The sequence below is a fragment of the Balearica regulorum genome, chromosome W (assembly GCF_011004875.1).
Source record: "Balearica regulorum gibbericeps isolate bBalReg1 chromosome W, bBalReg1.pri, whole genome shotgun sequence".
NCBI lineage: Eukaryota > Metazoa > Chordata > Aves > Gruiformes > Gruidae > Balearica > Balearica regulorum.
The window spans coordinates 5,159,033-5,231,121 of NC_046219.1; positions in this window are offsets into that span (position 1 = coordinate 5,159,033).

The window sequence follows — 72,089 nt, forward strand, 5'->3', positions numbered from 1 at the left end:
CCCTTTAACAGTCCCATATGGCCAGTGCGAAAGTCTAATGGAGAATGGAGACTGACAGTAGACTATCGTGGCCTGAATGAAGTCACGCCGCCGCTGAGCGCTGCCGTGCCGGACATGCTAGAACTTCAATACAACAGTCAGTCGCCGACGTGAGCTGTTCCAGCGGCCGCCTGATCTGCTGCTCCGCGGCAGATCTCCATGCACAGGGGGGTTTCCTGAGGCAGGGAAACACCAGGGCAGCAGAGAGATATGCCAGGAGCCGACAGCTCTTGCGGAGGCACTGACGAGGCCTAGGCATTGCCAGAGCAACCGCGTCCACCCCCATGCCTATAAAAAGCAGCCTACGGAGCACTAGCAACCAGGAACGCTGTGACCAGAGCAGGCAAACAGAGCGTGGTGGTGTGGCAGTTTGCGCAGGAAGGGTGTAGTCACCCTACCAGCTCAAGAGGTCTCTGCCATAATGGTGGGCACTTGCCTCAGAGCTAAAACTTGTGTTTCTACTGAGAAAGCCCCTGAGATATCTGATGCTTCCACCCAGACAGAACTGGTAAGGAAGGAGACTCCAGTACAGATGGTAGATTGCAACAAGTGCCCAGACCCTTCTCCTGGAGAAAAGGTAAGTACCTGCAAAAGGTGTGCACAGGTTGATGATCTGTTGTGTCAGGTGGCCGATTTGCAGTAAACAGTTAAAAGGCTGAGCAGTATTAGAGGGGTCGAGACAGAGATAGATAGATAGATAGGTGGTTCCAGAACCATGCTCCTGTGGTGGACACCACTGAGAATGAGGCACCTTGGACCCTGGTGACCCACAAAAGCAGGACTCTGCTTCAGTCTCCACCCTCCACCTTCACAACCAAAACCAGATATGAAGCTTTAACAGCTATAGACACCCATGAGCAAGGTCTGCAAGGAGAAACTGTACCAACAGCACACAGTGGATACCACAAAAGGAAGCGATGAGTGCTCATAGTGGGTGGCTCTCTGCTGAGGGGCACCAAGGTGCCCATCTGCCAGCCTGACAGGGAGTCATGAAAGGTATGCTGCCTTCTGGGAGCTAAAGTCCAAGATGTTGTTGAGAGGGTGCCACAACTTGTCAAGAGCACAGACTACTATCCACAATTACTCTTTCATGTGAGCATGAATGACATTGCAAGCTGGAACCTGGGCAGAATCAAGGAAGACTACAAAGCCCCGGGGGTACAAGCGAAAAGTATTGGTGCCCAAGTTATCTTTTCCTCCATTCTACCAGTTGGAGGAAAGGGGGCAGCCAGAAATAGACGTATAATGCAAATCAACTCCTGGCTTCGTGACTGATGCGGTCACGAGGGTTTTGACTTTTATGACAACAGGACATTCTTTGATGACTAGAACCTGTTAGGGAGGGATGGGATCCACCTGTCTAGAAGAGGCAAGGGAATCTTTGGCAGCAGGCTGGTCAACTTGGTGAAGCGGGCTTTAAACTGAAGGACTTGAGGGATGGGGTCCAAAGTGGCACAATGCTCACGCCACTGCAGCCAACTGGGGAATAAACCAGGCCAACCAGACCAGCAACAAATGTTCCTTAGCTGCCTCCCAAGATGTGAACCAGAAGACCAACCACCTCAAGTGTATGTATACCAATGCACACAGCCTGGGGAAGAAACAGGAGGAACTGGAGCTCCATGTCCAGTCAGAAAATTATGATATCATAGGAATAACTGAAACATGGTGGGACAACTCACATGACTGGAGGATTGTGATGGATGGCTATAGGCTGTTTTGTAAAGACAGGCAGGGAAGAAGAGGTGGAGGAGTCGCGCTCTATGTAAAAGAGAACCTTGAATGTATAGAAGTCAACTACGGCAATTGTGGAAGTCCTATCGAATGCCTCTGGGTCGAGATCAGAGAGGTCATCTCCAAGGGGGATCTTACAGTAGGCATCTGCTACCAACCTCCAAAACAAGATGATAAGGCCGACAAAGCAATATTTGGGTCACTTAAGCAAGCTTCGGGTCAACAGAACCTGGTTCTTATGGGTGACTTCAACTACCCAGACATTTGCTGGAAGAACAATACAGCAGCTCACACGTCATCCATCAAGTTCCTGGAATGCGTAGAGGACTGTTTCCCCATACAAATTTTAGATGTGCCAACCAGGAATGAGTCCACTGCTGGACTTGCTACTCACAAACCAAGAAAACCTGTGGTGTATGATAGGCACGGACTCCGTAGGGTGCAAATACAGAATCCACTTTATTACAGAATTTCCTGATTATATAGTATTTCTTGTTAAAAGGGGAGGCTCTTTTATTCCCCAATCATCACCCGATTCGTGTTCCCTGCAAGATCTGCTATTCTGTTTTTCTCTTGCACCTGGCAGGCGCCTGGCTGGCTCTTCTCAGCTCCTTATCTCCTGGATTCGGCCAGTCACATGTTATTTACGAGCTACCGAAGAATGCAAGGCCTGTTTTGTGCATATCTTTTCTTTGAACCGCTGGTTTTCGCTGCTTTAGCGCACAGGTCGAAATCGCACGTTTCCCACGCCGTCTTTATTCGCTAAAGCGTTGTTCTCCACATCTTTTTTGTTTATGACAACCCCGTTGAGCAACAGTGTGTCCATAACACGTGCCTCTATCTTCTGCACTCGTCAGATAGCCGACCATAGAATCTGTAAAAAACACCAAGAACAAGAAAAACAACGCAGTGCCTATGCCAATAAAAACCCACATTCAAAGATTTAAACCACTAAACCAAGTTTTCAGATTTAGCCGTGATAGGTCATTTTTTAATGTGTCGAATACACTTTGACTCATTAGTTCCTGTAATTTTTTAATTTGGTCCCTCAATTGATCATGTAAAGACTGAATATTATGTTGAAGAGATAAATCAAATGTCCTTGTAAATGTTGTTTCACAATTCCAATCATGCTGAGTGTCATTCCATAGAAGAGGCGTGACACACAAGGCCTTATATTTATGTTAGTCGAGATAAGACTTATTTTATAAATCGCTAAAAGTTATACAACTCCTAAAGTCTGGTGAAGACAGGGTAATACGAAAAGATGCATTACATGATAGAATAGTAGCATTGGAGGTTAGAGCAAAAGATAAGGATGGGTTGTGCAGACCACGATTTCTGCTTCAGACAAAAGCGTTACATTAGCCTTAGTTGCGTTCTCCGTCATTAGTACTTGACATAATTGTCGCTTAAAAAGGGAAAGGCCCATGCGCCAAATATTTGAATGAGCCAGGGAAAAAGATAAATCTGATGTGTTAAAACTATCATTATAATACATCTGCAATTCTATAAGCCACCATATCTTAATTGTGAGGTTGATCAATCCCAGATGCAACATCATCTTGGTGTTTCTTATCGTCCTGTTCATCTTCAGTGTGCGTTTTCACTTGGGCTGGCTTTACATACCTTGCAGGGATCCAATAGGGACCTGAGGGAAGAGAAACACAAGCATATCCCCGTCCCCAGGTAAGCAAGGGGACCGGTCCTTCCCATTGACCAGATTCCAAATTTTTATAAAACACCTGAGGCTTCACGGTAGAGGATTCCTCAGTTCTGAAATGTCTATCTACTGCGGAACTATATTGCTTAGATCCAGATAGATTAAGAAAATTTAGAACATAAGTAGCTTTGTCTAGTATTTCCTGTGGTGTTGTCCCTACTGGATTCCCCCTTTTTTGTTTATCAATAATAGATTTCAAAGAACGGTGGGCACGTTCTATTACTGCTTGACCAGTAGGGGAACGCAGAATTCCAGTAATATGTTCAACTCCCCAATCCTGTAAGAATAACAGAAAACGTCGAGAAACATAAGCTGGGCCATTGTCTGTTTTAACTTTCCGTGGGACCCCCATGGTCGCAAAACATCTTAAAAAATGCTTCACAACGTCTCTGGCACGTTCTCCGGAATGGGCAGTGGCTACCAGAAAACCAGAGAAGGTGTCAATAGAAACATGAACGTACTTAAGGCGTCCAAAAGAAGAAATATGTGTGACGTCTGATTGCCACAAATCATTAGCATTTAAACCTCTGGGATTAGTCCCTGGCAAAACTGGCAAAGGGGACAGGCGCTGACAATCCGAGCATGCTCAAATTATATCTTGAGCTTGTGCGGTAGTTAAAGAGAAGTGCTTTCGTAATGAGTGTGCATTTTGGTGGAAAAATTCATGAGCTAATTTTGCCTGGTCAAAACGTCGAGGAAAAACCGCAGCCATTGTAAATTGGTCTGCTATTGTATTACCTTCAGCAAGGGGTCCTGGTAAGTTAGTGTGAGAGCGAATATGGACAATGAAATAAGAATGCTGTCTGATTTTTAAAAGTTGGGCTAGCTTTAACAATAAATCAAACAACTGTCTGTTGTCTACCTCTCGTATAAAAGCGGATTCTAAGCGCTGAACAATACCTGTAACATATGCAGAACCTGCAATGATATTAAGAGGTTCCTTAGAAAATAACTCAAAGGCACGGACCGCTGCAGCTAACTCTACAATCTGCGTCAATCCAGATAAGTGAGAAACATCTGAGGCCCACTCCTCGCAGTTTGCGTGACGCCATACAACTGCAGCCTTACCTGTTTTGCCAGAACCATCGATAAACACAGTACGAGCATTTTGTAGAGGAACAGAACTCAACAAAGACCGTGGTTGGAGAGGTAAACAGTGCAGAGAACCTAATAAACGATGGCGTGGCAAAGAATACAAAACAACATTAGTATAATCAGCCAGTGCAGCCTGAAAAGCCAAACTGTTACACAATACAACACGAAATTCTTCTTTGGTTAATGGTAGATGAAGGAAGGTAGGATCTTGTCCTGTCAATTGTTGACATTTCAAACGACCCTGCGAAAGAAGTCTAGCAATCATTTCTAGGGCAGTGGTCAATGTTTTTGCAAAAGAATGTGGCAAAAATAACCACTCCAAAATGTGTAAAGCATGCTCTTCCTTCTGCACCTTCTCGTCCCACTGACCTAGGAGAGCATATGGTTGAAAGGAATGATAAATGATGGACAATCGAACTGGCAATTGCAGAGAAATTCGATGAGCAAACATAAAATTAATTTTATCTATCACTGTCTGCAGCGCCGACTGGGCTGCTTCTGTCAATTATCTAGGAGAAGTTAGTTCAGGATTCCCCTTCAGCAACGAAAACAAGGGGGGACAGTTCGTGTGTCGTTATTCCCAACAGTGGTCGAAGCCAGTTAATTGTCCCCAACAACTTCTGTAAGTCATTTAGAGTACTCACTGTAGTAGCAAGTCGTACAGACTGTGGATATACATGCGAATCAAGAAGTTTCCAGCCGAGATACCTCCATGGAGGGAGTGACTGTACCTTTTCCATCGCAATTTGGAGACCGTATCGCTGAAGCTCAGCTACTAAACTGTCGAAAACTCGGGAAAGAGATGATTCAGTTTCCACAGCCAACAAAATATCGTCCATGTAATGATATAACATGATTGCATCATATGTTTTGCGAATATTTGACAAGGCCTCACTAACAACAATTTGACATATAGTCGGGCTATTTTTCATTCCTTGCGGTAAAACCACCCAATGAAACCGTTGCATGGGTCTATCATTATTAATCACAGGAACCGAAAAGGCAAAACGAGCACAATCTTCAGGATGTAAATGAATGGTAAAAAAGCAATTTTTTAAGTCAATAACCTTCAAATGCCAATTGTCCGGAATCATAGTGGGATTAGGAGTTCCTGGTTGCAAGGCCCCCATAGGTGCCATCACTGCATTAATAGCTCGGAGGTCCTGCAACAATCTCCATTTGCCAGATTTTTTAGGAATAACAAATATAGGAGTATTCCAAGGGCTCGTGGAGGGAACAATATGGCCTAATCGTAGCTGCTCTTGCACCAATTCATGAGCCCTTTCTAGCCGCTCACCTTTCAAAGGCCACTGATCTACCCATACTGGCTTATCTGTTAACCAACTCAGTTTGAGTTGCGGCTGAACGTCAGTGGCCCGTGTTAAAAATGTGTCGTTATTGTCATGTTCCATTGTCGCAAGAGATCGCGACCCCATAAAGTACATGGCACAGTTAAAACATATGGTTTTAAAACTGCTTGTTTGTTGTCAGGACCTTCCACAATCAAGGAATGCATACTCTGCCAAGGTATTTGTGTCCCTCCAATTCCAGTAACAGCAGCAAACGCCATTCCTGTGGCCAGTCCGATCGTTGGATAATAGAAACGTCCGCTCCAGTGTCCACTAAGCCAGTGAACACCCGACCGTTTATTCTACAAGTCAACATCGGTTGTCCCGTGGTAATCTTCTGTGTCCAAAAAATGTGAGGCAGACCTGTACTACCAAACCCAGAGGACCCCCTTTCGCCAACATGGGCGGAACTTTCAGTTTGAATTTGAGTGTTGGGCAGCAAAAGCAATTGTGCAATTCGCTCTCCAATAGGTATAGTACAAGGTGGCGTAGGGGTCCAAACCAGAATTCTTATTTCCCCAGTATAATCGGAATCTATGACCCCAGGCAAAACAAATAAACCTGCTCTGGAAGTGGAGGAACGACCGAGCAATGAGGCACATAAACCCCTAGGCGAAGGTCCGTACACTCCTGTAGGCACTAGATGTACTGACTGATCTCGAATTACTGTGGATTGACTGGTGGCCAGGTCCAACCCGGCGCTGCCTGCTGTGGCTGGTCTGAGAAACTCGACTGTAGTGGGTTGCCAGCGTTCATCTCGCTTATTTGTGCCGGCCAGGTCAAGGACTGTGCCGGCGGGGGCTGGGGCTGGGTCCTGTTGTGTAGTCTCGGGGCGCCGGACCTCGCGCCCCTCCTCCCGTTTCCCGAGGTATTCTCAGGGAGTGGATTGCCCTGTTTGTATCCCTTTTGACAATGAGGGCATAATTGAGCAAGTTGTCTTCCCTGCCCTCCTTGTCCTCGTCCTCGTCCTCCTCTTCTCACTTTCAGACAATCTTTCTTCACATGCCCTTCCTGACCACAGGAGAAACATTTAGTAGCAGCTCGTGCAAGTGCCAACTGTTGAGCTAAGGCAGCAGCTAGCATACCTGCCTTATGTTGCTCAGAGCCCATGTTTTGGCATGCTCTAATAAGATCGTTCAAAGTTTTTGCGTGATTACGAATAGGATCAGTGGCTCGCCTGCAGTCTGTGTTTGCATTCTCAATAGCAAGCTGAAACAATAACAATTCTGCTGCTTCAGAAGAGTCTATCTGTCTTTGTATAGCAGTTTGTAAACGATCCAAAAATCGTACATACGGCTCCTGAGGTCCCTGACGAATGGAAGCAAATGACGACTCTCACTTGCTGAAATCCGGCACCCGTCGGAGTGCCCTCAAGGCTAACCCTGTGGCTTGGGCAAGAACATTCCGCGATAGTCCAGCCTGTGCTATCCCGGTAGCATAATGCCCTTCTCCCATTAATTTGTCAAGACCAATAGCAGTTCCTGCCGTTAAATTGTCCATCACCTGAACTTGCACCAGCTCACGGTATTCCGAAAACCACACAGAGTACTGTGCTGCAGACAACACAAGACGTAGGATGGATTTCCAGTCTAAGGGTGTCAGTACGTAAGATTCTCCTACAACCTGTAACAAGTTCATTGTGAATGATGCCTGCAAACCATACTCCTTTATCGATTTGCGGACCTCCTTTATTACATCATATGGTATTCGGGGGGGGTCTGTTCGGTTGATACAACACAGGCATGGCTTGAAGAAGCGATATGTCCCCTCTTTTTAGTGCCTCTGTCCGGCACTCGTCAAGTAGTCCACCCAAGATTTTAGACTGAACAGTTCCTTGTAATGGGTAACTCGGAGGGGGGGGGCAGGGGCGCAGAAGGGGGCGGGTGGGCTCTGAGTGTGTGGGGGGGTGGGTGTCAGGGATAGCCGTGAGAGAGTCTTTTGTCTCCGTTGTTGCAAAATCTCTTCTGCCGTGGGGGCAGAAGCAGCCATCGCTTTTACAGGAGTAAGCAGGGGATATAAATCCAGCTCCCGTTCGGGATCAACGGGACCTGGATCAAAAGGATCCCCAGGGTCTGCTCCGCCCTCCGGCAGCAGAGGTTCAGTCACCACCTCAGCATAGTCTGACTCCAACTCAGGATCTATTAATTCAAACAAACGAGATTCTTTTCTCGTATTTGTCTCAGCGGGTGGTAATACGGAGTCATTCACTTTCTGCAATACCTGTTCAGCAGGTAGCAGAGTCCTGAGAGCAGTATAAACCACACGCCAGGTAGTCAATATATCATCAGGGAGCTCCAACTGCAAAAGCTGCTTAGCTTGCAGCTCCTCACCAACCTTCTGCCACTGAATGAGATCATATGAGCCTTTAACAGGGAACCACGGACAATAGTCCCGAATCCATACAAGCAACCTCACCAACTGCAGCGGAGCGACCTTAAAACCTTGTTCTCGTAAAATACGTTGTAAAATCTCTGTATGCAACTTCTGTTCTCGAGTCGCTGACTGTCCCATAATGAAAAAACAACAGTCTAAAAAACTTCCCCGCGGCTGCTCACCTGTGTCGTCCAGTGACCGGTGATGAATATGAGCGCTCGATGCAGTGCAGTTTCCTCCGTCCAGCTACGCAGGGGTACACCACCGGTAATTATCGGCACTGCTTTTCCTTCTTCTATTTTTCAGGTCCTCCTTCTATTTTTCAAGTCCCTGTTCTATTTTTCATGTCCCTGTTCGGGCACCATCTGTGGTGTATGATAGGCACGGACTCCGTAGGGTGCAAATACAGAATCCACTTTATTACAGAATTTCCTGATTATATAGTATTTCTTGTTAAAAGGGGAGGCTCTTTTATTCCCCAATCATCACCCGATTCGTGTTCCCTGCAAGATCTGCTATTCTGTTTTTCTCTTGCACCTGGCAGGCGCCTGGCTGGCTCTTCTCAGCTCCTTATCTCCTGGATTCGGCCAGTCACATGTTATTTACGAGCTACCGAAGAATGCAAGGCCTGTTTTGTGCATATCTTTTCTTTGAACCGCTGGTTTTCGCTGCTTTAGCGCACAGGTCGAAATCGCACGTTTCCCACGCCGTCTTTATTCGCTAAAGCGTTGTTCTCCACAAAAACCTGCTTTGTAACATCTCAGTTAGCGATAGCCTTGGCTGCAGTGATCACAATATTGTGGAATTTGGGATCCTGCTGAGCATGCTGAAGGTTAGTACTAAGACAAAGGTTTTAGATTTTAGAAGAACAAACTTCAGCTCACTCAGAGCTCACTTGGGAGGGATTCCATGGCAAGTTTCCATGGAGGAGAAAGGAGCTAGCGAGTGCTGGAAATTTTCCAAGAACGCTCTCCTGGAAGCAGAAAACCAGTTCATCTCCTTTAAAGGTAAGGGAAGTAGGCGGAGCATGAGACCCCCTTGGCTTAACTGTGAGCTGCTGAGTCTGCTCAAAACCAAAAGGGAAGCGTACCAGAGATGGAAAATCATACGAATACCCGTTGAGAACTACAAGGGCATTGCCAAGGGTGTGCAGAGATGCAGTTAGAAAAGCAAAAGCTCAGCTCGAATTGAAATTGGCCAGAGATGTCAAAAACTACAAGAAAGGGTTCTTCAGGTACGTAAACAACAAGCAGAAGCAGAAGGAAAATATTGGCCCACTGTTAAACAGGAGAGATGAATTAGTCACCAACAATGCTGAAAAGGCAGAGGTTCTCAACACTTTCTTCACCTCTGTCTTTACCAGCACTGTTGGGCCCCAGGCCTTGGGAACAAAAATCCAGGTCGATGCAAACATGGACCCGCCGTCAGTGAAGGAAGAGTTGGTATATGAACTATTACAGGAGCTTGACCCTTACAAATCGATGGGCCCTGACAATATCCACTCAAGGGTGTTAAGAGATCTGGCTGATGTCATTGTGAGGCCACTCTCCATAATCTTTGAGAAGTCTTGGACGTCCCAGAAGACTGCAGGAAGGCTAATGTCACCCCCATCTACAAGAAGGGCTTAAAGGAGGATCCAGGAAATTATAGGCCCATCCATCTTACTTCAGTCCCCGGGAAAGTTATGGAATGAATTCTTCTGGGGGCTGTCACAAGTCAAATGAAGCACGTGATTGGGAAAAGCCAGCACAGATTCACCAAGGGCAAATCGTGCTTGACAAACCTGATTGCCTTCTACAACAAAGTAACCTGCTCGGTGTATGTGGGGCGAGCAATGGATACTGTCTACCTGGATTTCTCCAAGGCTTTTGATGCAGTTCCCCACAGCCTCCTGCTAGAGAAACTGATGCGTTATGGTCTAGACAAGTGGTCCATGCGATGGGTGGGGAACTGGCTGACAGGCCGCACCCAGAGGGTAGTGGTAAATAGCTCTTTTTTCAACTGGCAACCTGTACCAAGTGGGGTCCCCCAGGAAATGATACTGGGCCCAATGCTGTTTAATATCTTCATAAGTGATCTGGATGATGGGATCAAGTGCACCCTGATGAAGTTTGCGGATGATGCCAAACTGAGTGGGGAAGTAGACACTTTGGAAGGGAGATCCACCCTGCAGGAAGAACTGGATAGGCTGGAAGAGTGGGCTAACAAGAACCTTATGAAGTTCAGCAAGGACAAGTGTAAGATCTTGCACCTGGGAAAACATATTCCAGGAGTGCAGTGCTTGTCAGGCCACACCTGAAATACTGTGTTCAGTTTTGGTCCCCACTATACAAAAAAGATATGGACAGGCTGGAGAGGGTCCAGAGAAGGGCCATGAAGATGATCCAAGGACTGGGAAGCCTGCCATATGAGGAAAGGCTGGGAGAACTGGGTTTGTTCAGCCTTGAGAAAAGAAGGCTTAGGGGAAACCTCATCACCATATTCCAGTACTTAAAGGGTGGCTACAAAGAAGGTGGAGACTCCCTTTTTACATGGAGTCACATGGAAAAGATGAGAGGTAATGGGTGCAAGTTACTCCTGGGGAGATTCTGACTGGACACAAGAGGAAAATTTTTCACAATGAGAACAATCAGATATTGGAATAATCTCCCCAGGGAAGCGGTCTGTTCCCCAACATTGGATGCTTTTAAGATTCAGCTGGACGGAGTGCTGGGCCACCTTGTCTAGACAGTGCTTTTGTCTAAACGAAGCCTTTGCCAAGATAGGTTGGACCAGATGATCCTTGAGGTCCCTTCCAACCTGGTATTCTATGATTCTATGATTCAATACGAATTGGAGTCAAAGGCAGCCAAGTGGTATGCCAAAATTGATATCTCAAATGCATTTTTCACAATCCCTTTGGTGGCAGAGTGCAGCCCACAGTTTGCTTTCACTTGGAGGGGCGTCCAGTACAGCTGGAATCGACTGCCCCAGGGGTGGAAACACAGTCCCACCATTTGCCATGGACTGATCCAGACTGCACTGGAACAGGGTGAAGCTCTGGAACACCTGCAATACATTCATGACATCATTGTATGGGGCAAACCACGAGTGATTGCCAGTGAAAACAGAGGGAAAAAAAATCATTGAGTACCTCAGCCTTCTCCATGTTGGTTGTCATTAGATCTCCTGGTTTACTTATCAGGGCGGGTATGTTTCCTTTAATCTTCCTTTTCTAACCAACATACCTGTAGAAGCTCTTCCTATGATTCTGCACATCCCTTCCCAAATTCGGCTCCAGCCGTGCCTTAGCTTTCCTGATCCCATCCCTACACACCCGGGCAGCATCTCTACATTCTTCCCAGGAGGCATGTCCCTGCTTCCACTGCCTATGCATTTCCTTCCTGTGCTTCAGCTCGACCAGAAGGTCCTTCCTTACTCAGCCATGCTGGTCTCCTGCCTTCCTTGCCTGGATTTCTTATGCATGGGAATCGAGAGCTCTTGTGCTCTAAAGAAAAATGTCCTTAAAGAGCTGCCAGCTCCCTTCTGCTCCTTTATCCCCGAGGGCAATTTCCCAGGGGGTCCCATCCACTAGTTCTTTAAACACCTGAAAGTTTACTCTCCTGAAATTCGGGGTCTTGACTTTACTCTTCACCTGGCTATCCTGCTTTCAGCAGGGATAGAGTTAATTTTCTTCCTAGCAGCTGGTATAGTGCTGTGTTTTGGATTTAGTATGAGAATAATGTTGATAACACACTGATGTTTTTAGTTGTTGCCAAGCAGTCAAGGACTTTTCAGCTTCTCATACTGGCCTGCCAACGAGAAGGCGGGGGCCGCCCAAGAAGCTGGGAGGGGACGCAGCCGGGACAGCTGACCCGAACTGGCCAAAGGGATATTCCATACCATCTGACATCATGCTCCGTATATAACTGGGGGTTGGCCGAGAGGCAACATGGTTCGGGAACTAGCTGAACATCAGCTTCGGGTGGTAAGAAATTGTGCTGTGCATCACTTGTTTGTATATTCTTTTATCATCATCATCATTATTATTATTATTCTCTTCCTTTTCTCTCCTATTAAACTGTCTTTATCTCAACCTTTTTTTTTTTTTTTTCCCTTTTTGATTCTGTTCCCACTGGTGGGGAGGGAAGTAAGTGAACACCTGTGTGGTTGTTTGTTTTATCTGCCTGCCAAGTTAAACCACGACACTGGCCCACATCCCTTGAGATCACGAATTCCACCAGGCATGAGCACTACAGCCCAGGTTGACACCAATCTTGACCTCTCCAATTAGCTCATCTGTGTTGTTGAGCAACGGTGCCACACACCAATTCATCAAACAACTGGAAGTTCGCTGTCTATCAATCACCAGCCCTGTGGAGAAGGACTTGAGGTGCTGATGGACAAAAAATTGGACATGAGCCAGCACTAAAAAAGCCGGCTGCATAAAAAGAAGCATTGCCAGCTGGTTGAGGGAGGTGATTCACCCACTATACTCCACTCTTGTGAGACCCCACCTGGAGTACCGCATCCAGCTCTGGAGCCCGCAGCACAAGAAATACATGGAATTATTAAAGCGGCTCCAGAGGAGGGCCGCGAAAATGGTCAGAGGGCTGGAACACCTCTCCTATGATGAAAGGCTGAGAGAGTTATTATTTTTCAGCCTGCAGAAGAGAAGGCTCTGGGGAGATGTTATTGTGGCCTTTCAATATATAAAGAGGGCTCTATATATTATATAAAGGGGCAGGGGAGTTGGACGGGATGATCTTTAAAGGCCCCTTCCTACTCAAACCATTTTATGATTCTATGATTAAGAAATTATCCTTGATGTTCTCCAAGAGTCTCCTGGACTGCTTGCAGCTTGCTGCACTGCTTTTCCAGCAGGTGTCAGCATGGTTGAAGTCCCAAGGCATGCGAGTGTGATGCTTCCTGTAGTTGAAGTAAGAACTCTTTGTCAACATCCTCCCCTTGTTTGGGTGGCCTGTAGTAAACACCAACCGTGAGGTTTCCTTTGTTGGCTTGGCTTCTAATTTTCACCCATAAGCTCAACCTGTTCATTGCTCTTTTTCAAAGACAGCACTATGCAGTCAATCCATTTTTTAATTTTTTTTTACATAGAGGGCAACCCCCCACTTCTCCTTCCTTCTGAACAGTTTATAGCCATCGATTGCAGAGCTCCAGTCGTCTGATTCATCCCACCACATTTCTGCGATAGTGATTAGATCGTAGCTTTCTAGCTGCACAGTGGCTTCCAGCTCCTCCTGTTTGTTACCCGTGCTGCATGCATTGGTATAGAAGCACTTCGGTTGGGCTGTCAACCATGTCACCTTTTTAGAGGAACAAGCCCTAATTCCTTTGCAGCATTTCTTATGTGTTTTCCTGTTGGTTCCTAATGCATCAGCAGCCCCTGGCTCTTCTCTGTTGCTCAATGCTGTATCCCCTTCACCTGCTAAATCATACAGATTAACAGATCTGTGACAAGATCTGATAGCAGTATTATCCAACCTTCTTGGGTATTGCAGTGTCTTGGTACTCTACTGCCTAATGGAATTCTCAATCCTGAGATAAGCACTCTGCTTACAGTGCCTGGGGAAAAGTAAGTGCCTAAGAGAAGCCTTACCTAGATTAGTCAGGAATGAAAGACAGGATGAGACAAGGCTTCTGGCCTTTAGTAGCTGAGATGGGTAGATGCCTGTCTCCACCAAGGAATGCACCTTTCTCTGCTACGGATATAGAATTCTGAATACTAGCTTTTGGCATTAGTTGCAAAGCCTAGCATAAATTGTAGCTAAATGATCACAGCACTTGCCCTCAAGGTGGGAGATCCATTTGAATAACAGCTTAATGTCATTCAGGCTGCGATTTTTCCTGAAGAGAAAACAATGACTAAATGTGGTCGGTTGACCCTTGCCAGCAACTAAGCACACGAGCTGCTCGCTCACTCCTCCACCGAGCAGGATGGGGGAGAAAAAAGGAAGAGCAAAAGCAAGAAAACTCATGGGTCGAGATAAAGACAGTTTAATAAGTGAAGAAAAGGGAGGGGGGAAGCAAGTGACGCAAAAGCAGTCACTCACCACCTCCCACCAGCAGAACAATGCCCAGTCATTCTCCAAGGAATGGCTACCTTGGAAAGACTACTCCCCAGGTATTTTGCTGAGCATGATGTTATATGGCATGGAATATCCCTTTGTGTTCCACTGGTTACTTAATTATTTCTGTGGAATAGAGTAGATGAAAAAAGAGAGAAATCCCACTCCAGAATAGGCAGTTTTGTGGCCGCTGGAGCATTTAGCTAGGACATTCAGGCTTGAATCAGAGCAGAAAGTGAAATGTCCCTCCCAACCAATTGAATCTTCCAAGGATGGTCATACCTTGCTTCTTTTCCTCATGGATCAGAAATGGCACACTGGAGCTGAGAAATTTTCTGTAGGTGAACTCCATGAGATTTGGTCAATAACAAGCAACCATGAGGCACCACCATGAAACGTGGTCCATGCCCCATGCCTGTCAGTGTTTAAGAGACATTTGGACAATGCCCGTAACAACGTATTTTACCTTTTGGTCAGGCCTGAAGTGGTCACTCAGTTAGACTAGATGATCATTGTAGGTCCCTTCCAACTGAAATTTCTCTTCTCCTCTCTTCTCTCTTCTCTCTTCTCCTCTCCTCTCCTCTTCCATTAAGTCAGTGCGAAGCACTTTCAAAGGCAAGTGTTTTCTGCTGAATGTGTTTGAGGAGGGGAGTATGTTTAAACTGTACCATTAAATATCTATTTGAGTTTATCATCAAGCCAGCATTAAGTATGGGCAACCCACCAATCCCATCTGGAACTGGCGAGAGTTGTGGGGCATATGTGGTGTCTTCTGATGGTCACCGAGAAGGTGCTACTTCTCAGCCTGTCATTTCCAGTATGTGATTTGGGCAATCTGGTACAAGCCCACTGTCACTGTCTCTTTCAGATTTTCTGCCAATTTGCTTTAAACAGGCACTGTGCAGAGAGATTTTCCAGCTAAAAAGAGGGGTTCACAAATACCTAGAAGAGTTTTTAGACAGATTCTACATGGGGAAACTGTCTGTATTTGATGATCATTATATCATTTTTTCTAATGAAGATATCTCAATCCAAGTATCTGAGCAGAAAAGGCTGGGGTTATATTGCAACAGTCTCCACTGAGTTGTCTAGGGCAGAGGGAGTCCAACTACCTTGTGGACTTCTTCATCTTCATCTTGCTATCTCAGTGCTGCCCCTTTCTCTGGTGATCTGCTGTTGCATGGCTTGAAAGACAGACAAAATGAGAATGAGAGCACAAGGCAAGGTTCCCCTAAAGCTGGGCCAGTAAAACAATGTGTCCCCCATAGAATGACTGCTGTTATGAGCCATTAGCAGCTGTAGAGGTGTCAGATGCTACTGCTCTTGTTGCCCAGTTGTTGCTTACAGCACTGATCAAACCATGTTTGGCTCTAGTGACCAAGTCACAAAATGATTCTCACACTGCCACTAGTGCCTGCTCCACTAATCTCAGTGAACATAAAAATATACTGGCCAATCTAGAGAGTGGTGGCACCAGGCTATGGAGCACTCAGTTCTTTCTTGTTTGAAAAGTTTGTGGCCTCCAGAATTCCAGTGACCTCTAGTTAAAATTGATAAGAACATTGCTGTCTTCTGACTGGGGTTGTTCAGTTATTTCAACTGAAATAGCTAGTTGCTGAGAAGAAGAGTCAGATACAGACATAGAAGGAACTTGGCTGTAGCCTTTCTTTAGGGATTACTGCTGGTTTTTTTCTGAGGAGGTAACTTTTTGAGCATCAGGTCTCATTCCTCTTCTGCATTTCCTGTACTATCCACCTTGAAGGTGCCTGGCATGCTGCAGAAATCCAACATAATTTGAGATATCATGGTCATCCCTATGGAAAGATCAAAGGTGGAGTGTTGAGAGTGGCTTAAAGGGGCAGACACCACCAAGATCATAGAATCATAGAATGCTTTGGGTTGGAAGGAACCTCAAAGATCATCTAATTCCAACCCCCCTGCCACAGGCAGGGACACCCTCCACTTGACCACGTTGCCCAAAGCCCCATCTAACCTGGCCTTGAACACTTCCAGGGAGGGGGCCTCTCTGGGCAACCTGTTCCAGTACCTCACCACCCTCACAGTAAAGAATTTCTTCCTCACATCTAATCTAAATCGACCCTCCTTCAGCTTAAAGCCATTACCCCTTGTCCTGTCACTACACTCCCTGATAAACAGTCCCTCACCATCTTTCCTGTAGGCCCCCTTCAGGTACTGGAAGGCCACAATTAGATCTCCCCGGAGCCTTCTTTTCTCCAGGCTGAATAACCCCCAACTCTCTCAGACTGTCCTCATAGGAGAGGTGCTCCAGCCCTCCAAACAACTTCGTGGCCCTCCTCTGGACGCTCTCCAACAGCTCCATGTCTCTCCTGTACTGGGGCCCCCAGAGCTGGACGCAGTACTCCAGGTGGGGTCTCACAAGAGCGGAGTAGAGGGGCAGGATCACCTCCCTCGACCTGCTGGTCACACTTCTTTTGATGCAGCCCAGGACACGGTTGGCTTTCTGGGCTGCAAGTGCACACTGCTGGCTCATGTTGAGCTTCTCATCAATCAACACCCCCAAGTCCTTCTCCTCAGGGCTGCTTTCAATCCATTCCTCGCCCAGCCCGTAGTTGTGCTTGGGATTGCCCCGACCCACGTGCAGGACCTTGCACTTGGCCTTGTTGAACTTCATGTGGTTCGCACGGGCCCACCTCTCCAGCCTGTCAAGGTCCCTCTGGATGGCATCCCTTCCCTCCAGCGTGTCGACCACACCACACAGCTTGGTGTCTTTGGCAACCTTGCTGAGGGTGCCCTCGAGCCCGCTGTCCATGTCCCTGACAAAGATGTTGAACAGTGCCGGTCCCAGTACCGACCCCTGAGGAACACCACTCGTCACCGTTCTCCACTTGGACATTGAGCCGTTGACCACAACTCTTTGAGGGTGGCCATCCAGCCAATTCCTTATCGACCGAGTGGTCCATCCATCGAATCCATGTCTCTTCCATTTAGAGACAAGGATGTTGTGTGGGATAGTGTCAAATGCCTTACACAAGCCCTGGTAGATGACGTCAGTTGCCCTTCCCTTATCCACCAATGCTGTCACCCCATCACAGAAGGCCACCAAGTTTGTCAGGCATGATTTGCCCTTAGTGAAGCCATGGTGGCTGTCACCAATCACCTCCTTATTTTCCATGTGCCTGAGCATAGTCTCCAGGAGGGTCTGCTCCATGATTTTGCCAGGCACGGAGGTGAGACTGACCGGCCTGTAGTTCCCTGGGTCTTCCTTTTTTCCCCTTCTTAAAAATGGGGGTTATGTTCCCCCTCTTCCAGTCGGCGGGAACTTCACCGGACTGCCAGGACTTCTCAAATATGATGGTGAGTGGCCTGGCCACTTCATCCGCTGGTTCCCTCAAGACCCGTGGATGCAACTCATCAGGTCCCATGGACTTGTGCACCTTCAGGTTCCTTAGATATTCTCAAACCTGGTCTTCTCCTACAGTGGGCAGTCCTTCATTTTCCCAGTCCCTGCCTTCTGTGAGCTGGACATATGGCTCAAGCATTTGCCAGTGAAGAATGAGGGAAAGAAGTCGTTGAGTACCTCAGCCTTCTCCATATGCTGGGTAACCAGGTCACCCGTTTCATTCCGGAGGGGACCCACATTTTCCCTCGACCTCCTTTTATCACTGACATACCTATAGAAGCTTTTCTTGTTGTCCTTGACATCCCTGGCCAGACTAATTTCTATCAGGGCTTTAGCTTTCCTAACCTGATCCCTGGCTGCGCAGACAGTTTCTCTGTGTTCCTCCCAGGCTACCTGCCCTTGCTTCCAGCCTCTGTAGGCTTCCTTTTTGTGTTTGACTTTGCCCAGGAGCTCCTTGTTCATCCATGGGGGCCTCTGGGTGTTTTTGCCTGACTTCCTCTTGGTTGGGATGCATCGCTCCTGAGCTCGGAGGAGGTGACCCAGCTGTCTTGGGCCCCTCTTCCTTCCAGGGCTTTGTCCCATGGTATTCTACCAAGCAGATCCCTGAAGAGGCCAGAGTCTGCTCTCCTGAAGTCCAGGGTAGTGAGCTTGCTGTGCACCCTCCTCGCTGCCCTGAGGATCCTGAATTCCACCATTTCGTGGTCCCTGCAGCCAAGGCTGCCCTTGAGCTTGACATCCCCTACCAGGCCCTCCTTGTTGGTGAGAACAAGGTCCAGCATGGCACCTCTCCTCAGGGGCTCCTCTGTCACTTGGAGGAGGAAGTTATCATCAATGCATTCCAGGAACTTCCTGGATTGCTTGCGCTCAGCTGCGTTATCCCTCCAACAGATGTCAGGGTGGTTGAAGTCCCCCATAAGGACCAGGGCTTGTGAATGTGAGGTTGCTCCTATAGAGGGCCTCATCCGCTCGGTCTCCCTGGTCAGGTGGCCTGTAGCAGACCCCCACTATGATGTCCCCTGCCCCAGCCCTCCCTTTAATCCTGACCTGTAATCTCTCAGTCAGCTCCTCATCCATCCCCAGGTGGAGTTCCATGCACTCCAGCTGGTCATTGACATAGAGGGTGACACCCACTCCTCGCCTGCCCTGCCTGTCCTTCCTAAAGAGCCTGTAGCCTTCCATCCCAACACTCCAGTCATAGGAGCTGTCCCACCACGTCTCTGTAATGCCAATAAGGTCATAGCCTTGCAGGCACGCACACATATCTCCAGCTCCTCTTGTTTATTCCCCATGCTCTGTGCTTTTGCGTAGAGGCATTTCACTTGTGCCCCCGATGAGGCTGACTTACTGGCTGGAGTGGCTGGAATTCCTTTGATGTATCTTCCCAGTGTTTCCCTGTTGGTTCCCATTGCATCTGGAGCCCCTGGCTCATCTCCTCTAGGCTTCGAGCGTGCTGCAGTGTGTCCAGCACGTCTCTGAGCAGTAGGCTGAGGGTCCTCGCCAGTGCCCCATCCCTCCAACCGGGGCACATCATCCCACAACATGTTGCAGGCAAGCCTGATGTTATCCCCCTCCTCCTTCGAGCCCAGTTTAAAGCTCTGTTGATGAGCCCCACTAGTTCCTGGGCAAAGATCCTCTTCCCCCTTTGAGAGAGGTGAATCCCATCAGGGTTCATCAAGCCTGGTGCCGTGTAGGCCGTCCCATTGTCAAAGAACCCAAAGTTGTGGCGTTGACCCCAGCCACAGAGCCATGCGTTTATGGACTGCGTCCACCTGTTCCTCCCAACGTTGCTGCCCTCAACTGGAAGGAGGGAGGAGAATATTACCTGCGCTCCCGAATCCTTCAGTGACTGTCCCAAGAGCCTGAAGTCCCTTTTGCGCTACGTGTCTCTTCTTCATCCCCACCCACATGGAGGAGCAGCAGTGGGTAATAGTCAGAGGGCTGTACCAGGCTGGGGAGTTTCCTAGTGATGTCCTTAACACAGGCCCCCGGGGAGGCAGCAGACTTCTCTGAAAGGGGGGTCTGCCCTGCATATTGGGCCCTCTGTATCCCTCAGAAGGGAGTCCCCTACAAATATAATCCGCCTTTTCTTCTTCGTGGGGGTGGTCATGACACGAGGTGTGGGGCTTTCTGGCCTTGGTGCTACCTCTGGTGTAGCTTGACTGTCATCCATATCCTCACTCGAGTGGCCTTCCACAGCCAGAGCCTTGTACCTGTTGCACAAGGGTACATGGGAAGGCGAGGTGGGCGAGGAGGAGAAGGTTCGCCTGCCACGCCGAGTGTGGACTTGCTTCCATTCACTCCTCCCTTTGAGGCTGCTGCCTTCTGCCTGGCAAGGGGAGGATACAGGGTCCCCTTCACCTTGGTTTTGGTCTGTTAGCTGTTCCTGCTGCTACTTCAGGGAGGGCAGAGCTTGGCTCCACCAGTCTATCTCTTTCTCAGCCTCTCTGATGCTCCTTAACCTTTCCACTTCTTCACATAGTTCTGCCACCAGGCTGAGCAGATCATCCACCTGGTCACACCTCACGCAGCCAATCTCACTACTGCCTTCCCCTGCCAGTGCCAAGCTCAGACACTCCCTGCAGACTGAGCGCTGGGTGGCTGCATGTTTCTGCAGCAGCTCTGTCTGCGTTGCCACATGCCTTCTCGCAAGCACAGAGGTTAGAGCTTTCTGCTGGGTGGGTGCCATGGCTAAACTCCTTCTGTGAGAGGGTGATGACCACCAATGGACTCACCTCTTGAGCAGGTAGACTGACTAGGCCCTACCCGCATGCCCTGCCTGCGCGAACTGCTGTGCGAACTGCGGTGCAAACTGACACGCCACGCCCTGACTGACGCGCCATGCTCTGTTTGCTCACTCTGTTCGCCGCACTCCGGGTCTCTAGCGCTCCCTAGGCTGCTTTTTATAGGCGTCGGGGGTGGGCCCTGTTGGTTTGCCAACGCCCAGGTCTCATCAGTGGTTCCCACCAGAGCAGCCGGCTCGTGGCGGGTCTCTTCTGCCTCCCTGGCATTTCCCTGCCTCTGGAAAGTCAGGAAACCCCCCTGTGCGCCTAGATTTGCTGCTCTGCTGCAGGTCGGGCCGGCACCAGAGCTGCACTCTTTGGCGACTGACTGAAGATGGTGAAACTGAATTGGGAAAAAAGCTTTCTGTTTGAAATTCCTGGTCTATATTGTGGAAGGATTCTACCAGGACTCCAAATGATTCCCCATGCACACAGAGACAGGCCATTGCTTACAGATAGAGGCAAGTCTTGTGGTACTCTCTGTCCAGCAGGTAGCATTTCCTGGGTGGTGGTTAGCTAACAATACATTTCTTGTTCTCCTAGCAGCAAGAGTCTGTAAATCTAACAGTGTATGTTCTGAACTGGAGGAAGCAGTAGCAAGCACTGTTTTCCTGGGCAGATCCTATCCTGAGAGGCAGCTTTCCATAAGCTTTTGATATCAAAATGCCTTTCCTGGATGGGACTAGACTTTGTTTCAGGAAGGCTAGGCTGAAACAGCAATAGAATACCTGGAAGACAATGAGTATCCACTTGAAGGAGAGATTGCAGCCCCTTGCAGCTTTTGATACTGTCCCTCACAGCATCCTTCTGGACAAGTTGTCCAACTGTGGGATGAGCAGGTACACAGTGCACTGGGTGAAGAACTGACTGAACAGCAGGGCTTAAAGGGTTGTAGTGAATAGGGCTACATCTGGCTGGCAACCAGTCACCAGCGGTGTTCCTCAGGGCTATATTCTAGGGCCAGTTCTGTTCAATATTTTTATCCATGATCTGGATGCAGGAGTTGAATGCACCATTAGCAAGTTTGCTGAGGATACCAAACTGGGAGGTGCTGTTGACTCTCTCGAGGGACAAGAGGCCTTGCAGAGGGATCTAGATAGATTGGAGCATTGGGCAACGATTAATAGCATGAAATTTAATAAGTTCAAATGCCAGATTCTGCACCTGGGATGGAGTAGTGCCGAGCACAAGTATAGATTGGGAAAGGAGTGGCTGGAGAGCAGCCCTGCAGAAAGGGATCTGGGGTTGCTGCTTGACAGCAGGCTCAATATGAGTCAGCAGTGTGCCCTGGCAGCCAAGAGAGCAAACTGCATTCTGGGGTGCATCAAACCACCTGGTCAAAAGAGGTGATTATCCTGCTGTATTCAGCATTGGTGCGGCCTCACCTTGAGTACTGTGTGCAGTTCTGGACCCCACAGTTTAAGAAGGATGTTAAGGTACTTGAATGCGTCCAAAGGAGGGTAACAAAGCTAGTGAAAGGGTTGGAAGGCATGTCCTATGAGGAGCAGCTAAGGACTTTGGGCTTGTCTAGTTTGGAGAAAAGGAGGCTGAGGGGGCGACCTCATTGCTCTCTACAGCTTTCTGAGGAGGGCTAGTGGAGAGGGAGGTGCTGATCTCTTGTCCCTGGTATCCAGTGGCAGGACAAGTGGGAATGGTTCAAAGCTGTGTCAGGGGAGGTTTAGACTGGACATTAGGAAGCATTTCTTTACTGAGAGGGTGGTCAAACACTGGAACAGGCTTCCTAGAGAGGTGGTCAATGCCCCATGTTTTTCAGTGTTTAAGAGGCATTTGGACAATGCCCTTAATAACATGCTTTAACTTTTGGTCAGCCCTGAATTGGTCAGGCAGTTGGACTAGAAGATTGTTGTAGGTCCCTTCCAACTGTTCTGTTCTAACTTTCTTTATAGCAGCCTGTATGGGGCTGTGCTTTGCACTTCTGGCTAAGAGTGTTGATAACACACTGATGTTTTGGCTATTGCTGAGCAGTGCTTACTGTGCATCAAGGTTTTGTCTCCAACCCCCTTCCCTAAAGGCCAGTAGGCTGGAGGTGGTCAAGAGTTTTAGAGGGTATACAGCCAGGACAGCTGACCCAAAGTTGCCAACCGGCTATTCCATACCATATGCTGTTGTGCTCAGCAATAAATCTCAGAGAAAGGAGGAGGAATTGGGGACATTCATGTTTATGGCATTTGTCTTCTCAAGAAACCACAATGAGGCCCTGCTGAGTGTGGGAGGGCCCTGCTTTCCAGGAACTGGCTGGACATTTCCCTGCCAATGGAAAGTAATGAACACATTCCTTATTTTGCTTTGTTTGCAAGCAGCTTTTGCTTTCCTTATTAAATTGTCATTATCTCGATTCACGAGTCTTTTTGCCTTTCTTCTATTTTCTCCCCATCCCATGTGTCCTGGTTTTGGCTAAGAGAGAGTTATTTATCTTTCTAGTAGCCAGTTGTGTTGGGTTTGTATGGCAAGGTTTTGGTAGCGGGGGGGGGGGGGGCGGTCTACAGGGGTGGCTTCTGCGAGAAGCTGCTAGAAGCTTCCCCTGTGTCTGATAGAGCCAATGCCAGCCGGCTCCAAGACAGACCCGCCGCTGGCCAAGGCCAAGCCAATCAGTGCCTCTGTGATAACATATTTAAGAAGGGAAAAAAAAAACCCCAAGTTAGAGGGAGCTTTTGCAGCTGGAGAGAGGAGTGAGAAGATGTAAGAACATCTGCAGACACCAAGGTCAGTGCAGAAGGAGGGGGAGGAGGTGCTCCAGGCGCCGGAGCAGAGATCCCCCTGCAGCCCGTGGTGAAGACCATGGTGAAGCAGGCTGTCCCCCTGCAGCCCATGGAGGGAGGATGAGGGGGTGTAGAGATTGCACCTGCAGCCCATGGAGGACCCCATGCCGGAGCAGGTGGAGGCACCTGAAGGAGGCTGGGACCCCGTGGGAAGCCCGCACTGGAGCAGGCTCCTGGCAGGACCTGTGGCCCCGTGGAGAGAGGAGCCCACGCCAGCGCAGGTTTGCTGGCAGGACTTGTGACCCCGTGGGGGACCCATGCTGGAGCAGTTTGCTCCTGAAGGTCTGCACCCCGTGAGAAGGACTCACATTGGAGAAGTTCATGGAGGACTGTCTCCCGTGAGAGGGACTCCATGCTGGAGCAGGGGAACGATGAGAGGAGTCCTCCCCCTGAGGAGGAAGAAGCGGCAGAAACACCACGTGATGAACTGACCGTAACCCCCATTCCCCGTCCCCCCTGTGCCGCTGAGCGGGGAGGAGGAGGTTGAAGCCGGGAGTGAAGTTGAGCCCGGGAAGATGGGAGGGGTGGGGGGAGGTGTTTTTAAGATTTGATTTTATTTCTCATTCCTCTACTCTGTTTTGCTTAGTAATAAATTAGATGAATTCCCTCTCTAAGTTCAGTCTGTTTTGCTCGTGATGATAATTAGTGAGTGATCTCTCCCTGTCCTTATCTCAACCCATAAGCTTTTCTTTGTACTTTTTCTCCCCTGTCTAGTGAAGGAGGGGAGTGATAGAGCAGCTCTGGTGGACACCTGGCCCCCAGCCAGGGTCAACCCGCCACACCGGTATAGTGCTGCGTTTTGGATTTAGGATGAGAATAATATTGACAACACACTGATGGTTTTAGCTGTTGCTAGATAGTTGTGTCTGCACTAAGTCAAGGACTTTTCAGCTTCTCATGCTCTGCCAGGTGCACAAGAAGCTGGGAGAGCATAGCCAGGACAGCTGACCCAGACTGGCCAAAGGGATATTCCTTACCATTTAACATCATGCTCCGTATATAACTGGGGAGGCTAGCCAGGAGGCAGATTCGCTGCTCGGAAACAGACTGGGCATCAGATCGTTTTATTTTCCTTCTGCATGTGGTGAGCAATTGCATTTGTGCATCACTTGTATTATTGTGATTATTGTTGTTTTTGTCGTTGTTGTTATTCTCTTCCTTTGTTATCCTATTAAGTTGTCTTTATCTCAACCCATGAGTTTTTTTCCATTCTCCTCCCCATCCCCTTGCAGGGGGAAGGGGTGAGCGAGTGACTGTGTGGTGCTTAGTTACTGGCTGGGGTTAAACCACGACACCATGGGAGAGGGGAGTTGAGCAAGAGGTAGGGTGCTGGCCAGGGTCATCCCAGCACATTAGTAATAACTGGGGAGGTGTCTAGTGGGGAGGCAGAAAGACCTGTTCATGTGGTTTGATTCAAAGGGTGATGTTGCAGGATGGCACTGGGAGGCCCGTATGGCTGTTCCCCTGAGTTGCAGGCTGACAGCGCTTTTGATTCCTGACAGCTTTTTTTGTCTTTGTAGTTTCAGGTCTGCTTTAACAGGGAAAACAAAAGTGTGAGTTGCATTCTGAAGGCAGAGGGGCTCAGCCCATTCCCTTAAATCATATGGGAAGTATTTCTAGAGAGGTGTGAAACTCTGCAGTTATGAGTGATATCTGATCCTTACTTAAGTCATCAGAACTGCTTGTGAAGCAGGCTGTGGGCAAGTCTGAAACCCATCATTTCAGACTGACACATGCAGCCAAGTTTGTCCATTGCTTTGCTTACAGCCTGATGTATAGCACTGGAAATATGCTTGCTATAATATTATTAAAATGCTGGTAAAATACCTGGCCTAAAAATGCTGAATGGATGCTAATAATAGGGCGGTTGCAAAGACAATGGAATCAAACTCTTAATTGGTAGTGGTAGGTGATATAACAAAGGACAATGGGCACAAGTTGCACCTTGTTGGGGTTCAAGTTGGACAGTAGGACAACCTTCTTCCTCAGGAGGATGGTGCAGTCCTGGGAAAGGTCACCAGAGTGATGTGTCTGGGCAAATCTTCATCCTTGAAGGTTTTCAAGACTCAAGTAGACAAAACCAGGGCTGCCCTGGTCTAGCATTGGGGATATTCCTGCTGTGAGCAGTAGGTTGGACTAGAGACCTTCCGAGGCCCCTTTCCACCAACACTTCTGTGACTGAGATGTATTTAGAAGGATTACCATAGGGACAGAGAAGAGACCTGCTGCATAAATGCCTGTCTTTAAAAAAAGAAAAGCAATAAACTGTGACCATATATTTTAATTTGCATGTAGTTTATCAGCCTAGTTTATTTACTTTCTGTCTCTTTATGAATCAATGTGAGGTTTAAAAGCTACTGAAGAATAGCTTTAAGCAGCTGCCATACTGCAAGGTAATGATAAATACATTTGAAAAAAAAAATCACTCTAGCTTTAGCCAGTGCCATGCTCTTATAGGGTTTATTGATCAGCCACACCCCTACAATGGAAGAAGACTCAGAAGAGACGGGCAAGAACTACGTCAGTACTGCTGTTTGTGTGCACATGCATGCGCACACCACACACACACCCCCCCAGTTCAAATTGCCTGAAATAATGAGGGCTCTTTGTGTCGTCATCCCCCATAGTGTTTGTTTTTTTGGTTTGGGGTTTTTTTTTGCTAGCAGGAAACTGGTCTGCATAGGTGTGTGTGTGGCTGTCACATGAGGAACGTAAATGTGCTAGAATGCTGTTGGAAGATTGTTCAGGGAACCAAACCAGGAAAAACTTAATCCATGCTGCCTTTCCGGAGCAGTCCCTAGAGTGTTAACTTCCCTGAACAGTGCCAGACTGGGTCTTGGCAGGGTCTAATAATGCAGTAGGGACAACCAGGTTCCAGTGCTCAAGCTCATTTCCTGGCCCTTTTTATTTAGCTCTGTAGTCAGAGACACACCAGCATAGGTCTGGACAGAACACAGCAGGCAGTTGAAATACTGATGGGAAGAACAGGTAACAGACAGAGACAGGGAAGTTCATGTGTGTTGGTCAGCACTGAATTCCAGAAGTTGCCCCTGTCGTTGCCCCTCTCAAGAGGACAGGTAGAACAGTGTAGTATCATCCCCACACATCTCTTCATCCCCTTTGATTTTTCAAAGCTGTGCTCAGAGCCAAGAAAACTTCTTTCTATATGATAAAAGTAATGGATAAGAAATATCCTGTTCCCCTGGGTCTATGTAACAGAGTTTGAGAATATATGTGAAGGATGTATAGCTTAATACTAAGATCAAGCTTGAAAGTTGCAAGTAAGAAAAAAACAGAGCTTTAAGATATAGAAAGAGACAAATTTGTATTTAGTCTTCTTCAAAAATACTGCTAGAGGAAAATATATGATGTGAGATGCCCGAGAGAGGTGAGGCTGCTGCTGCTCCATGTCCCCAGTTCCAACCAGTAATGAGGCTGAAAATGTATTCACAGTAGGCACATGCACACAGATCGCACATATGCATGTTGTGGTTTAACATGGCAGGCAGCTAAAACAACTACACAGCTGTTCTCTGGCTGAGCAGCGCTGAAGTCCACTAGCAGGAGTATATATCCATATGTACAATGTGGATCCCTCCAGCAGCTGGGCTCAGACTGCTCAGTAGCTTCCCCTGGATCCCAGTCTCCCCAATTGTTGGCACCTGGACATATGAGTCCCTGAGGCTACAGCTTCACTCCAGTTGCTGGTACAGACTGTCTCACTCACATACATACACCCCCACAGAGTTGGCTGGGACTCCCCTAGTCCCTCTGGTAGCGAACTCCTCCTGTGCCCTAACTGCTAGAGATAAACAAACACTCTCACATCCAGAGCTGACCCTTAGAGAAACGTCCTTAAAGAGCTGCCAGCTCCCTTCTGCTCCTTCTGCACAGTGGCTTCCAACTCTTCCTGTTTGTTACCTGTGCTGTGTGCATTGCTAGAGAGGCACTTCAGTTGGGCTGTCAACCATGTCACCTTTTTGGAGGATCAAGGCCCAAAGCCTTTGCGGCATTTCTCAGGTGTTCCCCATCTTGTCCACCCTCCTTGCTCAAGCACGGTCAGCTAGGGCCGGTTGCCCAAGACTATGTCCAGATGCATTTTGATTATCTCCATGGATGGAGACTCCACAACCTCTTTGGGCAACTTGTTCCAGTGCTCGGTCACCCTCACTGTAAAAAAGTGTTTCCTGATGTTCAGACTGAACCTTCTGTGTCCTGTCACCAATGGAAAGAGCCTGGCTCCCTCTACACCCTCCCTTCAGATATTTATATACATTGATGAGATCCCTCCTGAGCCTTCTCTCCTCTAGGCTACACAGTCCCAGCTCTCTCAGCCTTTCCTCACAGGAGAGATGCTCCAGTCCCTTCATTATCTACATGACCCTTTGCTGGATGCTCTCTAGTATGTCCATGTCTCTCCTGTACTGGGGAGCCCAGAACTGGACATAAGACTCCAGATGTGGCCTCACCAGTGCTGAGAGAAGGGAAAGAATCACCTCCCTTGACCTGCTGGCTACACTCCTCCTAATGCAGCCCAGGATACCATTAGCCTTCTTTGCAGCAAGGGCACATTGCTGGCTCATGTTCAACTTGGTGTCCACCAGGAGCCCCCCAAGGTTCTTTTCTGCAAAGCTGCTTTCTAGCCGGTTGGCCTCCAGCATATATTGGTGCATGGGGTTATTCCTCCAAAGGTGCAGAGCTTGGCATTTCCCTTTGTTAAACTTCATGAGGTTCCTCTCTGCCCTGTTCTCCAGCCTTTCCAGGGCCCTTTGAATGGCAGTGCAGCCATCTGTTGAACCAGCCACTTCTCCCAGTTTGACATCATCTGCAAACTTACTGAGGGTACACTCTGCCCCATCATACAGATCATTGATGAAAATGTTAAAGGGTATTGACCCCTGGAGTACACCACTAGTGCTTGGCCTGCCACTGATAACAATTCTCTAAGCCTGTCCATTCAGCCAGTTTTCAATCCACCTCACTTTCCACTTATCTTTTCTATACTTCATCAGCTTGTCTATGAGAATGTTATGGGAAACAGTGTCAAAAGCCTTACTATAGTAGAGATAAACAACATTTGCTGCTCTCCTCTCATCCCCCCAAGCTAGTTACCTCATTGTAGGCTATAAGGCTGATTTCCCCTTTCATCTTTGTAAATCCATGTTGACTACTCCTGATGACTTTCTTGTTTTTCATGTGTCTGCAAATGGTTTCCAAGATTAGCTGCTCCACACACCGTCCCAAGGATTGAGGTGAGGCTGACCAGCCTGTAGTTCCCTGGGTTCTCCTTCTTGCCCTTCTTGAAGATAGGAGTGACATTTACTTTCCTCCAGTCCCCAGGCACCTCTCCCAATCGCCATGACCTTTCAAAGATTATCAAGAGTGGCCTCACAGTAACATCTGCCAGCTCCCTAGGCACTCATGGGTGCATCCCGTTGGGCCCTATGGATTTATGTATATCCAGCTTGTTTAAGTGTTACCTGGTCCTCCTCCACTGAGGGTAAGTCTTCCTTGCTCCAGACTTTCTGTATGGCCTCAGGGTCCTGGGATTCACAAAGGTCATTCTTAACAGTGAAGACTGAGTACCTCAGCCTTTTCCTTGTCCTTTATGACCAGGGCTCCTGCCCCATTCAGCAGCAGGCCCACATTTTACCTAGCCTTCCTTTTGTTGTTGGTGTACTTGTAGAATCCTTTCTTGTTGCCCTTCACATCCCTTGCCAGATTCAACTCTAGGTGGGCTTTGGCTTTCCTAATGCCATCCCTGCATGATCACACAATATCTCTGTTCTCCCTTAGTCACCTGCCCCTGCTTCCACCTCTGGTACACTTCTTTTTTATGTCTGAGTATAGTCAGGAGCTCCTTCTTTATTCATGAAGGCCTCCTGTTGCCTTTGCTTGATTTCCAGCTCATTGGGATGGACTATTATTGAACTTGGAGGAAGTGATTCTTGAATATCAACCAGCTTTCCTGCACCCCTCTTATCTCCAAGGCCGTATCCCATGGGATTCTTCCCATACACTGGGTCTGGCTGAGATGGAGTTAATTTTCTTCATAGCAGTCCATATGATGCTGTGCTTTGAATTTGTGACTAAAACAGTGTTGATACACCAATGCTTTGTCTATTGCTGAACAGTGCTTGTGCAGCATCAAGGCCTTTTCTTTGTTTTTCACTTGGTCCCTTGCAGCGAGTAGGCTAGGGGTAGGCAAGAGACTGGGAGGGGACACAGCCAGGACAGCTGACCCAAACTGACCAAAGGGATATTCCATGCCTTATAACATCATGATCAGCAATAAAACTGGGGAGTAGTATTTCCAAGGTGATTGTCGCTCAGAGACTGCCTGGGCATCAGTCTGCTGGTGGGAGGTGGTGAGTGACTGCCTTTGTAACACTGTCTGAATACTCCAGGAACCATCTCGTGGAGACAATTAACAATTACACTTTTCTCCTCTTCTACTCTTTGAGACAATTTGTGGGGGAAATGAAGAATGGTGCCTGTGCCACCTTATCCTCCAGGACAGATGTCTGCTGTCTTGTTACAATGGCCCTTCATTTTCTTGAACATCCTTACATAATCATAGAATCGTTTTGGTTGGAAAAGACCTTTAAGATCATCAAGTCCAACTGTTAACCTAGCACTGCCAAGTCCAACCACTAAACCACGTCCCTAAGCACCACATCTATGAGTCTTTTAAATACCTACAGGGATGATGACTCAACCACTTCCCTGGGAGGCCTGTTCCAGTGATTGACCACCCTTTCAGTGAAGAAATTTTTCCCAATATCCAATCTAAACCTCCCCTGGCACAACTTGAGGCCATTTCCTCTCATCCTATCGTTCATTACTTGGGAGAAGAGACCAACACCCACCTCGCTACAACCTCCTTTCAGGTAGTTGTAGACAGCAATAAGGTCTCCCCTTGGCCTCCTTTTCTCCAGACTAAACAACCCCAGTTCCCTCAGCCACTCCTCATAAGACTTGTGATGGGAGAATTTGGGCAGGCGCCTAGAGTGATTTTCACCTCTGATGGTCTGGGACGTCACACATGAACAGGTACAGAATCCTGTTGAAGTGGCAGAATACTTGAAGAAAGGATGCCTTGTCTTTACCAAAGAGACAAAAATTCTAGCAATGTGCTGCGGCCTGGCCTACATTTAGTGAGCCTCTGTTCAGCACCCTCAAGGGAGCAAGAGGGTTTCCGGCTCTGAGGACATACAGACGCTGTGGCTAAGCCAGAGACCCAACCCTTGACTATAACAGTTGCTCCTGTAGTCAAGAAGAAACAATGGAAGCAGAAGTCGGCTCAGTAAGAAAGGGAGGAAGAAGCTCCTCATAAGAGGGAGCAGGAGGAAGACTCAAAAGAGGAAGCATTTTCTGCAGCAGAGCAGCCACAAGAACAGGAGGGGAATTATAAATTACTAATAAACCACTCAATCCCTAACCTTGGGCAAACTTTGAGATATGTGGAAAGATTACACCATCAGCCAGGTGAGTGAATTATCACCTGGTTGCTCTGATGCTGGGATAGTGGGGCCCACATTCAGGAATTAGAAGGTAAGGAAGCCTGGCAGCTAGGATACCTCTCTAGGGACGGGGGAATCAACAAAGATATTGGAAAAGAGGCAACAATCTGCAGCCTTTGGAGGTGGCTCCTGTTGAGCGTGAAGGCGAGTTATCCCAAGGAAGATCTCGTAAACTACCAAGGCAAGTGAACCACCGCTGAGGGAGGTATCCAGAATCTGAGGGAATTAGTAATGATGGAGGTGATCTACAGCAATCTGGACAACAATCAGGCCTCCAAAAATCTGGATGAAGTCCAGTGCATGCAATCCATGTGGCAGAGGTTAGTATGGAGCACGTTGATATCATACTCCAGCACGTTGGCAATAATGGACCGGACAGATATGGAGGCACCAATTGTGAATATACTGACCTGCCAACTCTGGTGTTTCAAAGAGAAACTTTCTTCAGCCCTGACACCTACAGCCTGACATCTCAGCTATCAAGGAGATGGAGTCAGCCTTTCTCTGCTCAAGGGAAAGGGAACCACAGGCACACTCCACATGCTATTCTGTGGTTCTATCTGTGCAACCTCAGGAAGGACATGAGGAAATGGGACAATGCACCTACCTTGAACCTAGAAGTCCATGTACATGAACTGCAAGGAAAAACAGTGGCCCAAAAGGGTCCATCCAGGAAAATTACTGCTCTGGTTGCTGTTAAGACACAAGAGAATGGCGGATATTACTTGTCATTCTGATGAAAGGACCTCTGGTTTGCAATTACAGGAGTCAGGTAATGAATGCTGTGACGAGGAATAGAGGGGCCCTGGCTTTGGCCAGACAGAGGAAAGGGACAATCGGGTTTACTGGAATATGTGGATCTGATGGCCTGGTACATCAGACTGTTTTGGGTTTGCGTAGCAAGGTTTTGGTAGTGGGGGGGGGCTACAGGGCTGGCTTCTGTGAGAAGTTCCTAGAAGCTTCCCCTGTGTCTGATAGAGCCAATGCCAGCCGGCTCCAAGACAGACCCGCCGCTGGCCAAGGTCAAGTCAATCAGCGACAGTGGTAGCACCTCTGTGATAACATATTCAAGAAGGAGGAAAAAAAAAAACAAAAAAAAACCAACTCCAACCTAGAGGGAGCTTTTGCAGCTGGAGAGAGGAGTGAGAAGATGTGAGAAACAACTTCGCAGACACCAAGGTCAGTGAAGAAGGAGGGGGAGGAGGTGCTCCAGGTGCTGGAGCAGAGATCCCCCTGCAGCCCGTGGTGAAGACCATGGTGAAGCAGGCTGTCCCCCTGCAGTCCATGGAGGAAAGATGAGGGGGAGTAGAGATAACACGTGCAGCCCATGGAGGACCCCATGCTGGAGCAGGTAGAGGCACCTGAAGGAGGCTGTGAACCTGTGGGAAGCCTGTGCTAGAGCAAGCTCCTGGCAGGACCCGTGGAGAGAGGAGCCCACGCCAGAGCAGGTTTGCTGGCAGGACCTGTGACCCCGTGGGGGACTCACACTGGAGCAGTCTGTTCCTGAAGGTCTGCACCCCGTCAGAGAGACCCACGCTGGAGCAGTGGGATAGGGGCCGTGAGACAGAAACTACAGAATGACTAGTTTGGAATAATTAGTTTGTCACCAAGGTCACTCCTGGGGGAGTCTGAGTTGGGCAAGAGCAGGGATTGAGCAACTTGCTTATCTTGTACTGATAGGCACTGGACCTGAACAGGGGCAGGAGATGAGCAATTTGTTCATCTTAACAGATGCGGCGCCTGATGGTCTACTCCTCAATCAACTGAGTGATGCCTGGGGTGAGGGGGAGCCTTCACGGCTCCACATTACTTCTTCGGTAAAACTAAACAGACCACCGCCCCTCTATACTGAACGCCTTTGTTCTCCGCCACTTCCCCCCCCAGCCCCCATCAACTGCACGACAAGCCTTGTTAAGGGCTAATCGGCACACAATACTTGACACCTCGCCAAAAGGATAAATCTGGCATTTAGAATCCTCCATTTTGAGGACGAGAACTCCAACTATCCGGATGGGTCGACTGGCCTGGACCTCTCTCCTCCCCAAGCAGGGATGCCTCTTTGGTAAGACTTGCGCCTCCGATTATGTCGGATGTTACCCCGGGAAAAACTGTCATTAACAAAAGCGCTGAACCATTAACTTGAGCTCAGAATTGTTGCAGTAAGTGCATTTATCAATGGCAATTCCAAACTTTTTATATCTGTCGCCTCAATAAATTACCTATCTTTTCAACTTTGCGAAACCATTTCAGTGAAAGTCCTTGAGAGGGCTCTGATAGGCAAACGTTGACTCCGATAAGTGGCTACACACATAACCCTTTAGACATAAACCGTTGACCAAGTCTGGGACTAAGACCGGACCTAGCCGCACCTAGGCTCCTCTCTGAGAAGGAGTTTAGAAAGCAAGGGGGTCCTTTCTGAATCTCGTGCCTCAACGGGAGGGCCTCCCCCAGCCACACATCAGACTCGCACCCTTTAAGACCTTTAAGATCATCAGGTCCAACCGTTAACCTAATACTACCAAGTCCAACCACTAAACCATGTCCCTAAGCACCACATCTATGTGCCTTAAATACCTCCAGGGATGATGACTCAACCACTTCCCTGGGCAGCCTGTTCCAGTGATCGACAACCCTTTTGGTGAAGAAATTTTTCCTAATATCCAATCTAAACCTCCACTGGCACAAATTGAGGCCATTTCCTCTCATCCTATCGTTCATTACTTGGGAGAAGAGACCAACATCCACCTCACTACAACCTCCTTTGAGGTAGTTGTAGAGAGCAATAAGGTCTCCCCTTGGCCTCCTTTTCTCCAGACTAAACAACCCCAGTTCCCTCAGCCACTCCTCATAAGACTTGTTCTCTAGACCCTTCACCAGCTCTGTTGCCCTACTTTGGACACGCTCCAGCACCTCAATGTCTTTCTTGTAGTGAGGGGCCCAAAACTGAATGCAGTACTCGAGGTACGGCCTCACCAGTGCCGAGTACAAGGGGCCAATCCCTTCCCGAGTCCTGCTGGCCACACTGTTTCTGATACAAGCCAGGATGCTGTTGGCCTTCTTGGCCACCTGGGCACACTGCTGGCTCATATTCAGCCGGCTATTGACCAATACCACCAGGTCCTTTTCCATTGGGCACCTTTCCAGCCACTCTTCCCAGAGCCTGTACCATTGCATGGAGTTGTTGTGACATGGGAGGAACAGGAGCAGAAAAATTCATGGGCTGAAATAAAGACAAGGAAATCACTTATCCAGTACTGTTGCAGGCAAAACAGTCTGAGTTGGGGGAATTTAACTTAATTTATTACCAATTAGCATAAATATTTGAGTAACAATTTGGGTATTGGGAAACAAAGAAAGAACACAAACATTTAAACACTTAGGGAAAACACCTCTCCTCCCACTTTCCCAGGCTCAACTTCACTCCAGACACCTTTCCCCCCCACTGTGTTATGACCGCAGGTTACACTCAGTCCCTTCAATAAGGCCATGGGATACCAGACTTGTCCAGGCTTGTTGGTGCCGAATACAGGGCCACTAAGAGCCAGCAGAAAGGGGCCTAGGGGGGGTCCGACTTGGGCAAGAGCAGGGATTGAGCAACTTGCTTATCTTGTACTGATAGGCACTGGACCTGAACAGGGGCAGGAGATGAGCAATTTGTTCATCTTAACAGATGCGGCGCCTGATGGTCTACTCCTCAATCAACTGAGTGATGCCTGGGGTGAGGGGGAGCCTTCGTTACTTCTTCGGTAAAACTAAACAGACCACTGCCACTCTATACTGAACGCCTTTGTTCTCTGCCACTTCCCCCCCCAGCCCCCATCAACTGCACGACAAGCCTTGTTAAGGGCTAATCGGCACACAATACTTGACACCTCGCCAAAAGGATAAATCTGGCATTTAGAATCCTCCATTTTGAGGACGAGAACTCCAACTATCCGGATGGGTCGACTGGCCTGGACCTCTCTCCTCCCCAAGCAGGGATGCCTCTTTGGTAAGACTTGCGCCTCCGATTATGTCGGATGTTACCACGGGAAAAACTGTCATTAACAAAAGCGCTGAACCATTAACTTGAGCTCAAAATAGTTGCAGTAAGTGCATTTATCAATGGCAATTCCAAACTTTTTATATCTGTCGCCTCGATAAATTACCTATCTTTTCAACTTTGCGAAACCATTTCAGTGAAAGTCCTTGAGAGGGCTCTGATAGGCAAACGTTGACTCCGATAAGTGGCTACACACATAACCCTTTAGACATAAACCGTTGACCAAGTCTGGGACTAAGACCGGACCTAGCCGCACCTAGGCTCCTCTCTGAGAAGGAGTTTAGAAAGCAAGGGGGTCCTTTCTGAATCTCGTGCCTCAACGGGAGGGCCTCCCCCAGCCACACATCAGACTCGCACCCTTTTACACGACAAAGGCAATGAGCAACTCAAGATGGGGGGGTTGCAGTCAGGGTGTAGCGGTTTCTCTCTGGTGCTCTTTCCTTCTCACTCTTTTCCTGTGTTCCAGTGTGGGATTATCCATAGGCCACAGTCCCTTTGGGGAAGTATCTGCTCTGCCACTAGTGATATCTTGCATCAAATTTAAAAGTTAATCATGATTCTGTAGCTAAGAATTTACAGATAGTTTTTCATAGTTAAGGATGTCACAGATAGCTTTGTAGATAGTTGCTAGGTACTACTAAGGATGGCTATTGTACAGTCCTACCCCTATGTTAGTTAATATTTATCCAAACAATGTATCAATTAAGATGTGATCGTCAAGAGGTAGAAGCACGGTGCAACACTTGCTTGAAGAGATGTTGCTCGATGGGTTATTATTTGCATGCATAAGGGGTCATATAGGCTTGGACAGTGATGACTGGAGTATATGAAATCTTGGTTTAAGGTTATTGTATGCATACATAAGGGGTCATATACGCCTGGTTTAAAACGTACTGGTTGTTGTAAGGGAAATAATCATATACATTTGGACAGTGACGACTGGAGTGTATGGCATCGTGGTTTAGAACGTTCTTTTTGGGAAAGAAAAATATGGGCGCCCAACAGTCTGGAATAACTCCTTGTTCCCCTCTAGACTGTATTTTAAAACATTGGAGCAAGTTTGGAGGGGATCCCCTAACAAAAAAGAAACTTACAGAGTACTGTACTCAATGGTGGCCAAAGTATAAATTGGATAATGAGGAAAAGTGGCCAGAAAAAGGATCCTTAAATTATAATGCAACTTTGCAATTGATGTTACTTTGTAGAAGGTTGGATAAATGAGATGAAGTACCCTATGTTGATTTATTTTTCTCGTTAAGAAATGATCATGAAACAAGAAAGCAATGTAATTTGTTAATTTCTGATTCAAATGTGATGATGATGATGATGAAAGATGTGAAGAAACTACCAAGGTGTTGTTCTGCTTGTAGTATTGGAAAAAGGTGCCTGAAGCTGGGAGAGGAGGAGGAAGATATTCAGATGTCGGTAGCTCCGGATAGAGAGAGTGTTGATGATGGAGAGGGAGGCAGTGAAAGAGGTAGTGAAGCTTTTAGCCCAATAGCAGGAAGAACTTGGGCGCAACGACATCCTGTAATTCAGTGCACCCCCCCTTTGCCAAGCAGTGGGTCCGGATGGGTTACCAGTATATGTAAAAGTACCATTTACAACGTCGGATTTGATGAATTGGAAAGAATATGCAGGGTCATATCGAGATAACCCTGATAAGACGTATCGGTCTTTTAAAATGATTGTTGATAGTTAAATAACTTATTTACACTGGAAGAAAAAAGAATGGTTATAGAAAAGACGAGGGAAGAAAATGAAAGGCAAAATGATAGGGATGACCCTGATCGGTTTATGCCAGCTCAGGAACCAGATTGGAACCCGAATTCAGGTACAGGGAGATTAATGATTAAGCAATACCAACAGCTAATTTTGTCAATGAGGACTCAGATTGACGGGGACCGGGGGTTGAGAAAGTGGAATCCCCAGCCGAACCCCTGGTTGATGTTAAGCTGCGGAACGATATAGTTAAATTTTTAGTTGACACAGGGGCAATCTACTCTGTATTAAATAGCTGCAAGGGACCTATGAGTAAATATTCCATGGCTGTAGTTGGTGCAATGGGAAAACGAGAGGTTAGATCTTTCTTTCAACTGATTAAATGCAAAATTGGCAATAAAATGTTAGTACATGAATTCTTGTATATGCCAGAATGCCCTATGCCTCTAATGGGAAGGGATTTGTTAAACAAACTAGGGGCACAAATAACCTTCAATAAAAACAAAATCAGACTTCATATTCCACAAAATAACGCTTGGGAAGCGCAAACATATGTATTACAGGAATTACTGAAGACAATGGAAAATGGAGAAAAAGTACCAGTCAACTCTCTGACGCTGTAACCTGTTTTGTATGGGCAACCGAGCAGCCTGGAAAAGCTAAATCGGCCAAACCGGTAAAAATAGAATTGAAGCCAGGAGCTAAACCGGTAAGACAAAAACAGTATCCTATGAAATTGGAAGCCCATGTTGGACTGGAACCTGTTATTAACAATTTCCTCAAATATGGACTATTACGGGAGTGCCAGTCAAAATATAATACCCCAATTCTACCTGTTAAGAAGCCACATTCACAGGAATACAGATTGGTACAAGATTTGAGAGCTATCAATCAAATAGTAGTGGATGTCCATCCGGTAGTGCCTAACCCCTATACTTTGTTAACTACCATAATTGACTCCAATGTTTATTTGACAGTATTAGACTTGAAGGATGCTTTCTTCTGCATTCCCTTAGAACAACAAAGCCAGAAGTTGTTTGCCTTTGAATGGGAAAGTCCCACGACAGGATGGAAAATGCAGTTATGCTGGACAGTGCTTCCCCAAGGATTCAAGAATAGCCCCACGATTTTTGGTAGTGTACTTGCAAAGGAACTGGAACAGTGGCAAGGTAAGGAAGCTAACATTACCTTGTTACAGTACGTAGATGATATACTGCTGGGGGTGGACACAGCTGAAGAACGTAAAGAGCAACCATAAGTCTATTGAACTTTTGGGGGCTAGCAGGATATAGATTGTCACGGAAAAAGGCGCAAGTCATTCAGGACTTTGGGACAGAACATCACTGTTTATGTGCTGCATGCTGTTGCATCAGTGTTAGGACAGAAAGGACATCATTGGCTATCCCCGAGCAGGATGGTACAATACCAAGCAATACTGCTTGAACAGGAAGACATCATAATGAAGGTGTCTAGTGCCTTAAATCCAGCATCTCTGTCACCCCTACATGAAGGAGAAGAACTGGCACCTGAAAGACATCCCCTTACGAGATCCTGATTGGGAACTGTTCACTGATGGGAGCAGTTTTGTCATCAAGGGGGAGCGGAAAGCTGGATATGCTGCTGTTACTCTGGAAAAAGAGATAGAGGCACAACCACTGCCAGTGAACATTTCTGCTCAGAAGGCAGAGTTAACTGCATTAACCCAAGCCTTAGAGATGTCAGAAGGAAAGCAAGTCAATATTTATACCGAATCGAAATATGCCTTTGGAGTAATACATGCGCATGGCGCAATCTGGAAGGAGAGAGGATTATTAACATCACAAGGAAATTCTATAAAATACAGCAAGGAAATTTTGAGATTGCTCAAAGCAGTCAACAGATCGAGGGAAGTGGCAGTGATACATTGCAGAGTGCATCAATCTGGACAGACGGATATGATCAAAGGAAATCGAAAGGCTGATGAGACTGCAAAAAGAACTGCTCTATTCACAAACATAGCAGCCTTAGTCCCTGAAAGAACTTTTAACATTAATGTTCCTGAATATACAGGGAAAGAAGATAAACTGGCTGAATTTCTAAAGTGTATAAAGACCCCTGAAGGATGGTGGAAAACTCCAGGTGGACAATGTTACCCCCCAGATAATGAGGGAACTCATGAAACAAACTCATGGTACTACTCATATGGGAGCTGAAGCCTTAGTAGAAATGGTGAGAACATATGCAGTAGGCATTAATATGTTGAAGATCATCAAAGGTATTACACAAGGATGTGAGATTTGTTTGAGAAATAATCCTCAAGTTCAGAAAAGGCCCTTACCAGGAGAGGTAAAAAGAGGCTCTACGCCTGGGAATCACTGGCAAATTGATTTTTTGGAGTTACCAAAATGCAAGGGGTATAAGTATTTATTAGTAATTGTTGATACCTTTTCGGGCTGGCCAGAAGCTTTCCCATGTCACACCAACAAAGCCAGGGAAGTAGTAAAAGTGCTTCTAAAAGAAATAATACCTAATCATTCAGGAAGTTTCTAAATTTGTACAAATTAAATGGGATTTTCATACACCATGGAGACTACAGTCTAGTGGAAAGGTAGAGAGAACGAACCAAACAATTAAACAGCAAATTAGGAAATTATGTCAAGAAACACAGACGAAATGGACCGAAGATTTACCACTGGCACTACTTAGAATTAGAATAACTCCTAGAACAAAAAAGAAAGTTAGTCCATTTAAAATATTATATGGAAAGTCTTATGTTGCAAATTTGACAGGAAAAGAAAGATAGTCAGATGCACCTGAAAGGAGAACAAATTTTGAGTGATTATTTAATAACTTTGGGCAAGGTCATTAACTCTCTCCACAGATACATGCAGGTTAAAGCTCCTGTGCCTTTGGATTCACCAGTACATACCTTCAGGCCCGGAGACTCAGTATACCTCCGGACATGGAAAAACAAACCACTCGTTGAAAGGTGGAGAGGACCCTACCAGGTGCTGCTAACCACAAATACTGCAGTGAAGCTCAAGGGTGTCGAATCGTGGATCCACTATACTAAAGAAGACACCTTCTCATCTGTGGACATCCATTCAAAAGGGACCTTTAAAATTAAGACTAAGTTACATTTAATGAATTGTACTTGGAGCAGTGCCAAATCATTTATCCAATTAGATTGCATCCAGGGAGAAGTATTTTTGCATTTGTCTTCTTGTTTGTAATTGTGGTGATCACTACCTGTTGCCTTATCCAGGGCATACCCCTTCGTAGGCCAGGAAAGCATAACGGATTAATGAGAGACTTAAAAGTGCTTTAAGCTATATAAGTCTCAAAGGGGGGAATTGATATCTTGCATCAAATTTAAAAGTTAATCATGATTCTGTAGCTAAGAAGTTACAGATAGTTTTTCATAGTTCCATAGTTAAGAATGTCACAGATAGTTTTTCATAGTTAAGGATGTCACAGATAGCTTTGTAGATAGTTGCTAGGTACTACTAAGGATGGCTATTGTACAGTCCTACCCCTATGTTAGTTAATATTTATCCAAACAATGTATCAATTAAGACGTGATCATCAAGAGGTAGAAGCATAACTCATGAATCGTTAGTCAGACCCTGAAGAACCATTTGGGAATGCCAGAAGTATTGAGAAACTAGGGGAAAGGTAATTTGGGCCAGGGTCTCCGCGACCACCGACCCATGAGCCCCCTACCCAAATTATACCACCTACTCAAAAGATAAAGGCGGAGAAAAGAACTGAGCGTGTGTTCTAGTTTGCATGCTAGATGAAGAAATCTGAACCAATCACTGTAACTGGGAGTGTACTAACTTGTAACTTTTGTGTATAAGTATGACAAGAGAACCGGCGTTAGGGGTGCTTGATTTGTGGAAATCCACCGAGCACCCAGGCCTGAATAAAAAGCAATCTCTCTCCTGTGTGTGTGCGAAAATTGACTTATTGCACACCAGGCAACGAATCTGCTTTTCGGACAACACTTGCACCTCCTACTCCTCTGACCTTTTTGTTTCCCTCCTCCTCTCTCTCTCTCTCTCTGTTCCCTCCTTCTCTCCAGTGTTCTCTCCCCCTCAGTGTTTACTGCCCTTTCTTAAATTGATAGCAACACATAGGCAGGACATGATGGACAGAAAGGTATAAAGGTCATTATGTAGCCATTATCACCTGCAACTTGCTGTCTCCTGCAATCATCATCTTTGCATATTGATTACCTGGCATTTTCTTCAGAATCCATTAACTTATGGAAATGGTATAGACCAAACTTCCAAGCTGGAAGGTACAAATACGCCCACTTACCAGGAAAGCTTTTGAAGTGGATACAACAGCAGCCAGACAGCTGAAGCTTTTGTGCTTCCCGGTGTGATACAGGGGATGCCTGCACCATGACCGAGGAGAAAGAATGAGCACTCTCACTATCAGATAGGTAGCTATTTTCCTCATAGGCACACGAATTATGAGTTGCGAGTTATGAGTTACAAGTTATGAGTTAGAGAACTTGTGAGTTAGAAACTTCATGAATTAATGAAGTGATGAATTAGGCATTCACATGCACTGTACAAAGGGGATTGAGCCCTTGTTTGACATGTTCATTTGTTTTCTTTCCTAGTGAGCTTATAAAATAAAGTTTAATTTACAGAGTACATTGTCCTGTAAATTTGAGAAATCTAAATGGACCGTGACAGTTGGTCTGGGTGGTAGCCATTGCTCAGAGACTGACTGGGCATCAGTCTACTTGTGGGAGGTGGTGACTGATTGCCTTTGCACTACTTCAGGTTTTTGGTTTTCTTCCCCCCCTCTTTCCTTCATTTATTAAACTGCCTTTATCTCTACGCATGAGCTTTCAGCTTTTGCTCTTCTGATTCTCTCTCCTGTTCCACTGCGAGCAAGCGGCTGTGTGGTGCTTAGCTGCTGGCTGGAGTCAACCCACCACATACATTTATGAAAATCATTACAAAAGATGCAGGTCTGGTTCTTGTGAAAGACAGTTTGAGTAGCCCCGGTAATGGGGAAAGCTCCATATTAATATTTTACAAAAATGCATCACCAGCTGGTCATTTTGTACTAAATTGTTAGAATACAGTTTTAAAAGCTGTTCAACAGCCCCTTGTTATGGTGATGTAGGAAAAAGACACAGTGGTATATGCAGGCCATAGAGAGGGGATGCTGCATTTGCTTCTTCTGGAAAGGGATGTCTGTAGCATTGCATTTTAAAAAGGACATGATTCTTACAGGAAAGAGTGCTGTTGGAGGATAGCCCTACAAACCAAAAAACCGTGCAGTTCTGATCTACCAGGAAATTTGCTAGCCAGTGCTTTCTATTAAGGGTTGTTAAGAGCAGCCACCTCCTCCAGCAGCTGCAGACCAGGACCCTCCTGCCCAGCTGCTGGAGCCCAGCCTGGTGTGCCTGGGGACCCAAGACCCAGGCTGAGGGACACTGCAGCCGCTTTCCCATTTGCACGTTCAGCCGGTAGCAAAGCTGAATACGTATATTCCCAGAAAGACACACAGAGACACGTAAAGGACACATACAGGACACTGACACGGATGGTTTCACAGACTGCCACAGACAAGGCACTGCCTTCAACAGCACCTACATATAGGACTCACATTAAATAAAAGTATAGACAGCTCTTCGGCTGGTAGAGATAGAAGTTCACTAGTGAAGGCACACACATACCACTCCAGATTCACAAGCGCATGCACATTTACAGATCCCCCGAGTACCGACACATCCCCCTCTGTCTGTCTGGTACCACTGCTGGGATCCCAGGCCCTCTTAACCTGTCCCACGGGTCTCCTACTTGCTGGCTAATCCAGCTTGAGGCTTGCTGCAAACACGTAGCACTCACACAGTTGTCCCACAGGGACTCCACACTCATGGGTCCCCAGGGTTACCAGCACGGATCCTCTACCCACCTGATACCCCTGCCTGGATCCAGGGTCTCCAACTCGCCGACTGGTCCAGCTTGAAGCTTACTAGCTGTGGTGGGTTGACCCTGGATGGGGGCCAGGTGCCCACCAGAGCCACTCTATCACTCCCCTCGTTCACTAGGCAGGGGAGAAAAAGTATAACGAAAAGCTTATGGGTCGAGATAAGGACAGGGAGAGATCGCTCACTAATTATCGTCACGAGCAAAACAGACTGAACTTAGAGAGGGAATTCATCTAATTTATTACCAAGCAAAACAGAGTAGAGGAATGAGAAATAAAATCAACTCTTAAAACACCCCCCCCCACCCCTCCCATCTTCCCGGGCTCAACTTCACTCCTGGCTTCAACCTCCACCCCCCATCAGCGGCACAGGGGGACGGGGAATGGGGGTTACGGTCAGTTCATCACACGGTGTTTCTGCCGCTTCTTCCTCCTCAGGGGGAGGACTCCTCTCATCATTCCCCTGCTCCAGCGTGGAGTCCCTCTCACAGGAGACAGTCCTTCACGACCTTCTCCAACGTGGGTCTCTCCCACGGGCTACAGTCCTTCATGAACTGCTCCAGCGTGGGTGTCTTCCATGGGGTGCAGACCTTCAGGAGCAAACTGCTCCAGCGTGGGGTCTCCCACGGGGTCACAAGTCCTGCCAGCAAACCTGCTCTGGCGTGGGCTCCTCTCTCCACAGGTCCACAGGTCTTGCCAGGAGCTTGCTCCAGCACGGGCTTCCCACAGGTTCACAGCCTCCTTCAGGTGCCTCCACCTGCTCCGGTGTGGGGTCCTCCATGGGCTGCAGGTGGAATCTCTACACCCCCTCATCCTTCCTCCATGGGCTGCAGGGGGACAGCCTGCTTCACCATTGTTTTCACCACAGGCTGCAGGGGAATCTCTGCTCCGGCGCCTGGAGCACCTCCTCCCCCTCCTTCTTCACTGACCTTGGTGTCTGCAGAGTTTCTTACATCTTCTCACTCCTCTCTCTGGCTGAAAAAGCTCCCTCTAACTTGGTTTTTTTCTCTTTCTTAAATATGTTATCACAGAGGCGCTGATTGGCTTGGCCTTGGCCAGCGGCGGGTCCGTCTTGGAGCCGGCTGGCATTGGCTCTATCAGACACAGGGGAAGCTTCTAGCAGCTTCTCACAGAAGCCACCCCTGTAGCCCCCCCACTACCAAAACCTTGCCACGCAAACCCAACACGCTAGCGAATACACATGCACACCGCCACGCACGCCTGCTTCAGGGAAGATACAGACACTCAGCCCCTGCTACCAGCTGGCACCAGGCACACGGTGCAGCTGCTGGTGCTGAGCCCCCTCACTTGCCTCACTCGTGCCAGTCCCCCCAGTAGCTGTTTATTGGGACACACATTGTTCCCGCCCTAGCGGCTGGCGGCCAAGACACCCACCCTCTCCAGTAGGTGGTACTGGGACCCCACTCCAGTAGGTGACACCAAAGGGCCCGGGGCATCTACACCCCTGGTCTGACTCCAGTAACTGGCACAAAATCCACTCACACCAGTCCCTACAGTAGCTGACACTCCGGGCACAAAGTCCATAGGACCTGCAAGGATCCAGAGAACTATGGCTGTCGCGTAAAAGGGTACAAGTCTGATGTGTGGCTGAGGGAGGCCCTCCCGTTGAGGCACGAGGTTCAGAAAGGACCCCCTTGCTTTCTAAACTCCTTCGCAGAGGCAAATATGCTTTGATTTTCTGTATCCAGAGGTATGCAAAAGAAGGCATCCTTTAAATCCAGTACAGTAAAACATTTATGTTCCTCTTTCAAAGAGGTCAGTAAAGTGTATGGCTTGGCCACTACTGGGCGTATATCTTGAACTATCTGATTTATGGCCCTTAAATCCTGAACTAATCGATATTCCTTGCCTCCTGATTTCCTTACTGGCAATATAGGGGTATTATATTCTGATTCACATTCTACTAACAGCCCATAGTCTAAAAATTTTGTAATTAATCCCTCTAATCTCTTTCGAGCTTCCCACTTAATAGGATACTGTTTTTGTCTTACTGGCTTGGCTCCAGGTTTTAAAGTCACCTTTACCAGTTCTGCCAGTTTGGATCGTCCCGGAACTTCACTTGCCCATACCAAAGGGGTTACTGCATTGTCCACTTCTTCTGGAATCTGTTCCTCCTTGGAGGAATCCTGTAACATAAACACTCTTGCCTCTATGGCTTTTGATTGTGGTATTAGCAATCTGATTTCTCCATCTTTAAAAATTATTTGTGCATTAATTTGCTTAATAAATCTCGTCCCAATAAAGGCAACGGACAGTTGGGCATGTACAAAAATTGGTGAGTTACCCGCTGTTTTCCCAGCTTAAATTTTAATGGTTTCAAGAAAGGCCAGTTCTCTTTTCGCCCTGTCGCACCAACAACCTCTGCTGATTTATGGCTGAGTTTCACTCTACATGTTTATTATTCTCAGTCAAGATTGCCAGAATTTTCCCATCCCTTTGCATTTGTCTGACTTCTTTTTCTTTTTCTCTCTGTTGTTATACACAGCCCAGGCTACTTCAAGCATTTTACCTAAGTCTCTGGACTCAGCTCCTTCCGGTTTCTGGACCTTTTTCTAGGGCTGATTGTCCCATAAATATAGAGGCCAATTGTATAGCTTCTTCCATGGTGGTTTTTGTTTGTTTGTTTGTTTCTGTTTTGGTTTCTTTTCTCGGTCCAAATTAGTATATTTTCTAGCAGTCACCTTCAGTCTTTCCATAAAGGCTGAAGGGGATTCATTTAATTCTTGTCTCACTTCATAAAGTTTAGACCAATTACTTGCTTTTGGCATTGCATGTCTAACACCAAACAAAATCCACTTTTGATATCTAGTCAACATCCCTCTGGGGCCCGGTTGATTAGGGTCCCACTCAGGATTTGTGGATGGAAAATTCTGGTCCACTGTCCCCTGTATAATCCCGTTAGCATGGGCTCCTTCCACTTGTTTTCTGGCCGTGTTCAATACCATTTTCTTTTCAGTATCTTCCAACAAAGTATCCAATATTACTTGCAAATCCTCCCAATCAGGGTTTTGGGTTCTGATTATTGTTTCTACTACTTTGGCAACTCTTTCTGGGTCATCCCGATAGGTGCCCGCAGTTTCTTTCCATGCTCTTAAATCAGTTATTGAGAAGGGAACTTTTACCATTACTGGACCCTCATTACCAACTGCCTGTCGAAGAGGGGCCTGGAGGGGAGTTAATCCGTCTCCTCCCCCTCTTCCCCTTGTCCTCCCAGCAGTTGGGCTGAATCCTTCCGCCTCCCCTTCCACAGGAGGGGTGGAAGCATTGTTAGCCTCCAGATTTTGATCCCCTTGATCATTTCCTAGCCTTCTGTGAGGTGCAACCAATAATTCAACATCATCTTCTTCAAATTCACATTTAAAACACCGTTTACCAATATGACAAGCTGAGCAACCTTTTTCAAATTTTTATCAGATTCCTGCCCCTTTAATGCCATTACCACAGAACTGGGTGAAACCAATTCACATTGCCTTTGCCATTCCGGATGATTTCGCAGTGTGAAAAACAAATCCACATATGCCATTTCATTCCATTTACCTTCCCTCTTACAAAATAGCATCAATTGCAAAATTGTGTTATACTGCAACGTCCCATTTTCCGGCCACTTTTCCCCCTCTCTCTAAAGTATACAGTGGCCACCAGTGATTACAATATTCAATCAATTGTTTCCGAGTCAAAGGATCAATTCTTCCCAGATCTTCCCAGTGTTCCAAAATACATCCCAGTGGTGTTTTTCGTGGGATTGGTTTCTTACTCAGAAAAGTACCCATCTCCCAGGGACTCAGTGGTTGTGATTGTGCACTATCACAAGCACTCAGAGGGATCCCAACTCGCGTTAGAGCTCCTTCAGGGATTTCTCTCGGTGCGGGCCTGTCCCGCCACGGCGGTAAGAGAAATCCCAACCTTGGAGGCTTCCCCTCCCCCGTGGGCCCTGCTCCACAGGCTTTCGCCTAGCAGAGACTTTTACCTGAGACGTCTCCCTAGCCCAACTCTGCGCAGCTTTCACCCCACCTTACGAACAGGCTCCTGTGCTCCTGGTGCGGGCCTGTCCCGCCACGGTGGCCAGAGCCGTGGGTTCATTAAATAAGGCTTTCAACTCGTGCTCTCGGTGCGGGCCTGTCCTGCCACAGTGGTAAGAGCAAATATTTAGATCAAATAAGAATGCCTTTACCTCTCCCAGGGATCTCGCTCAGAGCTCTTCGGTTCGGGGATCGGAGGTTCTCCCCGAGAATTCCCCGGTGCTGGCTGGGGGTCCTGCGATCCCACGGATCCATCGAGGTTCAGAAGCAGAGTCCCATCTGGGTCGCCAAAACTGTCACCGAAACCCGGGAATAAACCTCGTAACACCAATGTAGTGTTAAAAGGCAGGCATTCTTTATTGCAGCGCTGGATGCACGGGGGATAGCTCCACCCAACGTGCATGCCAGGTGATCACCAACACACAGGTTATGTAGGATCAAAACATACATATTCATCGTTTTTCTCAGAAAAGGCAGTCCTATGATAATCATTTCTTGGAATTCATTTCCATATTCTCCTCCCCGTCACACATGCTCAGTGATTTGAGTCAGTGTTCTTCAAGGGGTCTCTGGTGGTCATCGGTGGTCACGCACCTGTGTCCACCGGATAACCCTCTTCTTGCGGGCATGCGCAGTATCATTGTTCTGGATGCACCTGTCCATAACGACTTCATAAGATTAATATCTCCGTACTTATTGTCCGGTTGGGTAGGGACTGTACATGGAACATAGCAGCATTGTACCTTGCCATGGTCAGTTAGTTTCATTACCTATTACCTTGGTTACAAGCTAATTATCTCAAAGTGATTCTATAGTTTCTGTTTCACCGCCCCCCCCATCCCCTGGTTACAAGGGCATCTACTCGTGTTCCCAATTTCTCACCTTTTTCCTTTTCGAAGGTCAATGACATGTTCAATACTGCATTTTCTGATTTCAAAGAGGCATATTCTACATCTGCAATTCGTTCAGGGGGAGGGGACTCTTTAATTTCCCTTTGCGCACAGGATAAGTAAGCCCCCAACACTGCACAAACAATTCCTTTGCCTTTACCTTTTTTAATCTTTTGCTCACTTCTACACTGTTCTAGCCTCTCTATCACTTTGTCCTCATCTTTCCAAAATTTTTGGGCCCATTCTATTCCCACTTGGGATGGTGCACACTTATATTTTTGCAGCAGTTTATCCATGGCAATCCGGTCCATGATGCCAATTTTACTGTCGCGTAAAAGGGTACAAGTCTGATGTGTGGCTGGGGGAGGCCCTCCCGTTGAGGCACGAGATTCAGAAAGGACCCCCTTGCTTTCTAAACTCCTTCTCAGAGAGGAGCCTAGGTGCGGCTAGGTCCGGTCTTAGTCCCAGACTTGGTCAACGGTTTATGTCTAAAGGGTTATGTGTGTAGCCACTTATCGGAGTCAACGTTTGCCTATCAGAGCCCTCTCAAGGACTTTCACTGAAATGGTTTCGCAAAGTTGAAAAGATAGGTAATTTATCGAGGCGACAGATATAAAAAGTTTGGAATTGCCATTGATAAATGCACTTACTGCAACTATTTTGAGCTCAAGTTAATGGTTCAGCGCTTTTGTTAATGACAGTTTTTCCCAGGGTAACATCCGACATAATCGGAGGCGCAAGTCTTACCAAAGAGGCATCCCTGCTTGGGGAGGAGAGAGGTCCAGGCCAGTCGACCCATCCGGATAGTTGGAGTTCTCGTCCTCAAAATGGAGGATTCTAAATGCCAGATTTATCCTTTTGGCGAGGTGTCAAGTATTGTGTGCCGATTAGCCCTTAACAAGGCTTGTCGTGCAGTTGATGGGGGCTGGGGGGGGAAGTGGCAGAGAACAAAGGCGTTCAGTATAGAGGGGCGGTGGTCTGTTTAGTTTTACCGAAGAAGTAACGAAGGCTCCCCCTCACCCCAGGCATCACTCAGTTGATTGAGGAGTAGACCATCAGGCGCCGCATCTGTTAAGATGAACAAATTGCTCATCTCCTGCCCCTGTTCAGGTCCAGTGCCTATCAGTGCAAGATAAGCAAGTTGCTCAATCCCTGCTCTCGCCCAAGTCGGACCCCCCCTAGGCCCCTTTCTGCTGGCTCATAGTGGCCCTGTATTCGGCACCAACAAGCCTGGACAAGTCCAGCATCCCACAATGGCCCCTCCAACTACTGATGCTGAGACCCTCACTCATTCCAGTAGCTGACACCACAGGCCAGGGGCACCTATACTCCCCAGTCTGACTCCAGTAGCTGGCACTAAACCCACTCACACAGGTCTCACTAGTTGCTGGCACTTACTCCTCACAGCACACATACACATGGACTAGAGAGTGAGATTACGCAGAGAGATAGTTAAGAAAGGATTTATTAAGAAGATATGAGAAGATAGGACAGACTGTGGTGATCAAGTGCAGGGCTCAGCTAGACAAGCATACTGACCAGCCCCTTTGTCTTCGTTAAGGCTAATTAGTCAGGTTTTATGTCTCTGCGTGTTTGTCTCTCTCCCTTTCCTTATCCTCCCAATTTGGCAAGGTCCTTAGTCAGATAATCTTACTGAAAAAATAAACATCCTCACAATCCGCATATCCTTGCTGATTTGTGGGATTAAACAGTTTTGTTCTTATCAGGATCTCCTTTATCATTTGTCAGTCAGGTTTGTGTCTATGTTCTTGTTTATGGCTTCTTCCTTTACTTATTATCCCTTTTTGCATTGAAAAAGGTCCTTGACCAGATACCCTTAAAGGAGCAGACACTCCTTCCACGTACCCCTACATGCTCCTGGTTGGTCATGTGGATGCCTATTCATAATCATACTTGCTGGTCTTGGAGAAACAGGGCCCTAGGGAGTCAGTTGCTCAGGTACATGCCTAGAAATGCTTCTCTGGCATTAGGGTCTGCTGAAAAGAAGCAGGAAAGTTGTTCGATGTGTATCCTCACATGTGGTTGAAAAGCACATGTATCCTCTGGTTTATTTCTGTGATTTTGTCAAATTCACCATACACAGTCATATTGATGGCAGTGGTCCAGGTCCTTGCAAACTGTATTTCTTCTCTCAGGTTTCCTATTTTAATCAGGGAATCATGACCAGCACATTCCTGGTGTGGAGACAGGTCAAAGGCGAACAGACTATAGCAAACTCTTTCCTGTCAACAAACAGGGAATGGTCTTTCTTATGGCTGCCGATTGTCTGAACAAGCTGCATGTGTTCTCTCACACAGCAGCCATTCTCAAAATCAGGCTGCAGCGGTTTCACCAGGTTCATTCACTATCCGCATAGAGGGCCACAAAATTTATATCATTATGTTTAAAGTGGAAAGGATTCTTAGCATAATTGCTGCTAAAAGTGTCATTATCTACGAACCAAATAACAACAAGCTTGCACAGTTGTACCAGAAACAAATTTTCCCGGTTTCTGACAGGGCTGACGGTTGGTATGCTGAACACTTTCACGCCCTCCTGGTTCACTGGGTATTTAGCGTTGGCCATAAGTAAAGTCTCAGCATGTCCCAAACACACCCTAGGTGCCACCTGCACCTTCTTCACAAAAAGAGAGGCAGAGGCAATAACCAACTTGCAGGCTCCTGCTGCCAGGGAGCTCATCAAAAAAAAGCTGTCTTTGTTGTGTGTCAGCTTAATTTTTATATCTATGTTGTCCAACAAAAGCTTGTCTTGAAAGAACAGATTGTTGTGGAGGGTTCCAAATAGCTCAATCCGTCTACGCTGGGCCATCAGAGTCAAGCATTGCTTAAACCTCTGATTACCTACACCATCCAGCATGACCACTTCCTGCTGCCCGGCTGTGTCTTTGTAGAACAGCCCTGAGGAGAAGTGTGTGGACAGCATGTCACGGCTGTCATTGAGAAGTGACTCAACGAATGCACGGTAGGGGTAGCAGTTGTTGCTCTGGCTTATCAGTTGGTCCCCCAGCATAACGTCCAGCTGGCTCCTCTCTCTCTGTTCCCTCCTTCTCTCCATGTTCTCTCCCCCTCAGTGTTTACTGCCCTTTCTTAAATATTTTTTTTTTAAGAGGTGCCACAAACTTTGCTGATGGGCTCAGCTTTGGCCTGCAGTGGGTCCGTTGCTGAGCTGTCTGGAACCGGCTGTCCCCGACACAGGGCAGCCCCTGGCCTCCTCCCACAGAGGCCACCCCTGCAGCATCCGTCCCCCCCAACCTTGCCATTTATACCCAAAGCAATTGACAATTAACATAAACTTTTAATTACTGATTCAGGTATTGAGAAACAAACAAAAAAAACCCCAAACAGACAATTAAACAAGCATTTAAGGGGAACACCTTTCCTCCCCCTTCTCAGGTTCAACTGCAGTCTAGACATCTCTCCTCCCCTCTTCCTAGTTTCCACTCCCCTTGCTTTCATCACAGGTTACAGTTGGTCCCTTTGGTGAGTCAATGGGCGACACAAGAGGTTGAGGTCAGGGCATAGCGGTTTCTTTCTGCTGCTCCTTGCTTCTTACTCATTTTCTCTGCTCTGGTGTGGCTTCTCCATTGGCCATAGTCCCCTCAGAGGCGTATCTCCTCCTTCATCTCCTTTTGTGCCTCCTTCACCTAGTTGATTCCACCCTTTCTTAAATATGTTTGAATAGAGGCGCTGCAGGCTCCTCTCATTGATTGAGGTTTTGGTGCACAGTGGGTCAGTGTCATCCATTGCCGAGCCAGCTGGAAACAGCTGTGACTGGCACAGGGCAGTCCATGACCTCCTCCCACACAGGTCACCCCTGCAGCCCCACCACTACCAAACCCCTGCCAATTGTGCCCAATACACACAGTGATCACCAGGGAAAAAAAAAAATCCATCACCCATCCCTCAAACGGTACATTTTGCATGCATAACATTGCATTAAACACACACATTTCCATGTTGTTGTCCTGCAGAAGGAGGGTGTGGCAATTATTCAGATTCAGATGATTAACTTTCTTAACATTTACACTTGTGCTACGTGGAGATAACTCTGTGAGTTTCCTATCTATGTCCCTGCTCTGTTTGCCTGGTTCCAGAGCCTCTTCAGCACACTATGCCCAGTCAAATTCCACAGACATTTGGCCTCTGGATGCAAGGTTGGGCCCAGGCATGCTAAAGCCTCCCGAATTAAAATCAGTTTGTACAAAAAAAAGTTCAGAAGAACATTTTACAGCAGGAGAAAGAAACAAGAAGTGGAGAAATTCAAACAGGAAGGCACCTCAGTAAACAGGCCTTTCTCAATGCTGGTCTGCATCGGAGACAAGCGATGCACAAATGCAATTGCTCACCGCATGCGAAAGGAAAATAAAACAATCCGATGCCCAGTCTGTTTCCGAGCAGTGATCCTGCCTCCTGGCTAGCTTCCCCAGTCATATTCGGAGCATGACGTTATATGGTAGAGAATATCCCTTTGACCAGTCTGGGTCAGCTGTCCTGACTATGCTCTCCCAGCTTCTTGAGCACCTGGCAGGGCATGAGAAGCTGAAAAGTCCTTGACTTAGTGTAGACACCACAACTACCTAGCAACAACTAAAAACATCAGTGTGTTATCAACATTATTCTCATCCTAAATCCAAAACGCAGCACTATACCAGCTACTAGAATGAAAATTAACTCTATCATCTCAGCTGAAACCAGGACAGTCCTCATTAGCCACCTTCCCCCTTCCTGTCCTTTGATATATACACAGATATCATTCCCTTAGTCTATGGGTCACCCCTGTAAAATGTCCATAAACATCCTTCAAGTTCATTTAGTCTGTGATTTTTGGGCTCTGTCTGTTGCAATGCTCGTTCAGGACAGGAGAGATGGTGTATTGTGTTGGATTATTGCACACCGAAGCTAGTTCAGGTTGCGTCATCACTGCACTTGCCCAGTTCCTCATGAGATTCATTCTTCATTGGTTCAGATGAGTCCTGCTGTAATACCGTTGACATATAGCAGACATAGCAGTGGCGACATACAGCATCATATAACACTGGCATCATACAGCAATGGCATCATACAACTCAAATCATGGATTATTTCACCCAAGGTTAAATCTCTTTGAGGTACACATCAGATCTCCCCATCCTTCTGCATTACCCACCAAGTAAACCCAAGTCCTTGAGCAAAAGCAATCCCATGAATGGGTTTGCCTTTTCCCAAGGAATGAATAAATCAGACTGTCTTTCCCAGCCAGTTCCTTATGTGTACTACGGGAACTTGAGGACACCAAGCTGGGTGGTGCAGTTGATTCGCTAGAGGGAAGGGATACCATCCAGAGGGACCTTGGCATGCTTGAGGGGTGGGCCCATGCAATCCTCATGAATTCCACAAGGCCAAGTGCAAGGTCCTGCACCTGGGTTGGGGCAGTCCCCAGTATCAGTACAGACTGGGTGATGAATGGATTGAGAGCAGCCCTGAGGAGAAAGATTTGGGGATACTGGTGGATGAAAAATTGGACATGAGCCGGCAGTGTGCGCTTGCAGCCCAGAAAGCCAATCGAATTCTGGGCTGTGTAAAAAGAAGCGCAGTCAGCAGGTCAAGGGAGGTGATTCTCCTCCTCTACTCTGCTCTCGTGAGACCCCACCTGGAGTACTGCGTCCAGCTCTGGGGTCCCCAGTACAAGGAAGACATGGACCTGTTGGAGTGGGTCCAGAGGAGGGCCACCAAAATTGTCAGAGGGCTGGAATGCCTCTCCTCTGAAGAAAGGTTGAGAGAGTTGGGGGTTGTTCAGCCTAGAGAAGAGAAGGCTCCGGGGAGACCCTATTGCGGCTTTTCAGTCTATAAAGGCGGCTTATAAGAAAGATGGAGAGAGACTTTTACCAAGGCCTGTAGTGACAGGACAAGGGGCAACAGTTTTAAACTGAAAGAGGGTAGGTTTAGGTTGGATATAAGGAAGAATTTATTTATTTTTTTTTATGACGAGGGTGGTGAGACACTGGAAAACAGGTTGCCCAGAGAAGTTGTGGATGCCCCATCATTGGAAGCGTTCAAGGTCAGGTTGGACGGGGCTTTGAGCAACCTGATTTAGTGAAAGATGTCCCTGCCCATGGCAGGGGGGTTGTGCTAGATGATCTTTAAAGGTCCCTTCTAACCCAAACCCTTCTATGATTCTATGATCTATGACTTTATCTCCTTCCACAGTACATAGGGGTTTCGATTGGGCAGGGCCAGGTCAACTGGCAGATCGTGTTAACTTGCCAAATGGCTTCTGCTAAATTTGTATCCCAGTACTTGAATATACCAGCACCCATTGCTCCCAGTAGAGCTTTTAACAGTCCATTGTATTGTTCAATTTTCCTGGAGGATGGTGTATAATAGGGGATGTGATACACCCGGTCAATGCCATGCTCCTTGGCCCTTGGTCTATGAGGTTGCTTTGGGAATGAATCCCCTTGTCTGACTCAGTTCTTTCAGGGGTGCTGTGTTGCCATAAGACTTGCTTTTCAAGGCCTAGGATAGTGTTTCAGGTGGTAGCATGGGTCACAGGGTAGGTTTCCAACCATCTGGTAGTCGCTTCCTCCATTGTAAGCACATGACACTTGCCTTGGCAGGTTCATGGGAGTAGTCCAATATTACTGATCTGCCAGACCTCCCCATATTAATATCTCACCACCCTCTTTTCCAGGGAGGCTTTACTCCCTGATGTGTCATGGGCCCATCGAGCTATAAATAGCTCACCTTTATGCTCCCAGTCCAAATCCACCTGAGCCACGTCAATTCTAGCAGCCTGGTCCACCTGCTCATTGTTCTGATGTTCTTCAGTGGCTCTTGGGTATGTGAGCATCTACATAACATACTTTTACAACCAGGTTCTCTACCCAGGTGTATTGGGTTTGCGTGGCAAGGTTTTTTTTTGGGGGGGGGGTGGGGAGCTACAGGGGTGGCTTTCTGTGAGAAGCTGCTAGAAGCTTCCCCTAGGTCAAATAGAGTCAATACCATTGGGCTCCAAGACAGACCTGTTGCTGGCCAAGGCTGAGCCAATCAGCGATGGTGGTAACACCTCTGTGATAAAATATTTAAGAAGGGGAAAAAACCTGCTGCACAACAGCAGCCGAAAGAGAGGAGTGAAAATATGTGAGAGAAACAACTTTGCAGACACCAAGGTAGGTGAAGAAGGAGGGGAAGGAGGTGCTCCAGGCGCCAGAGCAGAGATTCCCCTGCAGCTCATGGAGAAGACCATGGTGAAGCAGGCTGCCCCCCTGCAGCCCATGGAGGTTAATGGTGGAGCAGATATCCAGCCTGCAGCCCGCAGAGGACTCCACACCGGAGCAGGTGGATGCCCGAAGGAGGCCGTGACCCTGTGGGAAGGCCGCACTGGAGCAGGCTCTTGGCTCCTGGCAGGACCTGTGGACCCATGGAGAGAGGAGTCCATGCCAGAGCAGGTTTAGCTGGCAGGACTTGTGACCCCATGGAAGGGACTCACGCTGGAGCAGTTCGTGAAGAACTGTCGCCCATGGGAAGGACTCACATTGGAGAAGTTCATGGAGGACTGTCTCCCGTGGAAGGGGCCCCACGCTGGAGCACGGGACAAGTGTGAGGAGTCCTCCCCCTGAGGAGGAAGGAGCAGCAGAAACGTGTGATGAACTGACCACAACCCCCATTCCCCATCCTCCTGTGCTGCTTGAGGGGAGGAGGTAGAGAAATTGGAAGTGAAGTTAAGCCTGGGAAGAAGGGAGGGGTGGGTGGAAGGTGTTTTAGGATTTGATTTTATTTCTCATTACTCTAATCTGTTTTGCTTGGTAATAAATTAGATGAATTTTTTTCTAAGTTGAGTCTGTTTTGCCCGTCTCCATGTGTTGCCCAGGCTATGCTGAAATGACTTTTCACAGGTGTGATCCCACTCCTGACCAGCATGGTCCTTTCATGGTCCCAGGCATGGGGTTTGAACCCACGTGGACATACGTCCATTGGATCAGTATCAGAAGGAGGAGAGGTGTCCTCAGCCCATCTACTGTGTCTGGGGAATTGCTCAACAGCAACCAGATCAGTAATCTTCGCGGATGGACCCTTATTAGCTGTTGTTTTTTCCCCCAATTCCCATACATGGGCTTCCAGGTCTGAGGCAGGTATACCATCCCACTTCCTCATGTCCTCCCCATGGTCACGCAGATAGAACTACAGGGTGGCACGTGGTGTGCGCCCACAGTTCCCTTTCCTTTGAGCAGGGAAAAGCCAACTTTGGCCTGTAGAGAAGGATTTGGTGATATTGGTGGATGAAAAATTGGACATGAGCCAGCAGTGTGCTCTTGCAACCCAGAAAGCCAAACATATCCTGGGCCGCGTAAAAAGTGTGACCAGCAGGTCCAGGGAGGTGATAAACAAAAACATACAGAGATACAAACCTGACCAACAAATGATAAAGGAGAGCCTGATAAGAACAAACCTGTTTAATCCCACAAATCAGCAAGGATATGTGGATTGTGAGGATGTTTATTTTTTCAGTAAGATCATCTGACTAAGGACCTTGCCAAATTGGGAGAATAAGGAAAGGGAGGGAGACAAACAGGCAGAGACATAAAACCTGACTAATTAGCCTTAATGAAGACAATAACCAGAAACAAACCTGGTCAGTGGTACTAATGGATGGTTTCTCAAGAAACGGTGGGCAAACCAGGACTTTGCAACTGATAAGGATGCAAACCTGAGGGTCCAAGGATGTTGGAGGGGGCCAGTGGGACTATGCCAACTGATGAGGCAATGTGCAGGGGAAGGGAACTGGGGAGGAAAAAAACCAAGGGTAGACAGAAAAGGGTATAAAAGGGGCCAGTCAGTACACTTTTCTGGCTGAGCCCTGTGCCTGATCAGCAGTCTGTCCTGTCTTCTTATTAAATCCTTTCTTAACTGTCTTCCTGTGTAATCTCACTCTATCCTGTGTGTGCATGTGCTGCAAGGACTAGTTGCCAGCTATTGGGGAGACTGGTGTGAGTGGACTGAGTGCCAGCTACTGCAGTCAGACCAGGGGTGTAGGTGCCCCAGGTTTGTGGTGCCAGCTACTGGAGCAGGTGGGTGTCTTGGCCACCAGCAACTGGGACAGGAACAGTGTGTGTGTCCCAAAAAACAGCTACTGGGAAGACTGGCATGAGGCAAGCGAGGGGATCAGCACCAGTGGCTGCAGCAGGACCATGGGTCACAGTCTGCTTGCCTGGTGCCGGCTGCTGTGGGGTCAAAGTGTCTCTATCTTCCTCAAATCAGGTGTGCATTAGGGTGTGCATGTATATTTGCTGGCAAAATTCAAGCTGGAATAGCCGGCGAGTAGGGGACCCATGGGACAGGTAAGAGGGCCTGGGATACGGGTAGGGGTATCTGCGGTGGTGCAGCCCCCTGGGCCACATTGAGATCTCAGGATAAGCCCCATTGTGCTGCTATCTTGGATACAAGTGCAGTGACTTAGGCCTCAGGCACTCTGGCCACACCTGGGCCATCTGCTGCCTGAATGGTACATCAGGACTAGCCATGCATGCTTTGGGAAAAACTCCCATTGTGCTGTTATCTTGGTTCCAAGCACAGTAGCCTGGAGCTGGGGTGGTCAGGCACCCCCTGCCACACCTGGACCACCTGCTGTCTGAATTGTCTACCAGAATGACTCAGCACAAACTGTGGCCAGAATGGAGAATACTGACCAAAGTCAATCATCTCTAGATTCTATAAATAGCGATCCAAAAGTGAGACCTTTTGAGTTCTCCGGGACCTCAGCGGGCTGTGTGACCCAGTATCTCCCCCTGATCTGGGACGCCTCTCAGGGTAGATTTCGCGAGGATTGAAAGATTGTCCATCGACGATTTTGCGAGGACTCTGTGGTGGGTCGACCCTGGCTGGGTGCCAGGTGCCCACCAGAGCCGATCTATCACTCCCCTCCTTCTCTAGACAGGGGAGAAAAGGTATAACTAAAAAAAAAACTTATGGGTCGAGATAAGGACAGGGAGAGGTCATTCTCTAATTATCATCACGAGCAAAACAGACCGAACTTAGAGAGGGAATTCATCTTATTTATTACTAAGCAAAACAGAGTAGAGGAATGAGAAATAAAACCAAATCTTAAAACACCTCCCCCCACCCCTCCCATCTTCCCAGGCTCAACTTCACTCCTGGCTTCAACCTCCACCCCCCTCATCAGCACAGGGGGATGGGGAGTGGGGGTTACGGTCAGTTCATCACATGTTGTTTCTGCCGCTTCTTCCTCCTCAGGGGGAGGACTCCTCTCATTGTTCCCCTGCTCCAGCGTGGGGTCCCTCTCACGGGAGACAGTCCTTCACGACCTTCTCCAACGTGAGTCTCCTCCACGGGGTGCAGACCTTCAGGAGCAAACTGCTCCAGCGTGGGTCCCCCACGGGGTCACAAGTCCTGCCAGCAAACCTGCTCTGGCGTGGGCTCCTCTCTCCACGGATCCACAGGTCCTGCCAGGAGCCTGCTCCAGTGCGGGCTTCCCACGGGGTCACAGCCTCCTTCAGGTGTCTCCACCTGCTCCAATGTGGGGTCCTCCACAGGCTGCAGGTGGAATCTCTACACCCCCTCATCCTTCCTCCATGGGCTGCAGGGGGACAGCCTGCTTCACCATGGTCTTCACCACGGGCTGCAGGGGGATCTCTGCTCCGGAGCCTGGAGCACCTCCTCCCCCTCCTTCTTCACTGACCTTGGTGTCTGCAGATGTTCTTACATCTTCTCACTCCTCTCTCTGGCTGCAAAAGGGCTCTCTAACTGTTTTTCTCTTTCTTAAATATGTTATCACAGAGGCGCTGATTGGCTTGGCCTTGGCCAGCGGCGGGTCTGTCTTGCAGCCGGCTGGCATTGGCTCTATCAGACACAGGGGAAGCTTCTAGCAGCTTCTCACAGAAGCCACCCCTGTAGCCCCCCCCCGCTACCAAAACCTTGCCACGCAAAACCAACACAGACTCATAGGCCTGATTTCTCGAGGTTCACAGACTGTGTGTTGATGAATGCCGGCATATAAAAGTGAGTAATTTATGAAACTCATGAAAAGGGAAATTTTAATCATAGGTTAACCTCTGTGTGTGTGCAATTGGTTCAGAACTATTTGCCTGTCTGTCTGTGTGTAATTTGATCCAGGATTGTTTGTCTGCCTGTCTGTATCTGTTGTCCCAAATCTGAGTTCTTCACCTGGTGTGCAAAGAGCCAATCACACACAGAGTTGAGATATCTGTTTATTTCAGTTCTGGCCAGAATAGGGTGCTGGGCATCTAACACCAGCTGGCACACCAAGTACATCAAGCGTGCCTTTTTTATAATAACAAGATGTAGCTGATTGGTGTTCTTAAACTTCCTTAACTGCCTTTCATCCGCCTTCACCATCCATATGCATTTTACTTCATGTTTCAAACATTTGGGGAGGTCTTCTAATTAGCATGCTCATTATTCACAAAGGGGTGTACATTTTAGTATTATAATCAATACAGGTTAGCTGAGGATGCACTATTTCTTGATACTATCCCAAGGCTAGATATATTTTATCATAGAATCATAGAAACATAGAATGGTTTGGGTTGGAAGGGACCTCAAAGATCATCTAGTTCCAACCCCCCTGCTGCGGGCAGGGACACCCTCCACTAGACCACGTTGCCCAAAGCCTCATGCAAACTGGCCTTAAACACTTACAGAGATGGGGCCTCCACAACCTCTCTGGGCAACCTCTTCCAGTGCCTCACCACCCTCACAGTAAAGAATTTCTTTCTAACATCTAATCTAAATCTACCTTCTTTTAGCTTAAACCCATTACCCCTTGTCCTGTCACTACACTCCCTGATAAACAGTCCCTCTCCATCTTTCCTGTAGGCCCCCTTTGTCATCCCAGAACTGAGGGTTCATTTAACCGGTGTGCAATACGCCAATATACACACAGACCAGAGGTATTTTATTGCATATTTGCGCAGATATGGGTGCCTGTCCCAAGACAGCACACCAAAGCTCCAAATCAGTGGTTATTTATACATACAACATTAACATATTCATCTTTCTAATACATATGCACTGTTATTCTATTAAATGACTGGTTTAGATTTCTTCGTCTAGAATGCAAACTAGAATGCATGCTCAGTTCTTTTCTCCGCCTTTATCTTTTGAGTAGGTGGTATAATTAGGGTGGGTGGTCCATGGGTTGGTGGTTGCGATCTCCCCTTGTTGGAATTACCTTTCAGAACATACTGTTAAGGATACTTGAGGTGACGTATACTTTCCACTGTCTTAACCCTTATTTTTCCTACATCACCTGTGTATATCAATGTATACAATAAATGTATACAACTATCTTCCTTAATATTTACACTACAGTATCTATAAGCAATTGCCTTCCCTCCATTTTGCAAATCAAACTCTTCTAGTGTTGAGGAGGGAGTTTTACTTGAGTTGTCATCTAATGTAACAATAGAAATGTATGAGACTTTGAATTTTGCTACCATCTTGTTCAGTGGCACAAATACTTTCCTGTTTCTGCTGGAAATAATTTTTGTGACTGGAACAGTTGACCTAGTAATTTCATTGCTACCTTTACAGTTAATCATCTCCAGCTGAGCTTGCTGCATATATTAAGGTTTTAGTCTTCAAGTATGTGAGCTAGAATTTTGTATTGATAAATCCTCAGTTCAACATCAGCCTTCAAGGCCAACTGGTTAACTAACTTCTTGCTCCATGTCTTTGTTTATTGTAGTCCAGATGAGAATACTGTCCCACAGCTATCTTCATTTAAAAAGCATTCCAAAGTGTTTAGCATCTAAGGTACATATGGACATGAAATGAAATACAGGAAATTCCACTTAAGAAAAAACTTTTTTTTACTTGGGGGGTGGTGATGTCAAACACTGGAATGGGTTGCCCAGAAAAGCCGTGGGGTTTCCATCCTTATAGCTATTCAAAACCTGACTGGACATGGCCCTGACCAACCTGCTCTAGTTGACTCTGCTTTGAGCAGGGGGGTTGCACTAGACACCTCCAAAGGGTCCCTTCCATCCTCACCTATTCCATGATTCTTTGATAATTTATCCAGCTGCATTTAATAGGCCCCCTTACTTACAACACAGGATTGAGTGTTCTTAAGTGTTCAGGCTATCCCCTTCTCCATGTTAAAATTTCTCTTTTTAAAATGATTAGTGAAGTAAAGAGTTGTTTCTGACTTCTCTTGTAATAAAAAATTAGTTCTGAGCTCTCTGTGTTTTGTTTTCAGTCTCACTAAAATTACTGTATCTACTTCATCTACAGTAACCTTCAGGTTATTATTTTTAAGAGCAGAAAATATTAACTCTTTGTTTGGCTGAAAAGTTTCAAATTAACATTTCCTTAAGCAGAAATGCTCAAGCTTTTACACTTGCAGTGGTGTTTACTGCAGACTAGGGAGATCCAGGTGATCCATCAAATTGCTAAAATGGCACTTAATGAAATTCTTTAGCAAAGGGTTTTTGAATAAACTAAACTACTGAGTGGAAGGGAATATTACATGGATAAATGACTGGCTAAAAAGTAGGAAACTGGGTAAGAATATAAGTCCCTCTGATAAAGAAACATGATGACACCCTGAATGAGTCCTAAAAAGAGCTGCACTGGAGACCTTTAATTTCATTTAAACTCTGAGGTGGTGACTTGTTGATGATATAGAACTTTTTACAGGGTAAGGAAGATGGAATTTGGTTAGAGCTACAGAATGATTGCATGATATAATGCAACAAACATGACAATTTAAGTTGAATGTTAAATGTAAAATGAAGTGCATAAACTTAAATACTTGCACAATAGGGGGATCTCAGCAGTACCAAAATGTTGGTTGTAACAGATTGTGTTGGGTTTGCGTGGCAAGGTTTTGGTACCTGGGGCGGTCTACAGGGGTGGCTTCTGTGAGAAGCTGCTAGAAGCTTCCCCTGTGTCTGATAGAGCCAATGCCAGCCGGCTGCAAGACAGACCCGCCGCTGGCCAAGGCCAAGCCAATCAGTGCCTCTGTGATAACATATTTAAGAAGGGAAAAAAAAAACCCCAAGTTAGAGGGAGCTTTTGCAGCTGGAGAGAGGAGTGAGAAGATGTAAGAACATCTGCAGACACCAAGGTCAGTGCAGGAGGAGGGGGGAGGAGGTGCTCCAGGCTCCGGAGCAGAGATCCCCCTGCAGCCCGTGGTGAAGACCATGGTGAAGCAGGCTGTCCCCCTGCAGCCCATGGAGGAAGGATGAGGGGGAATAGAGATTCCACCTGCAGCCCATGGAGGACCCCATGCCGGAGCAGGTGGAGGCACCTGAAGGAGGCTGTGACCCCGTGGGAAGCCCGTGCTGGAGCAGGCTCCTGGCAGGACCTGTGGCCCCGTGGAGAGAGGAGCCCACGCCGGAGCAGGTTTGCTGGCAGGACTTGTGACCCCGTGGGGGACCCACACTGGAGCAGTCTGCTCCTGAAGGTCTGCACCCCGTGGGAGAGACTCACGTTGGAGAAGGTATGGAGGACTGTCTCCCATGAGAGGGACTCCATGTTGGAGCAGGGGAACAATGAGAGGATTCCTCCCCCTGAGGAGGAAGAAGCGGCAGAAACAACATGTGATGAACTGACCGTAACCCCCATTCCCCGTCCCCCTGTGCCGCTGACGGGGGGCGGAGGTTGAAGCCTGGAGTGAAGTTGAGCCCGGGAAGATGGGAGGGGTGGGGGGAGGTGTTTTAAGATTTGGTTTTATTTCTCATTCCTCTACTCTGTTTTGCTTAATAACAAATTAGATGAATTCCCTCTCTAAGTTCAGTCTGTTTTGCCTGTGTCGATAATTAATGAGTGATCTCTCCCTGTCCTTATCTCGACCCATAAGCTTTTCATTATACTTTTTCTCCCCTGTCTAGTGAATGAGGGGAGTGATAGAGCAGCTCTGGTGGGCACCTGGCCCCCAGCCAGGGTGAACCCACCACACAGATCTATGAATAGATCATCTCAATGCTAAGAAGCAAGTAAAATGTTAGGAATTCCAGAGGGGAACATGGGATGACGACAACAAAACCAATTGCTATCTATATAAAAATTTGTGGTGTGCCTGCACCTTGAATACTGCATGTAATGCAGGTTTTACTTTGCAAAGTGTGGTGGGTTGACCCCAGCCAGCAGCCAAGCACCCAGAGTTGCTTGCTTACTTGCCCTTCCCAGCCCCTCCAGCATCCTGAGGGAGAGACTAGGAAGAGCAAAAGCAAGCAAACTTGTGGGTCGAGATAAAGACAGTCTAATAGGTGAAAGTAAGTCACAAATCTAAAACACAGCACTGTGTGGGCTGCTATGAAGAAAGGTAACTCTATCCCAGCCAGACTCTGTACACAAAGATAACAAAGATACAGTAGAACTGAAGAATCTTAAAGAAAAGTAATGAAGAAAAGATAGAATAGCTTCTATGTGGAGAGTGATTTTTTTTTTTTTTAAGTAGATCCTTCCTTGTAGAAAAGAGGGGAGGAAGAAAGAGGGAGAATTTGTGTAGGAGCAACTGTTGTCTGTCTCTTAGTATCACTTGAGCTACTACAGTTAATATTACCAACAGGACCAGAGGCAGTGGGCACAAGCTGAAGCACAGGAGGTTCTGTCTGAACACAAGGAAACACTTTTTCACTGTGAGGGTGACCAGGCATTGGAACAGGTTGCCCAGAATGATCATGGCATCTCCCTCCTTGGAGATATTCAAAAGCTGTCTGGACATGGTCCTGGGCAGCCTGCTCCAGGCCTGATCAGGGGAGCTGGACAGATGACCTCCAGAGGTTCCTTCCAATCTCAACCATTCCGTGGTTCTGTGAGGTTCAGAACTGGAAGTGGCACTTTGTATGTGGATATGGAAATCTTTGACATAAGATGCTGTCGATGGTTGATAGCCAACAATAGATTTCATGAAAGGGAGGGAAAAAATAAAACTACACTTCCAGGTTAAAGTCCTTGAGGTGTCCTGATAAAGGCTGGAAGCTTAGTGTATTCTGGGGTAGTCTCGTGTGCTTGCCTTGCTCTCTTGCACTCTTCCCTAGGCAACTGCTCTTGAAGTGAGGATATTTAAATTAGTCAAAGATTAGCTTTACCAGATTAGGGCAGCAGCCTCATCTCAGGGAAGTTGTTCTCCTCTAATTACGTAACAAATTAGAAGGAAGAAGGTACAAAATCATATCAGATCCCTAGTGTTGCCCACAACATCTGAAAGCCCAAAATGATGTTGGAGAGATAAAAGAGAGTGATTAAAAAAGTGTTGATTCATCTTATTTCTTTAGATGATTGTATTAATATATGACGGTATTGTGCAAATTTTTGTCCAATTTGGAAAGTGTTAAAGAAGGGTTTAATTGTCCCAGCAGAAGAAGTTTGGAGGCTGAGACAAACCTTTTCCCAGAAGGGAGAAAGCATAGTGAAATGAAACCGAATGCTGTTGCATGTGGTATGGTGTTTATAGAATCATAGAATGGTTTGGGTTGGAAGGGACCTTAAAGATCATCTACTTCCAACCCCCCTGCCATGGGCAGGGACACCCTCCACTAGAACAGGTTGCTCAAAGCCCCATCCAACCTGGCCTTGAACACTTCCAGGGAGGGGGCCTCCACAACCTCTCTGGGCAACCTGTTCCAGTGCCTCGCCACTCACGATAGAGAATAATTTCTTCCTCATATCTAATCTAAATCGACCCTCTTTCAGTTTAGAATCATTACCCCTTGTCCTATCACTACATGCCCTTGTAAACAGTCCTTCTCCATCTTTCCTGTAGGCCCCCTTTTGGTACTGGAAGGCTGCTGTACCTGGAGCCTTCTCTTCTCTAGGCTGAACAACCCCAACTCTCTCAACCTTTCTTCAGAGGAGAGGCGTTCCAGCCCTCTGACCATTTTGGTGGCCCTCCTCTGGACCCACTCCAACAGGTCCATGTCTTCCTTGTACTGGGGACCCCAGAGCTGGACGCAGTACTCCAGGTGGGGTCTCACAAGAGCAGAGTAGAGGGGGAGAATCATCTCCCTCGACCTGCTGGTCACGCCTCTTTTGATGCAGCCCAGGACACGGTTGGCTTTCTGGGCTGCAAGCGCACATTACTGGCTCATGTTGAGCTTCTCGTCCACCAACACCCCCAAGGCCTTCTCCTCAGGGCTGCTTTCAATCCATTCTCTGCCCAGCCTATAGTCGTGCTTGGGATTGCCCCGACCCACATTCAGGACCTTGCACTTGGCCTTGTTGAACTTCAGGCGGTTCACACGGGCCCACCTCTCCAGCCTGTCAAGGTCCCTCTGGATGGGGGCATTCCCTCCAGCATGTCAACCGCGCCACACAGCTTGGTGTCTTTGGCAAACTTGCTGAGGGTGCACTCGAGCCCGCTGTCCATGTTGCCGACAAAGATGTTGAACAGTGCCGGTCCCAGTACCGACCCCTGAGGAACACCACTCGTCACTGATCTCCACTTGGACATTGAGCCGTTGACCACAACTCTTTGAGTGCGACCATCCAGCCAATTCCTCATCCACCGAGTGGTCCATCCATCAAATCCATGTCTCTCCAATTTAGAGACAAGGATGTCATGTGGGGCAGTGTCAAATGCCTTGCACAAGTCCAGGTAGATGACATCAGTTGCCCTTCCCTTATCCACCAATGCTGTAACCCCATCATAGAAGGCCACCAAGTTTGTCAGGCACGATTTGCCCTTAGTGAAGCCATGGTGGCTGTGACCAATCACCTCCTTATTTTCCATGTGCCTGAGCATAGTCTCCAGGAGGGTCTGCTCCATGATACTGCCAGGCACGGAGGTGAGACTAACCGGCCTGTAGTTTCCCAGGTCTTCCTTTTTTCCCCTTCTTAAAAATGGGGGTTATGTTTCCCCTTTTCCAGTCAGTGGGAACTTCACCAGACTGCCAGGAGAGTGGCCTGGCCACTTCATCCGCCATTTCCTTTCAGGACCCTTGGATGCATCTCATCAGTTCCCATGGACTTTTGCACCTTCAGGTTCCTTAGATATTCTCGAACCTGGTCTTCTCCTACAGTGGGTGATTCTTCATTCTCCCAGTCCCTGCCTTTGCCTTCTGCAACTTGGGCGGTGTGGCTAGAGCACTTGCGGGTGAAGACTGAGGCAAAGAAGTCATTGAGTACCTCAGCCTTCTCCATATCCTGGGTAACCAGGTCTCCCATTTCATTCCGGAGGGGACCCACATTTTCCCTCGTCCTCCTCTTATCACTGACATACCTATAGAAGCTTTTCTTGTTGCCCTTGACATCCCTGGCCAGATTTAATTCTATCAGGGCTTTAGCTTTCCTAACCTGATCCTTGGGTACGTGGACGGTTTCTCTGTATTCTTCTGTGGTGGGTTGACCCTGGCTGGGGGCCAGGTGCCCACCAGAGCCGCTCTATCACTCCCCTCATTCACCAGACAGGGGAGAAAAGGTATAACGAAAAGCTTGTGGGTCGAGATAAGGACAGGGAGAGATCACTGATCACTCACTAATTATCATCACGAGCAAAACAGACTGAACTTAGAGAGGGAATTCATCTAATTTATTACTAAGCAAAACAGAGTAGAGGAATGAGAAATAAAATCAAATCTTAAAACACCTCCCCCCACCCCTCCCATCTTCCCGGGCTCAACTTTACTCCCAGCTTCAACCTCCTCCTCCCCGCTCAGCGGCACAGGGGGGACGGGGAATGGGGGTTACGGTCAGTTCATCACGTGGTGTTTCTGCCGCTTCTTCCTCCTCAGGGGGAGGACTCCTCTCATCGTTCCCCTGCTCCAGCAGGGAGTCCCTCTCACAGGAGACAGTCCTTCACGACCTTCTCCAATGTGAGTCCTTCCCACGGGCTACACTCCTTCATGAACTGCTCCAGCGTGGGTGTCTTCCATGGGGTGCAGACCTTCAGGAGCAAACTGCTCCAGCGTGGGTCCCCCATGGGGTCACAAGTCCTGCCAGCAAACCTGCTCTGGCGTGGGCTCCTCTCTCCACGGATCCACAGGTCCTGCCAGGAGCTTGCTCCAGCTCAGGCTTCCCACGGGGTCACAGCCTCCTTCAGGTGCCTCCACCTGCTCTGGTGTGGGGTCCTCCACGGGCTGCAGGTGCAATCTCTACACCCCCTCATCCTTCCTCCATGGGCTGCAGGGGGACAGCCTGCTTCACCATGGTCTTCACCACAGGCTGCAGGGGGATCTCTGCTCTGGCGCCTGGAGCACCTCCTCCCCCTCCTTCTGCACTGACCTTGGTGTCTGCAGAGTTTCTTACATCTTCTCACTCCTCTCTCTGGCTGCAAAAGCGCTCTCTAACTGTTTTTTCTCTTTCTTAAATATGTTATCACAGAGGCGCTGATTGGCTTGGCCTTGGCCAGCGGCGGGTCTGTCTTAGAGCCGGCTGGCATTGGCTCTATCAGACACAGGGGAAGCTTCTAGCAGCTTCTCACAGAAGCCACCCCCGTAACCCCCCCCACTACCAAAACCTTGCCACGCAAACCCAACATATCTTCCCAGGCTACCTGCCCTTGCTTCCACCCTCTGTAGGCTTCCTTTTTGTGTTTGACTTTGCCCAGGAGCTCCTTGTTCATCCTTGGGGGCCTCTGGGTGTTTTTGCCTGACTTCCTCTTGGTTGGGATGCATCGCTCCTGAGCTCGGAGGAGGTGATCCTTGAATCCTAGCCAGCTGTCTTGGGCCCCTCTTCCCTCCAGGGCTTTGTCCCATGGTATTCTACCAAGCAGATCCCTGAAGAGGCCAAAGTCTGCTCTCCTGAAGTCCAGGGTAGTGAGCTTGCTGTGTGCCCTCCTCGCTGCCCTGAGGATCTTGAACTCCAGCATTTCGTGGTCACTGCAGCCAAGGCTGCCCTTGAGCTTCACATCCCCCACCAGCTCCTCCTTGTTGGTGAGAACAAGGTCCAGCATGGCACCTCTCCTCGTGGGCTCCTCTGTCACTTGGAGGAGGTAGTTATCATCGATGCATTCCAGGAACTTCCTGGATTGTTTCTGCTCTGCTGCGTTGCCCCTCCAGCAGATATCAGGGTGGTTGAAGTCCCCCGTAAGGACCAGGGCTTGTGAGCATGAGGCTACTCCTATCTGTCTATAGAGGACCTCATCCGCTCCGTCTCCCTGGTCGAGTGGCCTGCCGGAAACCCCCGCTATGATGTCCCCTGTTCCTGCGCTCCCTTTAATTCTGACCCATAAGCTCTCATTCGGCTCCTCGTCCATCTCCAGGCAGAGCTCCATGTACTCCAGCTGGTCATTGACATAGAGGGCAACACTCCTTCCTCATCTTCCCTGCCTATCCTTCCTAAAGCACCTGTATCCTTCCATCCCAACACTCCAGTCTTAGGAGCCATCCCACCACGTCTCTGTGATGCCAATAAGATCATAGCCCTGCAGGCGTCCACATGTCTCCAACTCTTGTTGTTTATTCCCCATGCTATGCGCGTTTGCATAGAGGCATTTAAGTTGTGCCCCTGATGAAGCTGACTTACTGGCTGGAGTGGCTGGAATTCTTTTCATGTACTTCACCGGTGTTTCCCTGTTGGTTCCTATTACCTCAGGAGCCCCTGGCTCATCTCTGTAGACTTCAGGTGTGCTGCTGTGTACCCGGCACATCTCTGAGCAACAGGCTGAGGGCCCTCCCTAGCACCCTGTCCTTCTAAACCTTGGCATGTCATCCCACAGCTTGTTGCAGGCAAGCCTGATATTATCCTGCTCACCCTTCAAGCCTAGTTTAAAGCTCTGTCAATGATCCCTGCAAGCTCCTGAGCAAAGACCCTCTTCTCCCTTTGAGAAAAGTGAATCCCATCTGGCGCCAGCAAGCCTGGTGCCATGTAGGCCATCCCATTATTGAAAAACCCAAAATTGTGCTGGCAATGTGTTTTGGGTTTGCATGGCAATGTTTTGGTAGCAGGCAAAAGCTCCCTCTAACTTGGTTTTTTTTTTCCCCTTAAATATGTTATCACCCAGGCACTGATTGGTTTGGCCTTGGCCAGCGGCGGGTCCCTCTTGGAGCCGGCTGGCATTGGCTCTATCAGACACAGGGGAAGCTTCTAGCAGCTTCTCACAGAAGCCACCCCTGTAGCCCCCCCCCCAGCTACCAAAACCTTGCCATGCAAACCCAACACACATATTTAAGAAGGGGGAAAAAAAAAATAGGGGCAGTTTTTGCAGTCAGAGAGAGGAGTGAGAAGATGTGAGAAACAGCTTTGGAGACACCAAGGTCAGTGAAGAAGGAGGGGAAGGAGGTGCTCCAGGCACCAGAGCAGAGATTCCCCTGCAGCCCATGGAGAAGACCATGGTGAAGCAGGCTGTCCCCCTGCATCCCATGGAGGATGATGGGGGAGCAGAGGATGCAGCTAAGGATGACCATTGTATAGTCCTTCCCCTGTGTTAATGTTTATCCAAACAATGTACTAATGAAGACGTGATTGTCAAGAAGTAGAAGCGTCACTGATAAATTGTTAGTTTGACCAACAAGCCTTGAAGATCCATTTGGACTTGCCAAAAGTACCGGGAAACTAGGGGAAAGGTAATTCCAGCAGGGGGAATTGCGACTACCGACCCATGGACCCCCTACCCCAATTATACCACCTACTCAAAAGATAAAGGCGGAGAAAAGAACTGAGCATGCATTCTAGTTTGCATTCTAGACGAAGAAATCTAAACCAGTCATTTAATAGAATAACAGTGCATATGTATTAGAAAGATGAATATGTTAATGTTGTATGTATAAATAACCACTGATTTGGAGCTTTGGCGTGCTGTCTTGGGACAGGCACCCATATCTGCGCAAATATGCAATAAAATACCTCTGGTCTGTGAGTATATTGGCGTATTGCACACCGGTTAAATGAACTCTCAGTTTTGGGACAACACTGTGGGTTGTCGTGGAGTTTCGAACATCCCATAGGACTAAGTTTAATGCTTCTGGCCATTTTAAGCCGGTGTGTGCACATACTTTTGCTATTCTTTCTTTTAATGTTCGATTCATCCTTTCTACTTGTCCTGAAGACTGTGGGTGATAAAGGGTGTGTAGGTTTCTTTCTATTCCTAGTGATTTGTACAATTGATTGATTATACTTGCTGTAAAATGAGCACCACTATCTGACTCAATTGATTCTGGAACCCCATATCTTGGTATAATTTTTTTCAACAATGCTTTTATTACTCCCCCTGCATCAGCTTTTCTTGTTGGGAAGGCTTCCACCCAGCCTGACAGTTGATCTACTATTACAAGTAAATGTTTGTATCCATAAGCAGGAGACATATCTGCATAATCTACTTGTAATCGCTGAAAAGGGAAGTAGGCCCACGGTCGACCTCCCATCTCTGAGCTCGGTCTGGTGCTCGAGAACTTTTGGCAAGTCGGGCAGCTACTGGTGATTCTTTTCGTAGCAGCATAAATTCCTGGTGCTGTCCATACTATCTGTACTTGATTAGCTATCACCTCCACTCCCCGTGGGTTTTATCATGAAACCATCTAGCCACATTAATTACATATTTCTTTGGTAGTATTGGCTTTCCTCCAATTGTCCATATTCCATCATCATCTTGGCTCGCTTCCCATTTTTCCCATTGTTCCTTTTCTTCTACTGAACAGTCTTTTTCATACATAGTTTTGGGGTCTGTTAAATTAGGCCATCCGCCTTGGCCTATTGCTGGAATTACAACCAGGCATTCTCTCAGGGGTTGTCAAGCTGCAGCCTTCGCAGCTGCATCAGTGTCCTGGGTTCGGCTAGGATAGAGTTAATTTTCACCAGAAGCTGGGATGGGACACAGCCAGGACAGGTGACCCAAACTAGCCAAAGGAGGTATTCCATACCATACGACGTCACGCTTAGCATAAAAGGGGGGCTAGTCAGGGAGGGATGGCAGGGCTCCAGGACGGTCCGGCTTTGGGTCGGGTCTGAGTGTGCGGTCTGAGTTGTACGGTCGTTGGGTGAGAAACTGCATCGCGTATCATCCGTTTTGTATATTCTAAGTGCTGCTGTTGTTATTTCCCTCTCCCTTTGCTGTCCCAGTAAACTGTTCTTATCCCAACCCACGAGGTTTTGCTTTTGTCTTCCCATTCTCCTCCCCATCCTGCCGGGGGAGGGGTGAGCGAGTGGCTGTGTGGTGCTCAGCTGCCAGCTGGGGCTAAACCATGACAATCAGCTAAGTCATTCCCCTTACTATTTTCTGTGGCGCTCTTGGTATGGGCTGGGCAGTGTATAATAGCAATTTCTGTAGGTAGCTGGATCAATTTCAGGAAGTCATATATCTCTTCTCCATTAGCTACTTTTTTCCCTGATGATGTAATAAATCCTCGTTCTTTCTACAACATCCAAGTTGCATGACATATCCCGAAAGCATATCAAGAATCTGTATAAATATTAATTCGTTTACCTTTTCCCAGGCGTGCTGCATGCATTAAAGCTACCAGCTCTGCTCCTTGTACGCTCATTGTTGCTGGGAAGGGTTCAGCTTCTGTTACCTGCCCTTGGCTGACCACAGCATGTCCAGTCCGACGTTGTCCATGCAGGTAGTAGGATGAGCCATCTACGAACAGAGTTAGGCCTGGATTCTGCAAAGGAACATCAGTTAAATCCGCTCATGGTGTGCTTGAAACATTCATCACCTGCTCACACTGGTGATGTTTTTCCCCGTTGTCAGACAGGGGTATTAGGGTTGCTGGATTCAAAGTATTACATCTTTTCAAAATTACATTATCTGCCATTAGAAGGATCAATTTGTATCTGTGTGCTCATTGTGGTGATAAAGCTTGGGTCACATACTGTTTCAACAGTATTTCCACTTCGTGTGGGACGTGAACTGTTACAGGGTGTCCCAGTATGAGGAGGTGACTTCTTTCTAACATTACGGCTATTACGGCTGCTGCTGCCACTGATTTAATGCAGGCTGGTGCTCCTGCTGCAACTGGATCTAGTTGCATGGAGTAGTATGCAACTCGTCTCTGGTGGGGTCCTAATTTCTATGTTATTACTCCACTGGCTATTCCTTTCCATTCATGTACATATAAATTGAAAGGCTTTGCATAATCCGGGAGCCCTAGAGCAGGAGCTGATGCCAAGGCTCCTTTTAAAAGCTTGCTCTCTCTCCGGACCCCACACAATAGGTTCTACCTCCTCATTTCTTGTTGCTTCTGTCAAAGACTTTGTTAATTCTCCTAATCCAGGAATCCATGGCCGACAAAATCCCACAGCCCCAAGAAATCCTCGCAACTGTTTCTTCGTGACTGGACACGGAAGCTTTATTATTGCCTCTACCCTTTCTGGATCTACTACTCACTGCCCTTCCCTTAGGATGAACCCTAGATATTTGACTTCTTTCTGACACAGCTAAAGTTTGGACGGAGATGCACAATGCCCTTTCTCTGCTAAGACGATACATAGATGTATAGTGTCTTTTATACAAGTGTCTTTATCTTTGCTCGCTATCAGCAAATCATCTACATATTGTACAAGAGATGATTCACCCGGTAGTTCTACATCTCTCAAATCATTTCTCAGTATTCCAGAAAAAAATTGTAGGTGATCCTGCAAACCCTTGTGGGAGACGTGTACAGGTTAATTGTTGTCCTTTCCACGTGAAGGCAAATAGAAGCTGTCTGCCTTCATCTAAAGGGATACTAAAGAAAGCGGCAGTTAAATCAAT